Consider the following 70629-nt stretch of genomic DNA (forward strand, 5'->3'; position numbering starts at 1 on the left):
AAACCTCAGTCATCACGTCCTTCTATTCCACACACTTCAGTCTGTTTCCAAAAACATATGCAAACTTTCTCACATTATCACATTTATGCAAAGTTAACAATTCCTCAATATACCTAAGACAGTATCCAGTGGTCCCCCTTGTCTCTGGGGGATATGTTCCAAGACCCCCAGGTGATGCCTGGCACCTCGGGTAGCACTGAACCCTGCATCTACTATGCACACACTTCTTTCTCCTTCACTACAGTTTCACAGATGGACAATTCATCCTCACTGTACATCTTAACAACCTCAGTGTATGATTTTTTTCTTTCCTTTTTAAGTTGAAATCTTTCATTTTTTCACTTAAATGAAGCACTTTCCAGCTTCTTGTTGGCATATCCATATTGCCAGCATCACCACTCTTGCGACTTGGGGCCATTGTGGAGGACATAAGGCTTCCTCGAACGCACGCTCTGCAACACCGCAGCAGACCATCTGATCGCCCGGACAGCTATGAAGTGACAGCATACAAGGCATCTACAGTGTGGGTGGGCCGGGCAAAGGGATGATTTATGTCCTGGTGGCACAGGGTGGGAAAAAGATATTTGTTGATTGAATAAATGAATGAGGAGCATGTGAGTGGACAGTGGGGCCGAGTGAGGCTGAGACGGCCAGTGGGGCCTGGAAGGCCTGTTGAGGGTGACAGCCCTACCCTGAGAAAACAGCAGTGCCATCGCACGGCGTCAGCAATGGGGCACACAATCGTGTTTTCCTCTGGGGGCCGATTCGAGGGGCAGGGCAGGCAGAAGTGGACGAGTGAGGCCATGAGGAGTCCTGGTGGGGTGCTGGTGGCTGAAATGAGGGAGAAGTGCATGTCCCCAGAGACCGGCGGGAAAACCAGTGGCCTTTGGAGTGGCTTTGCACATGGCTGGCAAGGGAGGGAGGGGAGTCGGGGCGCAGGCGTCTGGCTCAGGCAGCTGGGTGAGAGGAGGACCCGGGGGCCCACTGGGCCCCTTAGGCTTGTGAGGAACGTCAGGAGCTCAGTGTGGGCTGGGAAAAGCTGGAGCAGCACCTGAACATTCACAGGGAGCTGAGGAGCAAGCGCTCAGAGCACAGTTCTGGGCCGGCAAGTAGAGCTGAGGGAGGCGTCAGAACACAGGCTGGGCAGAGGTGGGCAGGGGACAGCGGGCCTCGGGTAGGTCAGCGGGGGCTGAGGGTCCGATGGGGGTGGAGATGAGCCTGCTTCACGGCCAGGTGCAGATGAGATAGGGACTGCGTGGTAATGGCAGGACACCAGGATGGCCCCAGGGATGCCCTGGGGCAGAGTTTCCAGGAGAGGGAGTCATTGGCCAGTGGTTGCTGTCTCAGGCCAGGCAGGGGGCTACGAGACAGGGTTACGTGTGGCCTCCTGGGCTTCGGGGCTGAGGGTCCCTGGGGTGGAGCAGGAGCTGGCACTGCCGTCTTTAACAGTCACTCCGCCTCCTTCCAGCTCTTCACCACCTTCATCACCATCGCCTTCATCACCACGCTGCTCTACATTCTCCAGCCTTCAGCATCTATTACCACTGACGCACAGGCACCAGGCTGAGCGGGAAATGCTCTTTGAAAGCCGGGATTGTGGGTCCCCAAAAGCAGCTTCCAATGTTTGTCGTCTGGATGATAAAAGAGTCAGGCAGCCCCGCCAAAGACAGGAGGCCAGTCTCTCAGCCCAAAGCCTTTCCTGCCCTCAGGATGAAGCCCAAGCCTTTTGAAAAGTGACCTCCCAGGTCTTACTTGCAGATCTGACCGTGCCCTATGTTCAACTGCATCTCCTGCTACCCTGTTGCCCAGCCCTGATGGTCCAGCGTCAGCATGGCTGCTGCGGCCAGCTCAGCCCTGCTGCTGCATCGGTACACGCTGTGGACATTATGTCCCCTCTCCCTGGGAACACAGAGGCCTGACCCTCCTCTTTTCTACATGAAAAACTCTTCTTACCTGGAAGTTTTTCTCAAGCTGCCCCCACCCTCAGGGGCCTCTGAGCCTGTGCTATGTGCTGTGCTCTGTGTGCTGTGCTGTGTGTGCTGTGTGTGCTGGGTGTGCCGTGCGTGCTGTGCGTGCTGTGCTGTGTGTGCTGTGTGTGCTGTGTTGTGTGTGCTGTGCTGTGTGTGCTGTATGTGCTGTGTGTGCGATGCTGTGTGTGCTGTGCTGTGTGTGCTGTGTGTGTGGGCTGTGCTGTGTGTGCTGTGTGTGCTGTGTGTGCTGTGTGTGCTATGTGTGCTGTGTGTGCTGTGTGTGCTGCATGTGTGTGCGGTGTGTGCTGCATTTGTGTGCTGTGTGCTGTGGTGTGTGTGCTGTGCTGTGTGTGCTGGGTGTGCTGGGTGTGCTGTGTGTGCTGTGCGTGCTGTGCTGTGTGTGCTGTGCTGTATGTGTTGTGTGTGCTGTGCTGTGTCTGCTGTGTGTGCTGTGTATGCTGTGCTGTGTGTGCTGTGCTGTGCTGTGTATGCTGTGCTGTGTGTGCTGTGTGTGCTATGTGTGCTGTGTGTGCTGTGCTGTGTGTGCTGTGTGTGCTGCATGTGTGTGCTGTGTGTGCTGCATGTGTGTGCTGTGTGTGTGTGCTGTGCTGCGTGTGCTGTGTGTGCTGTGTTGTGCCATGTGTTGTGTGTGCTGTGCTGTGTGTGCTGTGTGTGCTGTGTGTGCTGTGTTGTGCTGTGTGCTGTGCTGTGTGTGCTGTGCTGTATGTGCTGTGTGTGCTGTGCTGTGTGTGCTGTCTGTGCTGTGCTGTGTGTGCTGTGCTGTGCTGTGTATGCTGTGCTGTGTGTGTTGTGCTGTGCTGTGTGTGCTGTGTTGTGTGTGCTGTGCTGTGTGTGTTGTGCTGTGCTGTGTGTGCTGTGCTGTGTGTGCTGTGCTGTGCTGCGGTGCCCCACGTGCAGTGCTGATCTCACCCACAACACTATGAGAATCCGCAGGCAGGGGTTTGGCTCTTGGATGTTTTAGTCATCTTTGCCCTTCACTAAGTCCCATGCCTAGGAACCTCCCCTGACCCCACCAACCTCAACTCCGAGTGCTTTGCTCACACCATTGACAGAAATGAGGACTTCAAAAGCCACAGCCAGGCTACAGGGATTGATGACAGAGCTGGCTCCTGAGCCCTCCCAGTCCTCACCCACAACCCACGGTCTACCTCCCCCGGGGAAAAGGATGTTTTCTGCCTTCTTCCTTTCCTTCTTGGTCTGTGGCGGATCAGCTTCTTTCACCCTAGAATCCCACCTGTACAAAGAGGAAGAGCCTAGCCCACCACTACCAGGACCCAGTCCAGCTTTGGTGGCCCTGTGGGGTCCGGACCCGTGCACAGCCAAGGCTGCCCCAGCTGTGGGGAAGGCTGGCCCGCTGAGGAAGGGCCCCAGCTTGATTCCAGGCCAACCCCGGCTCTGGGCCCAGTACTAGTAGGTGTTGACCTAAAAGGAAGAGGCTGAGGCACAAAAAATAAAGGGTTGACTTGAGCCAAAGTGAGGACAGCTGCCTGGAAGACTCAGACCCAAGTAACCTTGGAAATGAGCTTCGTTGGGCCATTGTAACAAGCAGTTTTTAAAGGCAAAAGGGGTGGGCAAGAAGTGAGATGATACAAATCCATCAGGAATTCTCATTGGTTTACAGAAATAATATTGATTCATGATTGGCTCTACATTGTTAAGCTATAGGGTGTGGGTTATGGTGTCCGGTGTGGCATTATTAAGTTGATTTATAGCTCCTTGTGGCAATAGCAAGCAGTTTCCAGAGATGAATATATAGTACAACGCTGATTGCTATCTCATTGTACTGTCTCTCTGGGACTGATAATTTAAATTTTCTTTCTTCATAGGGCTAATAAGAATGCATTAAGTGCCCCCCAGAGCCCTGAGGTCCTGTGTATCATTGGGAATCTCTTCTGAGGGAACTGCTGAAACAATGCCTACAAAAATGTCAGAGCCTAACTCTGGATTTGGGGGCTGGGAGTGGCAATCAGAGCCTTTGAGTGAGCTCAAGCAGGGGTCTTCGCTCTCCGCTGGAGAAAGCTGGAGCTGGCGGTGGCAGCTCTGTGTGGGGTACCTCCTTCCTCTGCCTTTGCTTCTTACATGAAGACTGTGACACTGTGACCTATAAGAAGAAATAGAACTCCTAAAGCCCCTGGAATCTCCAAAGTGATACATGCCTTTTTGTAGCTAATGAGATGACTGGGGCCTGGGGGCTCCTGGAGGGCCTCAGGATGGCGATGGCTGCCAGGGAAACCAACCGTGCGATTAGAAGGTTGGAATGTTTAGCCCGACCGCCCGCCGACCTCTGGCTGGGGAGAGGAGCTGGAGATGGAGTTAATCACCAATGCCCAGTGATTTACTCAATCATGCCTACAAAATGAAACCTCCATTTAAAAAATGCCAACATAATGAACGCTTCCAAAAGGAGGGTGCTGGGAGAGCTTCTGGGTTGGTGAACACGTGGAGGCGCTGGGAAGGCAGTGTGCCCGGAGATGGCATGCAAGCCCCATGCCCCTTCCCCATACCTTGCCACGTGCATCTCTTCCACTGGCTGTCCTTGAGTTGTATGCTTTATAATAAATAACAGGAACTAAACTGTTTTCCCACGTTCTAAGAGCTATTCTAGCAAATTAATAAACACGAGAGAGGGCCGTGGGAACGTACGGCTGGTTGGTCAGAAGCACAGGTGCCAACCTGGACTGGCAGCTGGCATCTGAAATGGGGGTGGTCTTGTGGGACCGAGCCCTTAACTTGTGGGATCTGACATTAATTCCGGGTAGACAGTATCAGAATGGAGTTAAATTGCAGGATGCTCAATTGCTATTCTGAGAACTGGAGAAGTGGCTGGTATCAGGTATCAGAACGGAAGCATTGAGAGCAGCAGTAGGAAGAAGAAGGGTTTACACTGCAGAGACACACAGGGAACTACTCTCTTGGGGCCAGCTCCACGAAGCAACTGACCCAGGCCACACATTTGGGGATCAGGGAGGCGAGAAGGAGAACATGGAGGAGACCGCTTCTGCTTCTTTTTCTGACCTTGCCAACTCAGGAAAGCTATGTCACTACTGCAAGAGTCAATTTTTTTTCCATAAATTGGGATGCATGGAGATCCCTACACTGTATGTCAAGGTGTAGTTACATCACGGTGAGTAATGCCACCTTGCCTAGGGGTTATGTCAAGGGGCACTTAGGCTAAGTGTAATTACAACAAGGTGTAACAATGCCAAGGTTTGGCTATGGCAAGGGATAGTTATGTCAAGGGACCATCGTGGTAAGGCATAGTTATGTCAAGGTGCATGCTATGGACTGAATTGTGTCTCCCCCGCCCCAGATACGTATGTTGAAGCCCTAATCCCCAATGTAACTGTATTTGGAGATAGGGTTTTTAGAAGATAATTAAGGTTTAGTGAGGTCATAAGGATGGGCCCTCATTCAATAGGGCTGGCCTTTGATCTCGGACTTCCAGCCTCCAAGACTGGGAGGAATAGAAGTATGTTGTTTAAGCCACCCAGTCTCATGTTTTGTTATGGCGGCCCAAGCCGACCAAGATGGTGGGGTCATGCCAAGTTGCCGTTAAGAGGTACCTGTGCAAGTGTGCCAAGGTAGGTTTGGGAGCCCAGGAAGAACTATCATTACTGATTGGCATCGTCAACCTGGCGGAAACCTGCACGGTGACATTCCTTCAGCCTTGAGAGGAAACAATGCCACCACCTTTCCATTAAGGTCATGCAACTATTTCTCGCCGCAGAGCAAGGCTCTTTGGAAGGGAAAGTAACTGGGGCGCCCACTGGAAGCGGGATCGGGTTGAGAGCTAGGTCGGCCGCAGAGCGCCCCACTGGGTGGCGCGTGGGCTCCGCGCGCAGGCGGGGAGGGCGGCCCTCGGTGGGGTCGACTGGGCGGAGCCGCCGCCTCCTATCTTCCCTTGAAGGCACCTGCGCAGGGGGACCCGCGGTGCCTGGGAGGGGAGGGGGACTTTCGCATGAAGCCCCTCCTTGTCAGTCCGGTCACCGCGCGTCCGCTCTGAAGCAGAACACCGGCTGGTGCCGGCGGCTTCCGGGGCGGCTGAGGGACCGTGGCCAGGGACATGGGCTCGCAGAGCTACGGGAGAAAGATCAAGACTGTCTGCACATTATTAGAAGCCAGCCTGTTTCCTTCTTCAGCCGCTGCTGTCTGATGTACGCCCAGATCTCTAGAAGCTTCCAGGGGCTCCCTGACTTCGCGGCTCCCACCCTCCTTCTCCAGGGCCCTCTGAGACGCGTTTACACAGGCGTTTCTCGCACCCGGAGTCCTGTTATTCGGCCCTACCCACTGATGAAATTCTGCCCCTGGGTCCGAGGAGGGGCTGCTCCAGCGGGCATCTACACGCCCCATCCTGGGCACATGCCATTCCCTCTGTGCCTCAGTTTACTTCGCTGTGGACTGGTAGGCATGCAAAGATCCCCTCCAAGGACCTCCCAGGCCACTACCACCTCTGAGAGAGGGGCAGAGGGAGAGCGGAAGGGAAATTCAAGAAGAGCCCCTGGGCCACTTTTGTGCACGGAGACGGCAGGTCATGTCATGAGGTCCCCATCAAACCCAGGGTCCATTTTCTTTTTCTTTTTCTTTTTTTTTTTCTTTGAGACGGAGTCTCGCTTTGTCGCCCAGGCTAGAGTGCAGTGGTATGATCTCGGCTCACTGCAACATCCACTTCCTCTGTTCAAGCTGTTCTCCTGCCTCAACCTCCCGAGTAGCTGGAACTATAGGCGCCCACCACCTTGCCCGGCTAATTTTTGTATTTTTTGTAGAGACAGGGTTTCGCCATGTTGCCCAGGCTGGTCTTGAACTCCTGAGCTCATGCCGTCTGCCCACCTCGGCTTTCCAAAGTGCTGGGATTACAGATGCCTGTGCCTTCCCCTGGGGTCCCTGCTGTGCCAGGCTCTGCTGGTGTAGATTCATGAGACACAGATGTGGGAGAAGCTGAGATCTTCAGGGAAGGGCACAACCCTGGGAACACATGCCTGCTGGGACAGCCATGGTGCTCAGCAAAAGCTCGAAGGCTTAGTTCTGTTGCACACATGTCTGCTGAGCATCTGCTGGGTGCCTGGCCCTGGACCAGGCCCTCCTGCTCTCAAGAACCTGGAAGGCAGGCGCAGAATAAGGCAGGGCCAGTGGCCTCACTTCTTAAGGTGAGGGGTCACTGGTCCCAGCTGGAAGTGGAAGGTAGAGACTTACAAGGGGCCTCCTAGAAAGTAGGACCTCCAGAAAGTTACTAGAATGATCACTGGTCAAGCACATGGACCAGAGTCACCCTGGCTGGCACTCTAGAAGTTGAGGGCAGCCTGCAGGGAGAGTTGGCTAGGAAAAGCGTGAAGAGGAGCACAGGTGCAGCAGCAGCCAGGTGGCAGGTGACTGACCGCAGGGCCTGGGCCAGGTCTGGCTCACTAGGATTGGCAGTTCCTATGATTTCCCACAGGGAATGGGGGGCTCCCCGTGGGTGGGGGCTTAAGCAGGGAGTGGCAGATCTTTGTGTCTGCACTGGCCACCCGGGAGGGTGGCAACTGCAGGAGGGGACCCAAGTCTCTTTAGGGGCTGTGTCCTTCTCAAGAATCTGTGTACTTTGATTCACCAAGAACTAAAAATTGCCATTTCGAGTTCCACATCATGATGTAAATGGAGATGATTATACTTTTTATTAGGCTCGGTGACTATTTTAATGGCAGTGTTATAGAGCCTCAGAGGATCTAAGCCCTGGCACAGACATTTTTTCCATGGCCGTTGGGATGTCTACTTGTCAGTTGATGTGGCAGGTATTAGGTGACACCCTCACAGGTTCCCAGGGATTGCTGACTTCTACAAGGGGGTTGGCCCTAGTCAGAACCCTGTAGGTCCAGTGGTCATATCTCTGAGGGCCCAGGGGATTTTCCGTGATGACTTGTCAGCTCTGAGCAGGTTCCAGCTCTGCAGTGTTAGGGGAGGGCTCCAGACATCGGCCTCTGTCATCCCTGCGTAGAGCCCACATCTCCAAGAAGGCCAGGAGGTCCTAATCCCGTCTGGGGGTCAATTTAAATGTGAAGGAGCAGAATGAGGAGAATTTAGGAACCTAAGGAGGGGACAAAAGACAGGATCAGTCCCCAGTCTCAAATACTCTTTGACAGAATTGCTGGGACCCTACTCATTCCAGGCTGGGCCCTGGGTGCTGGGTGTTTGGATGAATGAGGAATGGCCTCTGGCCTTGAGGGGCTCACAGACACCGGAAAAGACAAACCAGCGGGGCCAGAAAGAGGCAGAGAAAGGTGCTGGAGAGCAGGGCTGTGAACCCCATTTTTTACACCTACCACCCATGCCCTTCACATTTGATCATGGCCAGAATTTGTCTCTGCCTTGTGCCTTTAACTGTGGGAAATCCTGGAGTGTTTTAGAAGTCCAGTTTCACAGAATCTAAGTTTTTCTTTTTCAGAGATGATCCACTAAAACTATAACAATATAATTTCATTTTTATGCTTCTTTAAACTTTTTCATGTAAACGACTTACAAATTTTAGAAAAGCCAAATTTAGTTTTGGAAATAACAGCCTGCATAGTTCACATGTATGTGTGCATATACACAGACACACACACACACACACAGGCACACACAGGCACACACACAGGGTGCTACCCACTGTGGGATCTCAGCCTGTACTCACACATATGGATACATGTGCTTGGGCTCACACCCCAAGCAAAGTCCAGAAGAGCAGCTGTCACTCTGTGAGAATCGGCTGGAAGCTGCAGGGAACCCCTGGAGATGCTGGGAAGCCCTCCTGCCACCAGCTGTCTCTGTTACGGTGATCAAGTAAGGAGCAATGGGGACAGCCACGTCCCCACACATAGCCTGCTGCTTTCCTACTGCTTCCCACGGGCTCCTTTCAAAGGTGCCTGTGGAAGCACAGCCCAGTGGGTCACTGGGTCCCATTTCCCTGGGAAGTGGGAGGGAGGGAGGTTTGGGCCTGGGAGGGAGGGAGGTTTGGGCCCAGCTCAGAGGAGGCCGTCATGGAGGGTGAGGGAAAGGACATGAGGTGGAACTCCGGATGTGCCAGGCATGTGACATCTGCTCCCTCTGCCCCACTACAGCACTGGGCAGGGTTCCTCACCCACCTGTGCTAAGAGAGGTGAGGCTGCCAGCCCACAGCTCACAAAGTGGGTGGCTGAGGGGGCCACATTCAAGCCTTGGTCTCACGGAAGCGCCCATGGCCTGCAGTACCAAGAGGAAGGTTCAGAGGAGCCAGGGCTCTTCCCCAGAACTCAGAGGCTCCTGAGTCCTCAGACGGTGTGTGTGAGACATGGGGCTGGTCCTATTTCCCATGAATTTGGGAAGAGGGTAGGATCAGCAAGGTTCCCACGAATAGCTCCCACCTTGGGAAACCACTGTCTGAAAAAAAAAAAAAAAATTTATGCATTCCGTGATGTGTACAAGATTGAGAAGCAAAATACAAGAAGGTTCTACTGTGTGTCAGGCTGTTTTTTTCTTGGCTCTCCTCCTGCCCAAGTGCTGTCACAATACCCAAAGCAGGTGGACTCCTTGGCACAAGCCTTCTGTCTTCATCACTGAATTAGGCCAGAGTGTTCTGCAGCGCCAGGTAGAAGCACTCGCACAGCTAGAACCAGCCAGCCTTGTAGGTGTCTCTTACTGCGGCAGCTTAAGTGAAACATTTGCCTTTCATTTCACACAGAAAGTGGAAACAAGGCTCTAGAAATACATTCACACTAAAGTGTCAATGGTAGGTATAGGCCATTTCTTCCTTTGGCAAGTGTCTCTTGAGAGCCAACTAGTTAGGAGCCAGAGACTTTGTCCTGGGCAATTCACTTCTACTGTGAGAACTAAATAAGCCTGGCACAGGCTCTTGATCCACATTTTACATTTTACTTCCCAGTCTCTTCCACATCATGGAATGCATAGAAAATAATACAATTTTTTGCACAATGGGATTAAAGTAGGTAATTGTATGGGGCTTCATGAAAAAATCATTATCTTTTTGTATACATTTAATTATGATAAAAATAATTTTAAAGGTATTGGGGAGGTATTAAAGGTGGAATTGATATAAAATATCAAAACAAAGGCTTTTTTAAAATCTTAATGAGAAACTTGGGCTTGCATTTATGTACATACTTTTTTGTGTCCGTCTGTTTGCTCAAACTAGCTACAATTACTGAACAAGACTTTTAGATTACTCCTTAGGTGAGGGAGTGAAATTGCCAACAAGTTCCATGGGCAACTGGGAAGGCAATGGGCCTTCACAGCAGGCACACACATGCCAGTCTCAGAAGGATCCAGGCGAGCTCAATAATGGTTAGGTGTTAGTATCTGGGTGTTAAGAAATCTGCACATTTGGAATTTTCTGAAGATAATATGTTACAGATTTGGAACTCAGACTCTGGTGTGGAATTGCATAGTTGCTTTAGCCTTGGGGCTTAGGTTAAAATCTAAGTTCACAAACAGTGTTGGAACATTAAAGAGAATGTAAAATTCAACATACTTCAAATTCAATTTACTAGATACAAAGACTCATTTAATTAGCTGGGCATGGTGGTGCATGCCTGCAGTCCCAGCTACTTGGGAGGCTGAGGCACAAGAATCGCTTGAACCTGGGAGGTGGAGTTTGCAATGAGCTGAGATGGTGCCACTGCACTCCAGCCTGGGTGACAAAGCAAGTCTCTGTCTCAAAAAAAAAAACAAAAACTCATTTAAGAGACTCAAAACCAATTTACTGTCAGACCCTTGACATAATTAAAAAAGAAAATGAGTATATTAAATTTATAAAGCCAGTTTAGAATGTTGGAACATGTTTCCTTAATTAAATTTGTGATTAAAATCAAATGTTGGCCAGGTGCACTGGCTCAAGCCTGTAATCCCAGAACTTTGAGAGGCTGAGGCAGGAGGATAGCTTCAGCCCAGGAGTTTGAGACCTGCTTGGGCAACATAGTGAAGACCCCCATCTCTAAAAAAAATTTTTTTTAATTAGCTGGAAGCAGGAGAGAAGTGGGTGTGGCCCTAAAAGGGCAGCAGGAGGGATCCCTGTGGGGAAGGAGCTGTTATGCATTTTTTCCTACCCTTACATTTTTTTAAGAGATGGGGTCTTGCTGCGTTGCCCAGGCGGAAGTGCAGTGGCCATTCACAGGCACGATCCCATGACTGATCAGCACAGGAGTTTTGACCTTTTCCATCTCTGACCTGGGCCAGTTCACCCCTCCTTAGGCAATCCAGTGCTTCCCTGCTCCCGGGAGGTCACCATATTGATGCCCAACTTAGTGTGGATACCCAATTGGCACAGCACACTACAGCCCAGAACTCCTGGACTCAAATGATCCTCCTGCTTCTGCCTCCTGAGTAGCTGGGACTGCAGGCACCTGCCACCGTGCCCAGCAGATGTTTGGCCTCTTGAGTGTGGTAGTGGATACAAAATCTATTCTGTGTGTGTGATAAAGCTGTACAGAACTAAATACACATGCACACACACACACACACACAAATGGATACAAGTAACACCGAGGAAACCTGAAAATTGGCGGAGTGTATCAGCATCAATGTCCTTGTTGTGATATTGTACTATGGTTTTGCAAGCTGTTATTATGGAGGGGAACTGGGCAAAGGGCACACAGGATCTCTCTGTATTATTTCTTACAACTGCCTGTGAGTCTATAATGATCTCAAAATAAAAAGTTTCATTTTTGGATTTTTGTTGGTTTTTTTTCCTTAAAGTGCTTTGAATCAGGAGGCAGGGACCTGGGATCTGGCCATGTTGTTCCAAGTCAGTCACTGTGTGACCTTGGGCAGGTCACTTCTCTTCGCTGCTTCTGTTTTCCTTATCTGGAAGATAAAGGTTTAAATTTCCCAAAGGTGTCCTCCAGTGTGGACAGCCTGGAGTCAAGGCTGTGGTGTTGCTGTGGCCTGAGGCCTCAGGTCTAAGAGGCTGCTCCTCAGCTGCATAGAGTGGACAGGCCTCTATAGCATGCCCTGTCTCCTGGGGGACCGCAGTGCCAGGCACAGCACAGGACATTAGGTACTAGGACCAGGAGTCCTGGCCTGAGGGGTCACTGGATGCCGCAGGCTTGGCCAAACTGGCCTTAGGCCAGATGTTCCGTGTTATGACCTGTACCTGCTCTCTGTGGGAGGCAGAAAACAGAGCTGGGGCATATATGAGCTGGGGCACATATGCGCTGTGGCACATAGGAGCCACCTGGGAGCTACAGAGAGAAGAGCAAGGAGGAGGATGCCGCGCCAGGCTGAGGTCAAAAACTGGGTGCCTGAGTCAGCCCGGGTCCAGTGTGGAAAACAGAAACCATGCTGGGTATTTCACAAAGAGGGGATTTAATTCAGGGGCCTGATTACAAATAGTTTACAGGGCACAAGAAGTACAAAAGGAGATGAGAGATAACCCAGAGAATTAATCACCACAGGAAGTGAGCGCAGCCCTTAGGGCTGGAGGATCACAAGATAAGAGGTTCTGGTGTCTAAGCAGAGGAGTGCGCTGCTGCGGACAGGCTGCCGAGGGACCGACCCGCAGGGGGCCGGGGTGGGGGAGCACTAAGCTCCTGCAGTCAGTGCCCCACCAGAAGTAGGGTGAACAATGGTTTCTTTCCTCCACCCACCTTCCTACAGCCTGCCAGAGCCCACCACTGGCCAAATGTAACTAAACCCCAGCAGCAAGGTGCCTGGAAAATGAAAAAGCAAGGCCGCCAAGTTGCTCTTTGAGAAGTCTGACTCCAAATACACCACACCCTGTTTACCGGGACCTGTCAGCACAGACACGTGGACGCAAACACTTGCTATTTACTTCCTTCTTGATGTATAATTTTTGGACAACATTCACATTCTTATTTTATTTGACTTTAGGGAGTTATTGGTTTTTCTTTTTTAAAAAAAATCCTTATAGAAATAATAAATAATAGAATTTACAAAAATATTTTAGAAAATTCCATGATTCATAAAGCAAAGGTAGAAATCACTGGGAATGCTCCGCTGCCCCCATGGTGGCCAATGGGAATATTTTGGTGCTGGTGTGGCGTGTCCTTCCTGGCTGTATCTGTAAATGTGTTGGGTTAAAATGGGGTCTTGGCTTCTCCATGGAAAGCAGGACATGCCAAAGGATCCCCATGACAAAGGTCCAGCCACATAGGACTTTCCAGGGGGCGTTCTGCCACTTTTATTGTGCATTGCCCATGCTGATGACAGAGGGGAAGGCAGGAGCGTACCCTAAGCCAAATACAGGGAGTGTCAAGAGAGTGCTCTGAGAACTTGGCTGGGTCCCTGGAGGTGGGGGGGGGAGCACCAGGACCCAGCACCAGATGTGCTCCCGGAAAAACCTAAGAGCAAGGCCTGCAGCAGCTGCCGCCTCCACAACAGGGGGAGGACGGAGTGAAGGCAGAAGCACGTGGTCTTCCCTGGGCAGCAGGGTCAGCTGCACGAACTGGCATCTCTAAGGGGCCTAGATGGCTTGGACAGACAAGGCGAGTCACCCACCAGGGGAATCCCAGGTGGGTGGGCAGCCAACAGGCCAGAGCTGAGAGCTAACAGCCAGCAAAGGAGGGGCTCCATCAAGGAACCACAGGTGCGGCCCCTAGCACAAAAGTACCACGACATGAGAAAGGGCGCCTGCTCAGGGCACAGCCTGGCAGAGAGAACTTCAGAGAGCCCCAGTGACCTAGGGTTCAGCCTTTGCTCCTGCGCACTGGCCCTGGGCAGCGAAGGGGTGGAGAGAGGGGGTGGAGCCAAAAGAACAGTTGTTAAATAGGAGAAAAGGTAAAGTGAGGAAGACAGAAAAGCCCCCACACAGAAGCCGCCCCTTCTACTGAAGGTTTTCAAGCCTGGGCTGGGGAGGTGGGTGTTTGGATTGGATAAAAGATTGCAGCATTGGTTTCAGACTGGGCTGGATTTTCTAATCTTGAAAAACAAAACCATTCCTGGATACCCGAGACCCACGTGTGGCACCTGAGCACTCAAAACAAGACTGGTCCAAATAGCAATGTGCTGTGAGTGTGAAATACACACTGAACTTCAAAGAACTGGAACAGAAAGAACGTAAAATATCTCAAAAATTGTTATATTAATGTATACGTTTAAGTGACAATGTTTTAGAGATTCTTGGGGCTAAACATAATACATTATTAAAGTTAATTCTACCTGTTCCATTTCACTTTTTCTAATGTGGCCACTAGAGCATGGAAGCTTAGGCGCGCAGACCGCTGGGCTCTGGTCATCTTTCTCTTGCACAGCGCAGCTCAAGAACACAGCTGAGGTTTCTTCCGGGGCTGGGAGGAGGGCTCTCCTTGGCATTCAAAGGGGTGAGGGGAGAAGGTTGAAAGTTACTTTTCTGTTTTCCCTTCCAACAGACTATGCAGTGTCTCGACGGCACAGGACATCGGCAGCAGCCGCACGGGAATTTCCCACCACCCCTTTACTTCACTCCAGGGTAGTTCCTGTTCTGGTTATTTACTTCCAGGGCAGTTCCTGTTCTGGATGAAAGCACAGCAGGGGGTCTGTTCATTCTTGGGTGATAAAAACTGGATCCAGTGTTGAGTCCCCTTCTCTCCTCACCCGCTAAACCCCCTCCAGCCTGCTGCAGTCAGGGCGGGGTGGCACAGTGGGCTGCCTAACTCTTCTTCACACCCCTTCTCCTCAAAGCCATTTCTAGCCCTTCCAGTATGGAGATGGGAAAGGGAGAAAGGAAAGCAGCAGGAGTGCTTTCACCCACTGGGGCCTGTGATGGGATCTGGCCCTGGCAGAGGTGCTCTCCTGACTCCTTTGGAGATTTCCCCCACCACCCCCAACTCCAGGTGCTGCACGGCGCACCTTTGGCTGCAGACCCTAAGGAGGAGAAGGCCGCTCTGTTCAGATTGGCCACTCCCTCCTTCCTCGGCCCCAGGGCAGCCAGCCTCACCTCCAGCCCCCGGGGTGGTCTCTTCCCACAGGAGCTGCCACCACCTTGGGCCGCCTCACTCTCTCACCTGGCCTCTGGTCAATGGGAACCCTTTGACTCTTCTTTCCCATGACCCACGTGGGCTCCAGCATAAGAGCAGGCTGCCAGCCTGCCTTCACCCTATGGATCATCCAAGCCTGGGTCTGAGGCCAGTCTCTATGTCCCTCATGCTGCGGGGGTCCCAGGTTAAACTCTCCCAGCAGGCTCCTTAAAGCCCTTGCTTCAGATGGACTAGACCACTGGCACCCCTCTTCTACCCCCCCAGGATGGCTCCTGCCCCCACGAAGCTCTTTCTGAGGCCTACCTCTCAGCCTTTCTTCCCTCGATGAAAGGGAGCTTTGAGGGGTCATGCAAAGCGTTTTCCCAGCCCCTCCATGGAGATTCTGCAGGTGGTTGCCCCAGGAGCAAAACACAATCTCAAAGCTCTCTCAGGATATTTGATAGGAAAGGAGACACTAATGGTGAGGAAAGCCAGAAGCACTGTGGGATTGGGGTTCCCAGGACAGCCGCCAGCCCAGTCCTGGCAAAAAGCTTCCTTATAAGGGTATCCTACTGCAGCGCTGCCTCGCAGCCACCTCTAAAGGCTCTTTCTGGGCCTCATCAACCAGCAAGCGCATGACACACCTGATGTCACAGGGCTGTGGTCATGCACATGGAGACAGCTCCACTCTCAGCAGGCGTCCTTGTCTCTGTCACAGAACATTTCTGTTCTGGCACAGCTGTGCACCTGCACAGTAATGTCTCCTGTGCCCTCAGAGGGTCAAGTTGAGAACCCGCTCCTCAGCTTCCAGTTGGTTGTATCTGGTCCTCCTCCTTGGTCGCTGTAGAGGTCTGCTCCTCCCTGAAATGCGGAGCCTCTTGTCTCTGTTTGTCTACACCAAACTTTCCGTGTAAGCATCTACTGCACACAGGCAAAGCAAAAGGAGTCCCTCCCTTTCATGTGTATATATGTATAGAGTGTAATTGAACATCTTTCCATCTTATTGTAGGTACACATTGTAGTATGTCCCCATGACAAATCCCAGAATCCCTACAAGGCAGGTGTAATGAAACCCCCGCTCAGCTTGGCTTAAGGCCACCCGTTTCTGTTACAGTCACGTAAAGAGCAGTGAGGGGAGCAGGCTCTGGCCAGCAGCCCTTGACAAGCTCTGGATGCCCTGCTCTCCACGGGCCCAGCCTGTGCACTGACCTGTCTCTGAGTAACCATGGCCCAGGAAGGGTTAGAATAAAGTAGAGAATTATTAAATAAACCAAACCCAAAATAATAATATTTCATGTAAGTTTGCACATAGTTTACAAATTCTAGGTGTTTTGTCAAGTTTAAAAGAAATTAGCCCTAATGGAGTAAATATTCACCTTTTTTGCTTCTAATTTAAAATATGTCATCAGCTGAGATTTGTGATTCTCAGTTAAAATGTCCTAAATTTATAAGCAGTATAGAAGACTTGCGAGAACTCAAAATACACCATATTTCTAGATTTAATCTATTGAATTCATAAGTTGTTTAAATATTCAGGAATATTTTAAATAATTCAAATAATTAGAATACTTAAAGGAAAAATAGAAACTATTACATTTATAAATACAACTTTAAAGGTTTAAGGGAATGTAATCCTTAAGAAATTATTAAGAAATAAAGTTGTCCTTAAAATGATTGCCAAAAATGTTAGACAAAATATATACAATTTTCAAAATGTACACATACGATTTTACAATTTGCTGGCTGAAATTAAATGCCTGAGTAAAAACTGGATTTTTGAATGTGTGGGTTTAATGAGTGAGATATTAACTCTATAAAGCAGAGTAACCTCTGGTTAACCTTTCCCGTAACAAAAACTTTCTTCAAGGACAACAAAAGGTGCCATGAAGGAGGCCTCCTTTCCAGGGCCGGTCAGAGGAAGCCAGAGTGACCCTAAAGCCCACAGCACTGTGGGCAAAGAAGTGGAATAAAGAACAAAAAGAATAACCATAACTTAAGGCAAGTCTAGTCAAGGTAACACCTGCCTACCCAAGGGGTCACAATCTTTATATATTGCTCCAAAGTTTCATTATCTGGGCAATAATTTCAAAATTCATCACGTATCCCATTATTTAATAAATCTACTCTTCAATTCTTTGTAAGGTTGAACCCTGCTCAGCGCAGGGAGGATTTGCTGTGGGGCTGTGCAGCCTCAGCAGCCGGGCCCTTGCTGGCCAGTCCCTTCCATGGCCCTGCAAGGCGACCTGGCAGTGTGTTCACATAATTATGTGTTGTGTAAATTTCACAGACTGTGAGTATATCAATAACAAGTTTAAAAATGGAATTGCTGAGACCCAGAGGCAACTGAGCTGGTTTGGGGCAGAATCGAACACTGCAGTTAAGACCCTGGACTCTGGGCGGGGCACCATGGCTCACACCTGTAATCCAAGCACTTTGGGAGGTAGAAGCAGGAGGATCACGAGCTCAGGAGTTTGAGACCAGACTGGGCAACATCTGGCAAAACCCCATCTCTACAAAAAAATGCAAAAAACATTGGCCGGCTATGGGAGGTCGAGGCTGCACTGAACCATGATTGCCACTGCACTGTAGCCTGAGTGACATAGTGAGATCCTGCCTCAAAAAAAAAAAAAAAAAAAAAGACAGTGAACTCTGGAGCCCAAAACTGCAAATCCCTCCTCTGCCATTTTCTAACCGTTGTGATTCTAGGCAAGTTGTTCCATCTCTCTGTACCTCTGATTCTTTATCCTTACAGTGGGCACGCCAGCGTGACTGCCCTGGTAGAGCTGATGGGAGCTCATCTACATCAAGACTTGGCCCAGGGACTGCTGCACAAAGACATGAGAGCTCTGAGTGCTGCTGCCACCACTTCCCAGTGGAAATCGGGGGTGTGGGCTCTCTCTTTGGGTCTTAGTCAACTCACGCTGCCATAACCAAATACCACAGGCTGGGTGGCTGAAACAACAGACATTTATGTCTCCCGGGTCTGGGGGCTGGAAGCCTGGAGGCTGGATGGGAAGGCGGCTGGGGCAGCTTACGCAGAGAGAGGAGAGACAGGAGACCCTCCAGGGGTAACGAATGCTGAGGCCGTCCTTTAGTAGCCACTCATATGGGGTGGGCTCAGGACAGGAAAGCCTCCCTTAACCGCTCAACCACCCCACGGGGAAGTACCACCAGGATGCCTGCTTCACACGTGAGCATGAAAGAACTTGCCACAGTCTCCAGATGGTAGAGGGGTCTGGTGTTCATGCCATGTGACCCAGCACCCAGTAGGCCTACTGGAGCTCACCGAGGGCCCGTTCCTCAGGCCCTGTTGTCCTTGCCCCCTAAACACCACTCCCTCCACCTCGAGGTGGCCATTAGAACAGGTTTCCTTTCCAATGCTGCTGGAACCTGCAGAGCTGCAGGAGTGGGGGCCTCGCCTTTCCCTCCTCTCCACTCCATCAGTCCTGCCTTGGGTTCCCTGGGCTCTAGGCCTGGCAGTCTGCTGTGAACAGAGGTCTAGAGGTCCCTGGTGACCAGCAGTACAGCCCAGCACAGGCTGGCGGTGACCTGCCCTACTCCAGCTGCAGAGTGATGAAAGCCCAGATTACATTCCAGGGTCTCTCACTAGGCCATAAAGCCTACAGCCCGTTGGCAGCCCTGCCCCACACACACTGCTGCCTGTGTGCCTCCAGCTCCAGCACTTGGAGCTGTGAGGGCGAGAGGCCCTCCGTGCCTTGGGCTCTGCAGTGGGCAGACGACACGACGCGGTCATCTGTGACTTTCTCTAAGACCTCAGGCTTGACTCCATGCTGCCATCATTCATTATTAGCTCCATCCTCTTCTTTGCCTCCAGTCTATGGAGAGAGATTTTTGTTTTGTTTTGTTTTTGTTTTTGTTTTTGTTTTGAGACAGAGTCTCGCTCTGTCACCCAGGCTGGAGTGCAGTGGCACAATCTCGGCTCACTGCAAGCTCCGCCTCCCGGGTTCATGCCATTCTATCGCCTCAGCCTCCCGAGCAGCTGCGACTACAGGCACCCGCCACCACACCTGGCTAATTTTTGTATTTTTAGTAGAGATGGGGTTTCACCGTGTTAGCCAGGATGGTCTCGATCTCCTGACCTCGTGATCCTCCTGCCTTGGCCTCCCAAAGTGCTGGGATTACAGGCGTGAGCCACCGCCGAGATTTTTAAAGAGGTTCAGAGTCTGACCCAGAGGCGGGTCATGCAGAGGGGCTGGCATCGGTAGTCAAGGGCTGCTTTGTGCCAGGCACCAGGCACCTCCTTCTCAACTCTTGTGATCCCAATTTACAGATGAGGGGACTGAGGCTCAGGGAAGGGGTAACAGCCCAGCCTCCCACTGAGGCAACTGCTCAAAGCATTGGATACACAGGATAGTGGCCAGAGGAAAGAGCAGACTCTGCATTGAAGAAGGAACCTGGGTTCAAATCAGGCTCCACCATTTCTCTGCTGTGTGGGCTTAGGAAAGTCACTTAGCCTCTCTAAGCATCACTTCCTTTGTTTATAAGGAAGGTTGTAGGGTTTAGAGATCACGAGTAAAAAGCCTTTGGCAGTTAATACATGTTGAATAAGTGGCCATGCCCATCCTGTAATCCTCAGAAGGGCAGGTGGGGCTTAGAGGACAGAAGTGGCCATCAGATGACTCTAGCCACCAACCAGAAGCCTGGCAAAGAGCTCCTTGTACCAGCAACCTTGCATGTGAGTCATTGGTCGCAAGGAATGCCCCCAAGCCCCAACAAGCTCACGGGTAAGTTATCATTGGCCATGAGATAGGCTGCCATCCTTTTAGAGGGGCTCCCTACCTTCAGGTGCAGTGGCTTATGGTGGCCCAGGTCATGGGTACCAGCACCTTGTTCTCTTGGTCATCAATCAGCACTTAGATGGGTCTTCAGGTCACCAGTGACAACAACAGAGGGGACGCTCGCCTCTTCTAAAGCTTCCTCGTATCTGGCTCCCCAGTGTGGGTCACTGACTCTGACCTCCCCTGCTGCCAGAGTGGCCCAGGACTCACCTCAGTCCTACTGGTCTCCAGTCCTGCAGACCAGGTGGGACATCCCTCCTGAGAGGCCCACACTCTGGCTCCAGGACTGGCCAGCCCCTCCATAGACTCCTCCTCCTGTTACCCTCCAATGAGACACTGGGGCTTGTTATATTTTTTTTGTATAGAACGCACATCAGGCCAGGCACAGTGGCTCATGCTTGTAATTGCAACACTTTGGGAGGCGGAGGTGAGAGGATTGCTTGAGGCCAGGAGTTCAAGACCAGCGTGGGCAACATCATGAGACCCTGTCTCTTCAAAAAAATAAAATAAAATTATCCAGCCATGATGGCATGCACCTGTAGTTTTAGCTATTTGGGAGGCTGAGAAGGAAAAATCACTTGGACCCAGGAGATCGAGATTGCAGTGAGCCATGATTGTGCCACCGCACTCCAGCCTGGACAACAGAGCAAGACCCTGTCTCCAAAAAAAAAAAAAAAAAAAAAAGAATGCACACCAGACATCATCACATCTGCACAGAGAAATGCACAAACGCAGAAGAAACCCACATCTGCTCTGTGCTCCTCAGCACCGTGGAGCTAGGGCCACTGATACACACAGGATCACACAGTATGAGCACAGGACCAGGCTACTTCTGAGTGGCAGGAACAGAATCCCAACCCAGAGAGGCCTAAACAATGAGGAACTGAGTGCCACATCCCACATAATGGAAAGGCTGGAGGCACAGCACCCCCAGACTGAGTAATTCAGCAGCTCCACCCTAGTCAGGGCCCGAATCAGCCTCTCTGTTATTTCTGTGGCTTGTCACTCATCTTCTCACAGAGGCTGTGGCAGCTCCAAGCATCATATCTTTACACAATAAGGCCCAAGGACATAAAAAAGCCACGTCCCAGAAGCAGCCCTCTGTGGTGTAAAGCCTAAAACTAATATTATTCATGACATTATGCACTGCCTTGACATCTGGTGAAACCGGGAGGGCCTCGAATGGCCTAACCACAAGTTCCCCTCTGCACGCCTCTACCCTCCTTCTCAAGGGGGCCGGTCACAGTTCCTGCTTGTCTCTGCATTTCCATTCCCTATCAGCCCACAGAATTATTCAAACAAGCCAATCACATCACCAGATAGAAACTAGGGCCACCTCATCCTCTTGGTACTGCAAAGTCTGCCTCCCCCAGCCCCTGCCAGGTCCCTCTGCTCCCACCGCAACTCCCATGGGCCCTGCGCCCTCCTCTCCCAGGCTGTGGGCATATAAGGCTTGCAAACTTTTGTCTGTGTCTTCTGTCCAGTGTGACAATGTTGTGTGTTGGGCCATCCCCATAACCCTGGAATGAGAATCCCTCCTTCACCAGCAGGGTGAGTGGGAGGCAATGAAAACACCCTGACCCACAGCAGAGCTCTCTGCCTAGGGCAGAAGCTCCCCGAGGAAGGGACGTTGTTCTATCCCGTGTGAATTCCCTGTTCACAAATAGTGCCTAGAGAAGAGCAGGTGCTTGATGCAGACAGAGTAAATGTGCCAGTGGAAACTGAGTAGATCAACTCTATCATTGGCAGGGGCTGTGTAGCATGTCCACACCTGAGCTAACAACTGGCAGGGAGACTGGCATCACCAGGACTGGCCTCGACCTGGGGTCCTTCTGTGGTGTGCAGGGGTGGGCAGGTCCAGGGTGCTGAGGTGCTGCTTCCTCGGGCCTGGAAGAGGCCTCTGCCACCTGAACCAGTTGTAATAAAATTATATATATATATGCTGTCTTGAACCAGTTTTGAGGCCCTGGTTAGACGCCAGTTAGTTTACTTTCCTGAGCAGTTAAGTCTGCATTCCAGCCCCTTCCCTTAGGGGGCTGCCACTATGACTATCTCTCCAGACCACCATGTCCCTGCCGTAGCTGCCTGGTGTCAAGTTCCAGACAACCCGGGATGGCTCCCAGCCTCCCGAGCCTGCAAAATTGTGTCAATGAATCAATTCCCAGGGAGCCCATGAAGCCCACCTAAGCCCACCCTGCTTGCCGTGTATGAGCTGCCCAGATAGCCCCAGCGTGCTGGGCTGTTGTCCCTGGGTGAGCCCCCTGCATGGGCCCTGCCTGGCAGCCGGCTCTCTTTTGGAGCTGTAAGTAACCAAAAGCTCCGCCTTTCATCTCTTCCAGAGTGTTTGTGTTGTGTCCACCATCAAAAGAACATTGAAATCTTACAAAACAATTGGCATTGTGAGCAGGATGGCATGGCCGTGACACTGGCCCCTGGACAGCTTCGTCAGGGACTGCCCTTGGCTTGTCATTTTCTCCCAGGCCACTTTGAGAGGGCTTGGGGCAGAACTTGAGCCTGCACTTCAGCCCAGTTGCCTGTTGCTGCATCTGCCGGAGATTGCCAAGTCTCTCCCCATCCAAATGTCCTCAGCGTGGGACTAATCAAAGTGAACAGAGCTAACTGACTAAACTCCAGGACTAGACACCAGCCCAGTAGGCTCACATTAGGGTGAGGGGAGTGATGAGAACCAGAGCAGCTCTTCTCTTCCTGGGGGGAGGCGTTCCAGTGTGTGTGGTGGAGGCCTGTCCTAGGGCTCATTACATCTACAGCGTCAGTGTTTATTATTATTTGGGGCAGAATCCTGGCTTGTCTGTGTCTTTCAAGCAACTCCTGTGAAGGAAGGGGTTGCCAGATTCCCCCCGGTACAGAAGTGAAACCCTGGCCTCATTGCTGATGCTGTTCAGGTGGGGGCTGCAGCCTATGTGTCTCCTTTGTGCTGCACACCTTGCTGCTGTCACCAGCAAACTTCACACTCTCCCTATCCCGCCACCACTCCCATTAGTGCACTCGGAGACTCCTTCCCTGCAGATTCTTTAGCAGCCTCCTCCAGCCTCCCAGAGTCTCTGGACCACTAATGCAGCCATGAGTTGCCTGTGGGCTTCTGTTGAGAAAAAACTGCCCTCCTTGGCTCCACACTGTACACCTTAGAGAAAACATTGCTGGTCACATACTGGGCTCTTCTGAAAATAGAGGCTTTCAGAGCCCCTGAGCCTGTGGGCCTCCCTACAGTTGCCCATTATTCTTTGGATCATGACAACAGCACCCCACAAGCTTGGCACAGCTACCAAGGCCTCCCTGATGCTAGATGGAGCCAAGCCTGCACCCGCTGGTCCATTTCACCTGCGTGAAGTGTGGTCTCCCATGTCCTCAGTCCCTTGTGAGGTCACCCTCCCCCAGACCCCTTAGCTATCTGGAAGCCTCTTGGATTAACTGAGTGAGGCCATCTCTAGACACGAGCTCTTGGGCCAGGGCTCGCAAGGTTTTCGGTGGCTGCTCACCAGACTTGCTTCTGCTTTCCCAGGCAGGAAGAACATGATGATCATGCAGACCACGGTGAAATGGAAATGATACATCAATGCAGGAACAAAGCCATCCACAAAAGAAAGCAGTAAATCTCTCTAAGGCTGTATTCATCAATATGAGTGTAGGAGCAGCTGGAAACCATGAGACACTCATGGCAACAATGCTTGTGATATCGAGGCCTTTCTCAAAATTGCAGAAAGTGTAACCGTGTGTGTGTGCACACTCGCGTATGTGCATGTGTTCAGGCCCAGAAGCTAGACACTGCCTTCCAGACAGATTTCTTAGGGAAATCCAGAATTGGAGCCTCAGAAAACTCTGGTACCAAACTTCTCATTTGTGAATATCAAATTTAGCCAAGCTCAGAAAGTCCCTGAGGACTCTCTTCATTTGTCCACAAGTTACTCAGAAAGTCCAGAAAGCCACTACTGACCTTTGTTAAGAACCACCACCAGGCCCAGGTGCGGGCTCGCACCTGTAATCCCAGCACTTTGGGAGGCCAAGGTGGGCGGATCACTTGAAGTCAGGAGTTCAAGACCAGCCTGGCCAACTGTGAAACCCTGTCTCTATTAAAAGTACAAAAATTAGCCAGGCATGGTGGTGCGTGCCTGTAATCCCAGCTACTGAGGCTGAAGCAGGAGAATCGCTTGAACCCGGGAGGTAGAGGTTGCAGTGAGCAGAGATCACGTCACTGTACTCCAGCCTAGGCAACAGAGAGAGACTGTCTCCAAAAAAAAAAAAAAAAGGAACAAACACCCGCCTGGTATGGTGGCTCACACGTATAATCCCAGCACCTTGGGAAGCCAAGAAGGGAGCATCGCTTGAGCCTAGGAGTTTGAGACCAGCCTGGGCAACATGGCAAAACACTGTCTCTACAAAAAAAAAAAAAAAAATACAAAAATTAGACAGGCGTGGCGGCGCATATCTGTACTCCCGACCCCTTCCTCCCCAACACAGAAACAGCAGAAAGAACCGAGTCCCTGAATTAGTGCAGCAGGTCCAGGTGCATGGGCAGGACTTCCGTGAACCACGTTCGCTTCCCGGCGATGAAATGGAGCCTCTTGGCTTTAAGCCATCCCTCAGGACCCCTGAACCAGGCCTGACCCCAAGCAGAACGTGCCAGTGGTGAGCCTGCCCTGTCATACTTCTGAGCTGGGCGGGCTCCAGCCCTCCCTCACAGGCCCGAGAGGCCACCGGAGGTGAAACCTTCAGAGCCACCTCAGCAGGTGACTAAGGGCTAATGAGGCCCCGTCAGTGCACCAGGCAGTCCAGTGAGCTGTGGAGGGAGTGAGCCCATGAGAGCTGGGTTCCCACGAAGGCTGGGCTTCCACTGGGGCTGACAGACTTTATTTGCTGATGACAACTCCGGGAGCTTTTTGAATTTGCTTTCCTTCCCTAGCATTGCAAGGCCACAGCGACCCCTTGTAAGAGGTCACGGTGAGGCACTCACATTGTGTCAGCCTTGGGTTTCACTGCAGGCTCAGCTGTCAGCTGTGGGGTTGGCTCACGTGGCCGTCCCATCTTCTGCTGTATAGGAATTCACGGCGCGGTGCCTCCTGCAGTGACCAAAACAAGAACTGCCACTTGCTAGGAGGGTAGGTACAGAAATAGCCTTAGGCCTGGGAGGTGACAGCCTGGAGATGAGGTGGGGATCTGGGTGTGTGTGTGAGAGCCAGAATGTTCCCTAACAGAAGGTGCATTCAAATAGGGGAGAAAACTTTTCTCCTGAGAGTGAAGCTGTGAGACAGGGCATGACACGTGCGGGACAGCGAAGAATCCTGGGGGAGTCCAGGGGGCCTCCATTTATGGCAACACCAGCTGTCATGTCCCGGGCGCTGCCTCATGCCAGACACTGCCAAGGGCACTCACACACATTATCTCGTTTAATCCACAGATAGCCCTGGGAGAGAGATTAGCATCACTATTGTGTAGACAAGGAAACCGAGGCACCGAGAAGTCAAGTAATTTGTCTAAAGTTGCACAGCAAGCAAATAGCAGAAGGGAGAGTTTGTTTGTTTGTTTGTTTGTTTGTTTGTTTTGAGACAGAGTCTCACTCTATAGCCCAGGCTGGAGTTCAGTGGCATGATCTCGGCTCACTAAAGCCTCCACCAGCCGGGCTCAAGCCATCCTAGAAGGGAGATTTTTAATCCAGGCCCCAAGGTCACTGTAATCTGAGTGCTCTCTGAGGTCTCGCAGAAGGGAGGAATTCTGTCGTACTTTCATGATGTGACGAGAGGGAGGATGGTGCCTGTGAAGAAGACAGAGGTGTCGCGCTGACCCTGTGTGCAGCTATCTCTGGGGAAGGCAGTAGGCAGAAGAGAAAGCCAGGGGCCCCAGGTCAGAGGTGTCAGGCACCGAAACAGGCAACCCCTTCTTGGGAAGGAAGGCTAACGCACAGGGCAGCGAGGCCAGCACAGAGGGGCCGCTCACCAGCCCCGGGCCGCCCCGGGACAGCAAACATGCAGCCCTTTCTGCCCAACCCTGCCTCTAGCCCTGCCTCTAGCCCTGCCTCTCAGAGGTTGGGACCATGTGAGGGTGGGGAAAAGAAAGAGGATGTCCCCAGAAATGTGGCATCCGAGGTCTCCTGCCCAGCTCTGCAACACACAGGAGTTCCCGGCCAGGCAGAAGGAGGCGGCCTCCACAGATCAGCAGGCTGGAGCCAAGCTGTGTGTTCCTTTAGTGGGTTTTCAGTGGCAAATTCTACATCCTTTGTCCACGGTTTAACGAAAAAATGACATTTCCTGCCCTCAGCCCAGTGCTTTCTCACCCCCCAATACCATCCTACCATCCTCAAAGAGAGCCGTTGTGAGGAGCGCAGTTTCTGTCCGTCCAGGTGTGCATTTACCTCTGTATCTGCAGACACATTTTATTAGAAGCAAAAAATGGATTACGCTTTAAGCACAGCTCTGCCACTTCCTCTTTTACCTTGAAAGGACGCTGTCCCGGCATCCTCCAGTGTCAGCACATGGACATCCACTGTCCCTTTTCCACCTATGGCAGGGTGTCATCCCACAGCCTGGACACAGGCCTCCTATGCCAAGTGGATTCAACACTTCATGAGAAGGGACCGTTCTTTCCCACATAAAGAGCAAGTGATCAGGCCTGGAGCTGGTGGGGAGAGACTGTCATGTCTCAGAGGACAGGGTAGCGCCAAGATTCTGACCTCTGTGATTTTTTAAGGGGTTTAGGGGAGGTGATGGATCGAGAGGTAATGGGTTCTGGCAAGTGATAGTTTGGAAAGATGGTGGGGTCTGGAAAGAGATGGGCCTGGGGGTTTTGGGGTCTGGGAGGTGATGCAGAGGGGATGGGTCTGAATCCTCCTCACAATGCAATGCCTAGTCCTGCACAGTCAGGGTCGCTCCCAAACAAGCCAGGCTGGTCAGATGAGGGCAGCCCTTCCCTCACAGCTGTGGCTGCCCTCTGCTCCCCAGCCTCTGGTTTCCTACATGCCTCTGAGGTGCACCTCTCTGGGCACCTCCTCATCTATCATCCAGGTGGGGCGGTGGCGAGTCCCCTCCCTTCTTTCCAAGGCTTAGCAGTTCTGAATCATAGACCAAGACCCGGGGCAGCCAAGAGCTTTTCCTTCCTTTTCCTTTGGGCCCTACTGCTTCAAAAACAGGTCTGTTGCCACAACAGGAACGAATGCACCCAAAGGACACACTTTGTGTCATGGGCAGCAAGTTTAGGAAACCAACAGGACAGGCCCTGTGGGGTCTGAGGGTTCCTCAGCTTTCCAGATGCCTGCCTGTGAGCTCATTTTTCCCGCCCTTTCTCCCTGTCCTTCAATAAGCACTCATGGCCCTGCCCATGGGCCAGGCACTGCGCTAAGCACTGGGCACTGAGAAGTGAAGTAGCAACTTCCTACTACACTCCATGCAAACATTCCATTCTTCTTTTGCAGCAAGTTTTTGCATTCTGCTTTGTTGAGTTTTATGGTTTTGATGTGTTTCTTGATCTCATGCTGTTCCTGATCTCCAAGTCCCCTGGGCCAACTCAGAGACATCTGGGCTGGTCCCTGTGCCCTGTTTCTTCTGGCTGTGCTCCAAGTGCTTGGCCCTGGCCAATCTTTCCAGGGACAGAAGAAACAGTAACCCTCACTGGACCCTGCTTTCTTCCCCTAGAGGAGAACCCACATTGGCCTTGTCAAATGTCTCGATGGCCCTACCCTGGAGTGCCTACACCTGCACCTCGCAGGCTCCCACGTGGGCCTCCCTGTCCAGCCTGGCTCCCTGTGCTCGCACAGCCTGGGTGTGACACTAGGCGAGTGTGTTTGAGGCCGAATGAATGGACAAGTCACCAGCTGGAAAGAGAAGCTCAGAGAAGGAATGAATTCACCTCTCCATGAGTTCTAAAAGATCATGTGCAGAAATGAAAATAGTTGCCTTGATTTGGAAGAATCGGGGGCATTAGGACAATGCCATTTTTCTCCATTTTCTAACTAACGGTGTATTTTTTCCAACAGAAAATAGGAATGCTAAGAAGAAGGGTATCTAGCAGGAGAGCCTCCACTGCCACAGTCTCTCTCCTTGACTATAGGGCCAGGCGGCTTCTCTACAAGGTGGATTCCTCGTCATACACAAGGGAGTGACCTCACTCTAAGAGGGGGGGTGCCTTTGGAGGAAGCCCCAGGTGGAAGTATAAGTTTCAGCAGGAAAGGCCTGGGGCCAAGGTCATTGCAGGATGCATCTGCTAAATTCTGTTATTTACTTAACAACCACTCCAGAGTCTAAGAAGGCAGGCAGCAGCTATCTGAGGGGTGTTGTAAGTGAAACCTGAAGGGAGATGCTTTGCACTGGAGCAAACCAGCCTAGCCCCAAACATGCTGAAACTGCATTCCAAAGACCCACTGGCCCAGCCCTGTGGGTCTGATGTTTTGGGCAAGTTGGGCCAAATTCCTGGTGCAACCTGCTGGGCAGGTTGTGAGCTCTCGTGTGGAGGTGCAGGGTCCGGTCCCTCTCTGGGGCAGAGAAGGTGGGCTCCAAACAGGGAAGAAGAGGGATCTTACTCTTGGGGTTCAACAGAGGCAATGGACTAAGTTCAAGGTATGCGGCATACCCTTTGCATTTTGCCTGAGCCCAGCCTGTCCCTGGCCTTTCTGGGTCTGCCCAGGAGCCACCTTCTCACACAGGTCACAGGCCTCCCTGGCCCCAGGACTCACCTGCACTGTCCCCTTGGCCTGGCACCCTCCCTCCCTCTTCCTGCACATCCACATTCCATGCAGCCTCACAGGCCTTCCTCAAGCTCTGATGCAGCATCAGTTCTGTTCTCCTCCCCTTCCAGAACTTGCCCCCATGCCTGTTCCTTCTGCCCTGGACTCCTGTGGTTGTTTACATTCTGCCTCCTCCCTGCTCTATCGCCTTCCTCAGACTTACTGTTGATCTCTGTACGTGCACTTGAAGCCTGCAGTGTGTGGTGCGATGCCAGACCCTCCTCCAGGAGACAGCAAGGGGCCTGGTGTGTGCTGTTCCCGTGTCGGGAAGGCTCTCTCCCTTCACCTGGTAACCGCTGCTCGCCAGTCCAAAGGGCACTTCCTCTCACAAGCTTCCCTATAGGCCAGGCTGGGCCGGTGGTGTACCTGGGCTCCCTGCAGTGTGCTATGCTTGATTGAGATCTGCCTCCCGAGCCTTATGATAAGCTTCAAAGAGGCAGGGGCCCCTCCTCCATGGCATCCCCATCGCCCAGCGCTTACTGAACTTGGGATGAGGCAGGATGCGCTATTGAGTTTACTGTTACATCTGCAGGGCAGGCACAGGGGTACCACCCAAGAGGTGCTCAGAAACAGGGCCCCACTGTGCAGCCTGCCCCCACCCCAACTTTGTTCTAGAACAGTTGGTCCATGTGCCACCTGCTATGATCTGAAAGTCTGTGTCCCTTCCCCAAATTCCTATGTTGAAATCCTAACCCTCAAGATGATGGTATCAGGGCTGAGGCCTTTGGGAGGTGATTAGGTCATAAAGATGGAGCCCTCATGAATGATATCAGTGTCCTTAGAAAAGTGGCCCCAGAGAGACCCTTCACCTCCTCCACCCTGTGAAGATACAGCAAGAAGGTGCCGTCTGTGAGCCAGAAAGTGGACCCTCAACAGACACAGAATCTGCAACACCTTGATCTAGGATTTCCACCTCCAGAACAGTGAGAAACAGGCTCCTGCTGTTGACAAGCCTCCTGGTCTACCGTAGTTTATTACAGCAGCCCAAACAGACTAAGACACCGTCTCTGAGCACTTTGCCTGCAGTCATGGACAAAAAGCGTGCCCAGGAAAGGCCCTGACCAGGTGCCTCTCAGCCTCACGTGCTGTCCCTCTTGGAAAGAGCTCTCCTAGGGAGCAGGGACTCTGTCTTTCCTACTCACACACACTCTACCCTCCATCCCCATCCACAAGACACCCAGACAATGCCAGCCTGTTTTGTGCTCAGAATATCGTGAGGACTTTGTCGGACAGTGGCAGAGTGCCACATCTCCCTGGTTCTAGAAAACATGATCCTACAAGAGGGTGGGGAAAACAGCACATGTGGATCATTGTCCCTGGAGGCAGTGGGCACACGGAGCCCATGGCCCATCAGAGGACAGTGCCCTGGTGAGCAGCCACCACTTCAGATTTTCCAGTTTGTGGATTTTGTGCAGTAGACACAGAGCCTGCCTGCTGGAATCAAGAGGCCTAGTCACCAGCCATGTGGCCTGGGCACATTACCTCCCATTCCTAGCGTGTATGGTGGGTGACACCTGCCAGCAAGCCTCTGTGGGATTAAATGAGGCCATGCAGGCAAAGTGCCTGTGGCAGTGCTGAGACTTAGCAGGCCCTCAGTAACAGGTTCCCCTCCTGCGCTGAGGCCAAGGCAGCTGCGGCTGCCATTCCCCCATCCGCCAGCAGGTGCCCTCACTGCTTCATGCCTTCTATGGAACCCAGTGGGGTGGGTGACTGTGTCTGTGAGACAAATAAAATCCCTAGGGGTAAGTGCGGGTTCAGGGTAGCTCCCTGAACTCATGTCTGCACCCAGCCTCGCCATCCATAAATGGGGATGACGACCCCCACTTCCTTGTGTTCCCAGAGGTGAAGGTCCCAAGCCCTGTCCACCAGGGCAGGTGCCCAGGGCCACGCCTAAGATGACCACGAAGACTGGATTTGGGAGGCTGCCGATGTCTGCATGGAGCTGGCATTTGACTGGCAATTGCCCATCTTGAGCAGGGTTTTCATCGAGGGCTCAAAGCTTTAGAGGTGCAGCGTCACTCAGGTTCAAGGTGCTCAGCAACTCTGTGCCCTTGGGCAGCTACTTAACACTTCTGAGCCTCTGTTACCTCATCAGTAAAATGAGAGTCATCTTACCTACCTCAAAAACCAATGCACCTGCTGTTACGGATGGGCAACTCCTGCCCCATTAATCTTTCCCTGAACACGTCCCTCTCCCCACAATCTCCTCCCTCCCCCTGAACACACACAAGCTGGAGGTAACCTCTTCCTTCCCCAGGCTGGCTCTGCAATGGCAACTTTCCAATTCCTACTTTGTGGAAACCTGCCCAAGGCCACGTTATTAATATTTGACAGAAGCCCCAGACCCACCCTCTTATTCACACCCACTGGGAAGACTGAGGATACTCACTGAGTTATTATTGGCTGAAGTTATTTTTTCATATCCTGCTGGAAACCAAAATATGGTCCTGGGCTTCTGATAAGTATCTACCACCTCATTCATCAGCAGGTGGCCCAGAGCACCTGGGGAAGCTGTGCTGGGAAATGAAGACAGGCCCATCTTTACTTACCAATGCCTCTCTCTTACCAATGTCTCTCTCTCTCTCACCAATGCCTCTGTTTTACAAATGCCTCCTCTCACCAATGCCTCTCTCTCTCTCTCTCACCAGTGCCTCTCTCTCACCAATGTCTCTCTCTCTCTGTCTCACCAATGCCTCTCTCTCACCAATGCCTCTCTACTTATCAATGTCTCTCTATTACCAGTGCCTCACTCCTCACCAGTGCTTCTTACATCCAAACAGGGCACTTCCACTTCCTCCTCCGGTGGTCAAGCACAGACAAAGCTGGAGTCATCCAGCATTGGCTAAGGTTTAATGAGCACTCACCAGAGGCTGGGCTCTGCTTGGGTGCTGAGGATATGCTAGGGTGGGGAAGGAGAGGGGCAGATGGGGGTGGCTGGAGGATGCCCTGCCCAGGGTAGAGTCTGGTCAGGAAGATGAACGTCGAGCGGAGAAATCCAGGTGGGAGGAGGGCATCACAGAGATAGGGACAAACCCCCTTGACCCTGGCCGGGCTGCCTTCCTCATCCTCTGAAGCCTCTTTCAGAGATTGCTGCCCCTCTGCCTTATCAAAGGAGGGCTAGGACTGGTGAGCTCCACTGAGGTGCCCCTGGGAGCGAGCTTTCCCCAAAGGCTCAGGCCCAAGTAGGAATGAGTTAGCAACAAAGGCTTGAAAGAAGTAGCAAATCACCAAACCAAACCACAAGCAAAAGCCCTCCAGGCCAGGCAAGGACATTATTAGGAGTTGATAGGATCATCTTGTTTTTAATTAGTATGTGCTGATAGGAAATCTCCAAGCAGCTTTTGCTGGACTGCCTGAGGGTCATCTCACCCCCCTGCAGGCTGCGGCTTTCTGTGGCCACCTTGCTTTAAGGCTTGTTCCCAGGACGGTCTCCTGGGGAGGAAGAAGATGTCCTGTCAGAGGCCAGCAGGTCCAACTAACGAGCTATGAGATGCCCAAGGTGGATGAGGACCTGGGCTCCTAAAGTCCCACAGCCCATTGCGTCCAGAGAGATGCTGCCCTGGGGACCCGACACAATGGCAACTTGGTTGCAGCCATCCGGGCTGGCAGCTCACAGAGGCACAGTGGGGTTTTCTCATTTCAAATGCCTGGCCCCTTTCCAGAGGCGCTTAGAATGGCCAGCTGATGGGCGTGCTACTTTTGCTTTGGAAAATGCGTCCAGGAATGTACTTCTCTCCCTAGGGACTGGGAAGGAGGAAGAATCGTGCAGCAGGGAGAGGTGAAGTCCCCACTGGAGAGAGGGGAGCCCCTTGTCCTGCCTGCAGCAGCTGCCAGTGGAAAGAAAGAAGAGTTGGGAGTCTAAGCTGGAGGTTGCGGGGCCAATTCCCTCTTGGCAGGCGAGAAACCGGACTCGGGCGGATTTCAGGCTTCAGTGTTTGTAGGAGGAAACACAGCAATCACACTATTAATAGTAAATTAAAATAAATGGGCAACTGCTACACGGTAATACTTTTTTTTTTAAAGGCAAAAAATAAAAAAACTGTGAAACAGAGAAACAAAACATAAAACACCGGCAGTCAACAGGCAGGCAAAGAACCTGGGGGTGGGGGTAGCAGCGGTCCCACCCCCAAAAGGCCCGGGCTGCCCAGACCAAGAGAAAGCGATGAATCTCTTCTGGTAACGTCTCTTCCTGTCCCATGGATTCAAGGCAGACCCGCCCCAGCACCACCACCAGCAGCCTTCTGCTGGGGCCGGCACGGCTGGGAGCAACCTCCTACTCTAAGGCAGACGCGCAGCACCAAGCAGAGAGACCCCGGTGCAGGTTCCCAGCGCCGAACCAGCGCCGGCTGGGTGGACGCGGAAGGGGCTGGCGGCCGGGGCCGGTCCCAGACCCACTGCAGACCCCCAGCCTGTGGCGGTGGTCCCGTTCCGCCAGGAAACCGCCACCTGGAGCTGTGGGTCGCGCACATTAACGCATCCAGCGGACAAATGAAGGAGACCGAAATTCAAAGTTAAAGCAATGGTGACCCGAGAGGTGCCTTGGTGAGAAGGTCTGGGGTCCCGGTTACTGATGGTTATCATTCTTAGGAGATGCTGGTCACCTACGAAGCGAGAAAGGCATGAGGAGCGCCTGACCAAAGTGGTTTTGCCCTGCTTCCCGCAAGAGGTGGCACCCACGGCTGGAACGCAGGAGTCAGACCCGCAGGAGTCAGACCCACAGTCCCCAGCTCTGGACGCCCGCAGCGGGCCCTCGAAGAGGTTCAGGGCGGTGCCCGCGGCTCTCTGGCCGGGTCTCCCGGGGCGTGGGGCTGGGGGCGGGGTTGGGCAGCGGCCGGGGCTCCTCCCTCTTCTGCCCCGGGCTCCCCTGCTCTTAACCCGCGCGCGGGGGCGCCCAGGCCACTGGGCTCCGCGGAGCAAGCGAGAGGTCTGCGCGGAGTCTGAGCTGCGCGCGTCCCGTCCCAAGGCCGACGCCAGCACGCCGTCATGGCCCCCGCAGCGGCGTCGGGGGGCAGCACCCTGCCCAGTGGCTTCTCGGTCTTCACCACCTTGCCCGACTTGCTCTTCATCTTTGAGTTTGTGAGTGGCTCCTGGCCGGGGAAGGGACGGGTTGGGCTGAGCCGTGCGCTCTCTCGGGCGCCCAGCACAGCTGTCGGACGGGATCCGCTAGCTGCGCAGGTCCTGGGAGCATCGGGGCAGCAGGGGCAGGGCGGGGACTAAGCCAGGGAAGTCCCCTCCCACCTCCGGTCGTTTGTCCCCTTCTAGACCAACAGAATGAGGGGAACAGTCTACAGGACTATGGAGGAAAAACCGGGTTCCCAACCGGGGTCAGATGTTGGCAGCGGGCCAGGCGGGGACGGCTCTTGGTTCGCTGGTCCCAGAGCTGCGCGCGGGGCCCACTTGACGCGCGCAGCGCCACCGAAGCTCACGCCGCGCTTTACGCGGTTGGGTAGAAGTGCGCAGCTTTTTCAAGGGAGAAGGTTTCGTTAAAAAAGAAAAAAAAAATCAGCAAGAGAAACGTTAGTATTACCAACCGAGATTTGGAGATGAGAGGGAGCTGAATCTGGTTTATTTTCTTCTGGCCTTTGAAAGTTTCTGGCGAGGGAACGTATTTGCGACCAATTCGATCTGGAAATGAGGCCATCGTTTGTTCGGCCGCAGTCGTTCTGCCCCGTGTGTGGGGTGGGGGTGGAGGAGATGGGGGGTGGGGGGTGGCGGCGAGAGCGATCCGCGCGCCTCGGCTGACCTTGGGCAGGCCTGGGGCCTCTGCACCTGCGGTCGGTCCCGCCTTGCACGCACGGTCTCTGCCTGAGGCTGCAGGAAAGCGCTTCCTACTGAGAACTCCTGATAAGCGCTCACGGTGTCGCGAAGCCGAAGTGACCTCCCTCAGCCTCAACTCCCCGGGGGCCGCTGGCCTTCACCTGGGAGGGGTGTGCCCTGTATATTCTGTGGGTGCGGTCCGTCGCCGCCTGAGGGACACCTTTTCCGGCACCCCACCTTCAGAAGCGTCAGCGTGGAGAGTTGGGCGGGAAAGAAAATGTCGGAGCCTGGCTGTTTAAAAATTGGACCGCAGGTTGTTATTGCCTGATTGGAGGGGGAGGGTGTGAATACCAAAGGGAGCAGGTCAGTTCATCCAAGGAGGGCTTGGGGGCAGAGGCTAAGAGGGCTGCGGCGGCCTGGGAGCAGGGCTATCATTGAACTTGGGGTGAAAGTCCAGTCGAACCCAAACTTGGGTGGAACCAGTGACTTTAAATCCTAGGGATAGGCGGAATCAAAGCAGTTACATTTAGAAGAAACCCTGGACGCCAATGAACGCAGCCCCACCATTTACAGAGAGCCAGCCCCCTGCTGGCCTCCTTTTAGAAGTTCAGCATACAAGAAGGAGTGCCCCTGAGAGCAGGAACAGTCCAATTAGACGGGGCGATCTGATCTGCGGGAAAGGTGACCGGAGGCTCCCACCCAACCCACGAATGCTGCTGAGATTACAGGGGGAGTGGGAAACCTTGGAACCATCTACTACTGGCAGCTTGCTCTTCCAGCGTGGCTTTGTGGCCTGCCCGTAGTGGGGCTTCCAGAAGAAACAACTCCCCCTAGCCCAGAACGCTTCTCTCAGCTGACTTAGAAAGTCACTTCTCCACCTCACCCCTGTTCCCCACCTCCCTTCCTCACTTCCCGGGAGACCCGCAATGCATAGTCATCTCCAGGCGTCTTCCATATGCTCTAGATTAGGGGTGGGCTCGCAGGTGCCTGCCGACCGCAGGTGCAGAGGCCCCGGGCCTGCCCAAGGTCAGGGCTCGCAGAGAAGAGGAGAAAGCTGACCCCAAGCCTCTCAGTTCTCCTCTGCATGGACTGTAAATATGAAGCTGTATATATTTGATGTGTGGAAGGAGTGGAGGATTAAAGGGCCTGAGAAGGCGCTGGCCACCCGGGGAGAGTTTTTGTTTTTGTTTTTGAGACGGAGTCTCGCTCTGTCGCCCAGGCTGGAGTGCAGTGGCGCGATCTTGGCTCACTGCAGGCTCCGCCTCCCGGGTTCACCCCATTCTCCTGCCTCAACCTCCCAGCTACTCGAGAGTTTTTTTAAATTATGGAATATTACAACTCAACAACAAAAAGACAACCCAATTAGAAAATGGACAATGGACTTGAACAGAGGTTTCTACAAAGAAGATATACAAATGGCCAATATGCACATAAAAAGATGCTTAACATCATCAGGCATTAGAAAAACTAAATTAAAACCACAATGAGGCCAGGTGCGGTGGCTCACACCTGTAATCCCAGCACTTTGGGAGGCTGAGGTGGGTGGATCACCTGAGGTCAGGAGTTCGAGACCAGACTGACCAACGTGATGAAACCCTGTCTCTACTAAAAATACAAAAAAAAAAAAAAAAAAAAAAAAAACCCGGCGTGGGGTGGCTCATGCCTGTAGTCCCAGCTACTCAGCGGGCTGAGGCATGAGCATCGCTTGAACCTGGGAGGCAGAGGTTGCAGTAAGCCACGATCATGCCGCTGCACTCCAGCCTGGTCAACAGAGTGAGACTCGGTCTCAATAAATAAATAAGTAAATAAATTAAATAAATAAATAGAAAGAAAAAAATCACTATGAGATACCACTTCACACCCATTAGGATGGCTACTATCCAAAAAATGGAAAACACCAAGTATTGGATGTGGAGAAATTGAAACCCTTGTATGCCGCTGGTGGGAATGTGAAATGGTTCAGCCACTGTGGAAAACAGTTTGGTGTTCCCTCAAAAAATTATCCTCTGACCCAGCAATTCCACTCCTGGGTATATAACCAAAGGATTCAAAGCAGGGACTTTAGTATTGGCACATGCATGTTCATAGCAGCACTCTTCACAATAACACACAGCCCAGTGGCCATCAGCAATGAACTGAATAACAAAGTGGGACATATCCAAACGATGGATACGACCCGACCATAGAAAGGAATGAGGTACTGATACACGCTACAAAGTTGATAAACCTTGAAAACTCTATGCTAAGCAAAAGACACGAGGCACAAAACGTCATATAGTGTATGATTCCGTTTATATAAAATACTGGAATAGATAAATCCGTAGAGACAGAACACAAACGCTGATGGTTTGCCAGGGACCGAGGGGAGCAACTGTTTAATCGCTATGTGGTTTCCTTTTGTGGGTAATAATGCTTTGGAATTAGATTGAGTTGGTGGGTGCACAACAACATGAATGTACTAAATGCCACTGAACTGTCAACTTAAAATGATTGGTTTGATGATAGGTGAATTTCACCTCAAGTTTAAAAAACAAAAAATAGAAATATTTCAAATGCCACAGAAGAATATATATAATACTTTAACAGACACCTACATAATTATTGCCCAACTTTGTCAAATCTTAATATTTTGCCTTGTTTGCTTTTATGTATTAAGGAAATGAAGCTTTCAGATGGCATCTAAGCCTCCTAGACACCCTTCTGTTATCTTATGCTCTCTCTCCCTCCATCCTCAGGGCCACCTACCTGTAGGCTGAATGTGGTGTTCACTTCCAAGCACAGTTTAGACTTTTACTGCACACATATGAACTACACATGGCATTGTTTTACATGTTTTCGCACTTTATGAAAATGCCAGCATACAATACATATCCTTCTGCAACATGCTTTCCAGGCAACATTATGTTCTGAGATTTATACATGTTGACTTTGTTTATCCAGTCTTCTGTTAATATCCAGTCTTCTGTTAATAGACACTTTGGATAGTTCCAATTTGCTGCCTTTAGCTATTGCAGACAGCATTGCCAAGAACATTCTCATATTTGCCTCTGTAGTTACCTGTTGGAAATTTCTCCCAGAAACACGTGGAGGATGTGACTTGTTGGGTCACAGGGGATATGCACATTGTCATTTTCCCAGATGTTATCACATTGCCGTCCAAAAGAGTAATTCCCATTTACACACCCCAGGCGCAGATTTACTGGGAAGCTGATGTTTAATTAAGTTCAAGACCCCTACTTACTCAAGCCCCTTCCAAGACTCTGCCTAATTTTGTATTCTTTTATAAAGATGGTCCTCCCAATTGTTTAAGCTTCAGGCTAAACCTGGACCTTCCCCGGCCCCCACCAGCAGCACATGAAAGTCGCCATTGTTCCTCATCACTTGGTAGCGTCAGACTTTATAATTTTCTGCTAGTCTGATGGGTGTGAAATGCTTGATTATTTTTTAAATCTGTAGTCCACTGAGTTGTTGATGACTCATAGTTCAGATTCCCATGCCTGACCTCCCAACAGCCTGGGAGGCACAGATGTCCAAGCCGATCAGGGTGGAGCGCCACTTCCGTGGTGAGGGGACTGCCCACTGGAGCAAGTGAGGGTGGCAGCTCAGGGTGGGGCATAGCAACCTCTCCTTGGCCCGGCACCCCTATCCCAGACCTCCTGACCTCTGAAAGCTGCAGAGTCCTCACAGGAAGAGGAAGGCAGGCCCAACTAGGAAGTGAGACTGCCTTTCCAAATACCTCCGAAGCCACAGAGGCTGTGCCCTTATTGCAGGTGGCGGGGTCATCAGTGCAGCCCCATATAGGCCAAGGGTGAGATGGTCAATGTTCTCCGCTCCTCCAACAAAACCCAGGGCTTTGCTTCTCGTCTGCTCCCCTGCAAAAGTCCCATCCAGTGAGGAACTTTTCCTTTTGGAGCCACTCTCTGTCTCTGTCTCCTTCTTCATTCTAAGCCAGGGACTTCGTGACACTGGGCCACCATTCAGGGAACGAAAGTCTCACAGGGAAGGCTTTCTGTCTCAGCTGTGGCCCCCAGACGCAAGGTCTCCCACAGAGTGCCAGGAGAGACCCCCTACCCATTCAGGACTTGTGAAGGAAGTGCCTGAAGAGGGTTGTGAGATCATCTACTCAGCCCCCTCCTTCCCGGGCCACAAAGGAGGCACGGTTGTGAGTGAGAGTGTGAGGAATGCCGCTCAGCCCTCCAGGGGCAGGCCCTCCTCCTCTGTGCCCCAGAAACACGAAGAGAAGTGCGGTCACATCACGGGTTAGGGTTGGGGTGGGGAGACACCAGCAATCAGTTTGCAGTTTTGACAGTTACAGTGAACTGGACAGAGTAATGACTAAAATGACACCTTTTCTGTGACCCAAAGTGACTGGACTTTTATTAAGAGTGACCAGAGAGGTCTGGGGACTTGTGCTAGATTTCTACCTGGCTGAGGAACAGCCAGCCCGACAGACCTTGGACCGCATTAGGTGGTCCAAGCTGTGGCTGCATTGAGAAGGTGGCATGGGAACTCCTAGGAGACCAGAGATGTAGAATGACAGAAACCTCACTTTCAGAGCTGGCAGGGAACTGAGGCTCAGACAGGGAGCAACTTGCCTGGGTCACCGGGTCTCCAGGGTCCAGTGAGCACTTCTGGCAGTGAGCAGGTCATGCCCAGGCTTCTCCCTTCACCTAAACAGCCACACGAGATTTTGCTTGCACTAGAAAGCACACTGGGATCCTGAGTAGGCAGCCCTGCCCACCTGGCAGCCCTGGGCAAGGCTTGGGTCCCTTCTCTCCCCCAACAGGAATGAAGGGACAGCTCAGGACCACTGGGAAGCTCACACCTCCTCTGGGTCTCCTTGTCAAAAACACACCCTGCAGGTTCTGAGTCACGAGGTCCAGGTCAGGTTGAAGAACCCGCATTGCACTGCACACCCTCCACTGACTCGCTGAGACTTGGAGTGGACATCTGGAGGCCAGGCCACCCTCTTGATATTTTTGTGGGGAACAGAATAGTGGGAACAGTTCTCAGGGAGAGGCTGGGGCAAGCAGCCAGGTGCTCTGAGGTTCTCACAAGTCAGACCAGGGACCTCCTCTGTTCCTGGAGAAAGTTCCCTGCTGCGCTAGCTAGGAGCCTCTCCTACAGGCGCCAGGGAGTGGGGCAGGCCTTGCTTGGCCAGTACGGGATGGTGGCTGAGTTGGCCTTCCCTGACTGTGTCCACTGGCTCCTGGCTCTGTCCCCTCTCTGTAGCTATTTAGAGAGGGCTACTGCCTGATCTGCCATGTTTTCTCCTCTCTTCCTCTCTAAAGGGAGGAGAAGTGTTCTAGACAGAGGTTTCACAGGGGTTTGGTGGAGAAGTAACTTTTCTGGTTTTTCAAGACCAGAGGCTGGCTTTGGTGAGGACTCAGTGACTTTGAGCTGCTCCCTGGAAACTGCTAAGTGTGATGATGGGGCTCAGCTCCACAGGATTGTCAGACATGTGTCATCACACCTGAGCTATATTTTAAAAGATTGCCTTTTAGCTTTTCATAAGTCACTCCCCCACCTCACAGGGATGGGGCAATGCCAGAACTGGTGCAAAGGCACCCTTTCTGTCCCAGTGCTTTCAGAAGTGAGTAGGAAGCCCCACGATGCTGCTGCCAGCAGCACTCACACTCAGGTCGGCCAGGGACAAGGGCTGAATTTTGCACCTATACTCGCCACACCAGCAGGTGAGGGGTAGAGCATATTGTGCTGCCAGCACAGACTAGCTCTGCACAGCCTTAGCAGTGGCTTGGCTTTGTCCTGGGCCCAGACACATTCTCCAGATAAGGGGCTGGGAGTAGGGACTGGACTACCTGGAACCTGCCTTGACACAGGACAGAGCCAGCCAGACTTGAACTAGAAGGGGCTGGGGGCTGACTTAAGCCACTGTGGGGCTTCCTCCTGGCCCCTCCAGTCTCAGTCCCTGGACATGGTGCTTTGGACCAGCAGGCCTCAGGGACAGGTGCTGATAGGACACCCCAGCAGGTGTTCCCTCCTGGTGCTGATAGGTGTGAAGACAGTGGGGGACTGTGCCCCTTGTCCTTGAAGCAGGAACGTTCTGGGGTGTGTGGCCAGCTCCTTCTCACAGCTTTCAGATTGTCTCCAAGGGCGTGGAGCATGGAGCAGGTCCCTCGGGGTCTCTCATCAATTTGGAAGGCTCCAAATTGCCTTTGACACCCTGGTGAAAACTTTGGTTCCCAGTGAGCTCCTAGCTGGGCACGAGCAGTGTAGCCATTTCCCTTCTTGGGGTCATGAATGTACCACACTCTGATTCTCTGCAGCACTTCTCCCCAGGCTCTCTGCCACTGCCACCTCATTCATAGCTAGTGTTCTATGCCAGTATTGGGTGAATCATTTTAATGTACCCAGGCCCTGGGTCCTGAAAAACATATGTAGGAAATCAAAGGAAAGTCTGTCACCAGCCACAGCACCTCCGCAGTGGGAAGAGAAGGTGCAGGGTCGCACAGCCAGCCTCACTGACCTGCAGTTCCTGGCCAGAGCCTCCAGTCCCTGGGAGAATGCAGTGGGCTGGGAGGGGAGGGGCTGGAAGGGCAGGGGGAGGAGACAGAAAGTGAAAGTCCCAGAACCAACTTGGAGGGAGGCCCACGGTGGGGGGGGGGGCCCGGGAGGTGGGCACTCCAGGAATAGGGCTATGGGGAAGGACAGAAGATGACGTTCCCTGACGTGTGAGTGGAGTGGGGAGGGGTGGGGTCTGCATGACGGCCCCTCCCTCTTCTTCAGACTGAACTACAGGCCTGCATCTGCAGAAGAGGGAGCGGGATCCTTTGGCGTTTCATCTTGTGCTGTACGTGTCTTAAACACAAACCTTGCTATTGTTTTCCTCTGAAGGAACAGAGGCTATTGAGACTCATTGTTTCAGTGGCGGGCCAGGGAGGGAGAAGCCGGCTGGGAGTGGCCGAAAGACTAATTGGTTATTCTCCCTCCTCCATGTTAACGCGCCTGTAATCCCAGCACTCTGGGAGGTCAAGGTGAGAGCATCACTTGAGGTCAGGAGTTTGAGATCAGCCTGGGCAACATAGCAAGACCCCATTTCTACAAAAAATGTAAACAATTAGCCAACCATGATGGCTTGCACCCATAGTCCCAGCTACTCAGGAGGCTGGGATGGGAGGATCGCTTGAGCTTGGAGGTCAAGGCTGTAGTGAGCTGCGATCGCATCACTGCCCTCCAGTGTGGGTGACAGAGTGAGAACCTGTCACCAAAACAAAAATCTCATGGCCATTTCCAAAGCTGACCCTAGACACAGGAGGTAACTGTCACACCCATGGGGGCCTGGATCTGGGCCTCAGCCAGCTCGTCAGAGGAGCACCCAGCAGCTGTGGGAACGTGGGCAGGTAACTGTGCCTCAGTTTCTGCATCAGTAAAATGGGGACATAGCAGCACCTGCCTCACATAGCTACTGCCCCATAGCTATCAAGTGCTGTTATTATTAGTTGACTAACAATTTAAGCATCTGCTCTGAAACCAACTGGCCGACCTGTGCCGATGGCAGGGTCCGCAAGGCCCACCCCCATCACCTTTGCCGTAGGTGCCCTCTGTTCTATTCTCAGGCAGGTGCTGCATGAAGATTAGGATTGGGCCAGGCTGTGGAGGGCACACTTGACTTTTCCCTGGGGTCACTGAGTCCTGCACAGACACCACCTTCCTGGGACCTTCCCAGTGGCTCTCCTCTCACCAAGAAGGAACAACTGAGGGCAGAAGTCAGTGTGTCCTCAGCTAAGCGCTTGATGGGGCAGCCAAGGGGTGGAGGACAGGGTGGCAGCCCCAGCCTGCCTTCTGCCCAGGGAGTAGGCTGATTTCTAAGCCTCTCTGCATCACCCTGCCAGCCTGGTGCCAGGATGGGCAGGCAGAGCTTTGTGGATTCTGAGTGTGACACATAGCTACATCTGCCCGCAGGCATAGGAACGAATTACCGGTGGGCTCAGATTAAAGCTTTCAAAAGCGATTTGTCATCAGTGTCAGTGTGTCGGCTGTATGCAAGGGCATCGGTTCAGGCAGGGGGCAGCCTCTGGCAAAAACCTGTGCCCTCACCTCCCCCAGCCTCCATCCTGGCCCCCAGCTGCTTGGCAGGTGGGCATAGTTGGATTGAGGGGCCTGGCAGGAAAGGAACTGCCCAGCTTGTGGGTCTCAGGACTATTTCTAAAACCAGCCACAGACCTCCTTCATCTCCATTTGTGATCAGGTTGGGGGCGGCAGTGGGAATGCTTCTTTGTTGGAGGTGACCGTTTAGGCCCGAGCTAACCCATCACCTCCACCAGGAAGCCCACCCTCCTAGCACCCTTTCCTGGCACTCAGAGCACATCCTGCAGACCTTTGCTTATTGTCTGTCTCGTGCCTACACCCTGAGTCTGCCCACATCCCTGGCACAGATCAAGAACTCTGAAACATTTGTTCTCAGCAAGCATCGGTAGGGAAGGGGCTCAGGTCTCCTCTCTCACCTACCTAACATTGATGAATCATAAGATGAGTCCTTGACCTCAAAGGCGGACAGAGGGTGAAACTGACAAAGGCTGCCAGTCCCCAAGAGACTCTGGGAGTTCCAGCTCCCTTGGACCCTCCCAGACCCTGGGCGGGCAGCCTTCTCTCGCCTCTTGCAGGTGTACACCTGTTTTGTTGGTTTGTTCACATTACTAACCTACCTGGTGACTCCCATAAATCCCTTTTGTTTTTCTTGCATTTAAGCCACTCCTGTCTGGTCTAGCATTTCCACGGATTTTGCTTTTTACAGGTGGCTTACCCGGTATTTTCACAGAACCTCTTGGTTTCTGTTTATCCTGCTGGGTAAGGCCAGCAGATATAGATATGGTAGACAGAATTTTCCATTCAAATGAAGACATGCCTATCAGAAAGCCCCTAGATTTGTGGATCTGAGAGGAGTTTTCATGCATTCAGGAACTAGTGACCGTCCTCTAGCTCGTGAGGGAGGTGGGTGTTAAGTCAGTAGTCACTTTGTCCTGCTGGCAGCATGTGCTATGGGAGAGGCTTCCCTGGGGCTCAAGGGGGGTGAGATTGCAAGCCTGAACAGGGGGCTCTTCCCAGTCCATCTTGCCTTGTTAATATAAACTATGGCCCTCCACTCAGCTCTTAGATTTTTTTTTTTTTTTTTTTTTTTTTTGAGACAGAGTCTTGCTCTCTCGCCCAGGCTGGAGTGCAATGGTGCGATCTCGGCTCACTGCAACCTCTGCCTCCTGGGCTCACGCCATTCTCCTGCCTCAGCCTCCCGAGTAGCTGGGACTACAGGCGCCCACCACCACGCCCGGCTAATTTTTTGTATTTTTAGTAGAGACGGGGTTTCACCGTGTTAGCCAGGATGGTCTCGATCTCCTGACCTCGTGATCTGCTCGCCTCCACCTCCCCAAGTGCTGGGATTACAGGCGTGAGCCACTGCACCTGGCAACAGCTCTTAGATCTTTTAATCCCAAATCTCTATCCCCTTCTTCACAAACTGATCCAAACCCCCTGAGTCCTGCTCTTGCCTTCAGTTTAGATAAGGAACACTGTCTAAGGCTAGCTGGGGGTGATGATGGCATGAGGGGTCCCTCTGGGAGGAAGAAGCCTGCTGATGAAGAGGCCAGGAGGGGAGAGTGACTGGTGTAGGTAAACCAAGTCAGGTCCCAGCCCCGCTCCCAGGGTTCTCTTTGGTAGCAGTCCCAGGGGTCAGACTCCCAATAATCTGCCTTTTCAGTTGATGCAGGGAGAGGGTCACCACCCAGAGAATCTCGGACCCCTCCCCCCATCTCTTCCCATGGGCTTAGGTGGGGATCTTGTGCCAACTACCGGGCTCTGTCCCTGTCCTGTGTGATGTTCAGTATCTGGTCACCATTGCTCAGACACTGACACTTTCACCAGGGCCTGAATCCGCCCTTGGTGGACCCAGAGCTGCTCCAGTGGGGACTGTTGCAAGACTGCATGAGAGAGGAGAGGAAGGGAGAGGTGGGCTCTGTTCATTAAAGTGTGTCTTTGAACGAGATCCATTTCCTTGGGTGTGCCTGCCTTACTGTTGACCATTCCACTGTCAGCATCTGTTAAATGCGTGAGTGAATGAATGAATGAGTGACCAAGTGAGTGAGTCCGTGAGTGAGTAAGAAAGTGAGTGACTGAGTGAGTGACCGAGTGAGTGAGTGACTGACTGAGTGAGTGACTGAGTGACCGAGTGAGTGAGCGACTGACTGAGTGAGTGAGTGACTGAGTGAGTGACTGACTGACTGAGTGACTGAGTGAGTGACTGAGTGGATGAGTGAGTGACTGAGTGACTGAGTGAGTGACTGAATGGGTGAGTGAGTGAGTGAGTGAGTGAGTGACTGAGTGAGTGACTGAGTGACTGAGTGAGTAACTGAGTGGGTGAGTGAGTGACTGAGTGAGTGAGTGACTGACTGAGTTACTGAGTGAGTGAGTGAGTGACTGACTGAGTGGGTGAGTGAGTGAGTGACTGAGTGACTGAGTGACTGAGTGGGTGAGTGAGTGAGTGACTGAGTGACTGAGTGGGTGAGTGAGTGACTGAGTGAGTGACTGAGTGAGTGACTGAGTGAGTGAGTGAGTGACTGAGTGAGTGAGTGACTAAGTGAGTGAGTGAGCAAGCGAGTGAGTGACTGAGTGACTGAGTGAGTGACTGAGTGAGTAGCTGAGTGAGTGAGTGACTGAGTGACTGAGTGGGTGAGTGACTGACTGAGTGAGTGAGAGACTGAGTGACTGAGTGGGTGCGTGAGTGACTGAGTGAGTGAGAGACTGACTGAGTGAGTGAGTGACTGACTGAGTGAGTGAGTGACTGAGTGAGTGACTGAGTAAGTGAGTGACTAAGTGAGTGAGTGAGTGAGCAAGTAAGTGAGTGACTGAGTGAGTGACCGAGTGAGTGAGTGACTGAGTGAGTGAGTGAGTGACTGAGTGAGTGACTGAGTGACTGAGTGAGTGAGTGAGTGAGTGAGCAAGCGAGTGAGTGACTGAATGAGTGACTGAGTAAGTGAGTGACTGAGTGAGTGAGTGAGCAAGTGAGTGAGTGACTGAGTGACCGAGTGAGTGAGTGACTGAGTGAGTGAGTGACTGAGTGAGTGAGTGACTGAGTGACTGAGTGAGTGAGTGAGTGAGTGAGCAAGCGAGTGAGTGACTGAGCGAGTGACCGAGTGACTGAGTGAGTGAGTGAGTGACTGAGTGAGTGAGTGACTGAGTGAGTGAGTGGGTGAGTGAGTGACTTGGTGAGTGAGTGACTGAGTGAGTGACTGACTGAGTGAGTGAGTGACTGAATGAGTGAGTGACTGAGTGAGTGAGTGGGTGAGTGAGTGACTTGGTGAGTGAGTGACTTGGTGAGTGAGTGACTGACTGAGTGACTGACTCAGTGAGTGAGTGACTGAATGAGTGAGTGACTGAGTGAGTGAGTGGGTGAGTGAGTGAGTGAGTGACTGAGTGAGTGAGGGAAGCTTCCCTCTGGCTTGCTGGGACTGAGTTCCTTCGTACCAGGAGGTAGGTAGGGCTAACACAAGTAAAGAAGCCAAGCAGTGTTTACTCCTTGCCTCTCAGAACTGGAACAGAGTCCCCTATCCTTCCTCTCAGATGCATTTTCTTAGGGGAAGAGCCGCAGGACTTTGCGGAAGCCTTCAGCATTTGGGGGTCTTGGGTCTTCCCCGACCTCCTGCTCTGTGCATATTCCTTCTCCCACCACCTGGTGCTCGGTGCCCTCTTAACTTCATCCGGGCATCAAAGCCTGTTGTGCCATTTACTTGCTCTACAGTAGCTCATCCTTAACCCAGCTCTACCTGCCTACACACACACACACACACACACACACACACATGCACTCACATGCACACACATGCATGCACGTGCACACACATATACACAGTCATACACAGGCACATGCACACATACATATAGACATGCATATGCAGCACCATACACATACATACACATGCACAGACATACACACATACATATGTGCATACACACCTGCACACAAAAACTTACACATGCCTACAGAGAAGTACACACATGTGCATACATACACATACATATAGGCACATACATGCACATATACACAAGCATACATGTACACACACACACATATACATACATACGCACAGAAAAATGCTTCCTACCCTCCATCTCACTCCTAGAATGATTAGCTTTAAATCAATCAACCCATAGAGCTGGGCAAAGACTGCTGAGCCTCTCCTGAACCACACAGTTGTTTTTCTGGTCAGATCACCTACACAAAATGTCCTCCTGGCATTGAAATAACCCTTGGCTGCTAAGACGATTCAGTGAGTGAATAGATTGCCAGAAACATGAGTGGGGGTGCTCCTCCTGGTGGCCTTGGGAGGGCACAGAAGGGCTGGGAGCCTCCTGCAGTCCTCCCAGCAGACGGGGATGACTCCACATGCCTCCCTCGTCCGGCGAGGACATCTCTTCTTTTCCTTCCTGGGGAGATGATTTTTGTCACTTGACCTAAGTGGCAGGGGAGCTCAGCAATGGTGCACAGCCTCTGTTCGGTGGCTGGTTTCCTTTACATCTCAAGAATTCAAGGCACAAACTGTTGTTCACATATGCCTTTAAAGGCACACACCACGTGCTCGGTGCTGTTGGGAATTCTGATGCTGGGCTCTGGGGACCACACCACCAGGTGTGTAGATGGAAAGCCTTGCCTGGAAGACCTCTTTGGGTCACGTCTTGATGTGTCCTTGGAAGAATTTCCGCTTGTGGAGGCCCTAACAGAGTGAAATGGAGCCCCAGAAAAATATCCAGAAAATTTGAGCAAGCTCTCTGCATTGCCTCTATTACCCAGCCCTGCAGCGGAAGCACTGGGGACTGTGGATGAAGAGTTCTTTCAGCCACAGGGAATGGAAACTCCAGACGAATCTGAAGAATGTGCCAGAGAATGCGTCTTCCCGTCCTTGATGACCAGGCCCGTTGTTGGAAGGAAGGCTGGCTCATATCTTAGTATCCTTTGTGCTTCCTTGTGCGGGGCAGGCACATTTTTCTCAACTTTTGGTTTCTAGAGACCATAGGTTTTCTCTTTTTGATCCTTTTGAGGTTATTTTAAAATTCTGGCTCTTTTTGGGGTAGTTTTGGAGTAGATGATTGTGTGTATTGAGATCATATTCAGACTGCTGGGATTTTTCACATAGTTACAGAAGAGGCTGCTCCATCTAATGACAATTATGACAGCAAGCGCTTAGTGGCAGCCGGGTGCTGGCTCCCTGCAGATATAACCTGAGTCACAACTACTGTTATCACTACTTTTCAGATGAGGGGACAGAGAGATTCAATAACTTGCCCAGGGACAGCAGGTCACCCACTAGTGACACAGCTCACTTCAAACTCGTCAACCCTGGTTCCAAAGTGCACACCCTTAACCACCTCTTAAGCACCCTGGCTGCTTCCCATGATTAATTTGGAAAGAAAACAAGAGAAGCTTCTCCGAGTTCACACAAGAGCTCCCAGGAAGACAATTCCTGACAGATTTTTTTTCACAAACATCATTTCATTGGGTAGACCATGGATGTGAACTCTTTGGAAACTTTTTATCCAGTTTTGTACATTATCTCATGTTCTTAGAGAAGCTCAACTCTGCTCAGCACCCCCAACTGGACTGAATTAAAGATGGGTGATTTCCAGCTCTGTCATACCAGGGTTGGGAGGGGCCTCCAAACGCTCATGCACCCCCTCAGTCCCCATCCTCAGACAGTGAGGCTGCATCTCAGAGTTCAGAGGAAACCCAAGGATGAGCTAGTCTCATGTTCCAGGCAAGACAGGGATCCAAGCTCAAGGAGAAGAGAGGAGGGGAAAGGAGAGGAAACACTAGGGCGACATTTTGCACTGAGACGCCGGGCAGGACCTGGAGGGGGGCAGTCGGCTGGCATCGCTGGAAGGCAGGCAGGGCCCTGAGACAGGAGCTGTTTCCTCTTCTTACAGGAGTTACAGAGCATTGCCCATGGCCTTATGTTATGGCAACACATCACGAGGCCTTGGCCAAGAGTCTGGGGCATCTGTCCGATCACTCTGCTTCTTTCCTGGGAATCAGACTCTGGGCATGAGTCCTGGGCTTTGGTGGTTTTTTTCTAAAGGCGCCCCAGGTGACTTAATGTATAGTCAGGGCTGAGGAGGATAGAGTGTTTGCTGAGGCCCCAGTCCCATCTTCTAACTCAAGGCCCTGGGACTCAGAGCACTCAACCCTTGTCCCTCTGCAGCCACCCAGCTGGAGACGTTTGAGATCACCCAGCCAGCTGTCCCATCTCTATTTTGATGGACAGTGACAGGGTGCAGCTGTGGGGTCGGAGGAAGTCTGGCCTGTTGGCAGAAACGAAGGGGACACAGCACTGTGCCTCCAAGGTGCCAATAATGTTTTCAAAATAATTGCCTCTTTGCATTGCCACCTGGAGGCTGGGAGCCACCTGGAGTCTCCCTGATGAAAGGAAATGCTTGAACCCTCACATACTTCCTTGCTCTGAACAAATATTTGGCCAGTGGGGTCCTGAGGCCAGGCTGGAACAGATTGCTCCGTGCCCAGGAGTGCCTTATCTCCCTGGTGTGGGTGCCCTTCTTACTCTGTTTGCTCTCTGTACATTTAGTAGGTGGAGCAGGGCAGGAACCAGCTTTGACTCATGGTTTACAACAAATCTCAGCTTTGCACACAGCGGGGCTGGAGGTTCACCCTCCCTCAAGCCCTACCTTCTGCTACTCCTTGACCCATGCCCGGCTGCCCAGCCTTCAGCCTCCAAAGCCCTCACAGCTGCTTCAGCATCCTCTGAGCTTGGCATGTGCCCTTTCTGCCCCCTGGAGAGCCCCTCCCAGTCCTTTGGCCTGGGTAACCAGTTAGGTCCACCTCTCTCCAAGGCTCAACTGACCCTATGCACCTGTCCAGGCTGCTCTGCCCACTCGGGGCTGGTTGTCCACCTGCATTTTAAGTGGCTGCTTATGCATCTGTTTCCACTGAGCTGTCAGTCTCCTGCATGAACGACATCTTATTCCCAGGTATTGGTAGTGCTGGGCTCAGTGCCAGAAGCTTCATACTCACATCCGTAGTTTTAGCCAGTTCACACCAGCCCCCAGTGTGGGGAGACTGCTGCGAGTTGCCATTTGCAGAGAGGAAGCTGAGGCCAAGAGGCATGATCACTTGCTGCAGAGTCCCGCGGTGACTTTGGAGGACAGCTCCTCAACGGGAGTCCCCTGCCAAGGGGAGGGGGCCAGCAGGGCGCCTCTGCATTAGAATTCTCCCAGAGAAGACCGCAGCAAAGGCCTGTGCTCCAAAGGCAAGGGGCGTGACTCAGCTGAGGCAACAGCTGTTTCTGTTCCACAGACACCTAGCCGGGAATGAAATCTCTCCTGACCCGGCTGTGCCTTTCCCGTATCCTCCTCTTCTTCTCAGGGTTGCTCTGCACCCTCCTCCGTCCCGCCCCCGAGATGGCCCCTGTGACTCTGGGCTCTGCAGTCCTCCCTGGGCATCTCCTGGGCAGTGCTGAGGGGAAGGTCTACCGCCCCACTGCCCATCTCCTGGGAGCAAACTCCCTGGCTTTCATGATGTCATCTGTGCTGAGACATCTGTGACTACTTTCACCTTCATATGTTTCTGGGACAGGCAAGGACTGGTGTAAGAGCGTCCCTAGGAACGCGGTTCCTCAGAGGCTTCTGGGTTGGAGGCTCCAGGGACATGAGACACACTCACCCAGGGCCCCCTGAATGGTGGGGTCCAAAAGGGGCACTGTGCGGCTGCGACGGTAGAGATATTCTGTGTAAGACCCCTTGAGAGAGAATTTCTCACCTGAAGACATTATACTAAATGAAAGAAGTGAGTCACAAAAGTCCATATATTGAATGATTCCATTCATATGAAAGTTCAAAATATGGAAATTTGTAGAGATAGAAAGTAGATTCGTGGTTGCTTGGAATGGGGGCAGGGAAGCCACAGCTCATGGGATTTCTTTCCAAGGTGATGACAATGTTCCAAGATTGACTGTGGTGACGGACACGCATATCTGTGAATATTCTGAAAATCAGGGAATCACACCCTTTCAATGGGGGAATTGTATGGGCTGTGAATTATAGCTCATAAAGCTGTTTAAGAAAAGAAAAAGATAATGTCTCCCCACCGTCTCACTATGAAACATACCGCTTATAAATATACCATGCAAAGGAAAAAAGTCGGCCTCATTTTTTAAAGGACCCACTTGCAAGGTGATGCCCCCAGAGGCTGGGTGGGGTCCTGAGATCTGTCAGGGGACAGGAACTGGGGTTAAGCCCACGGTGGGTTTTGTTCTATGGACAACTGTGGACAAGTTTCCCACTATAGACTGCAGGAATCTGCGTGCCAGTGTGGGGAGCATGGAATTTCCCAGGGAGCTGGAAAATAGTCTTCATCAGGTTGGTAAAAGCACACACTGGAACAGGGCAGAGAGTCTGGCCTGACCTCAAGGCCCTCCGCGCAGCTGCCGGAAGCTCAGAGCCCAGGCTGTGGCTGCAGCCAGCAAGGTGCACACAGGAGGCTGTGACCAGCTCTCCACGCACTGACTTCCCCTCACTTTTCCTGCCCTTGATTCCTCACACCACTCACATCTTAAGCCACATGGGAAGAAAGGAGTGGAGTGAGATGACTCTGCAGACAGGAGCTGAGGACTACCTTCTCAGATTTGCCATTTCCAGCTGCCGTCTGTGCATTAATTCACCTCGTATGTATTTTACAGTTAATTTTTCCCAAAATAATGACATTGCAACCATAAGCATAGAAACAATGTCACTATCCCGTTTACCTTTGCCTATCCGCGCTATTGGAGAACTCCAGACACCTGGCTCCACTCTGAGCCCTTCTTGCCTTCATCAGAAGAACCAAAGAGAGTAAAGGAGGAGGAAAATCGTTTCCTCACTGTGAAATTCAGTGTTCCTCGATAGCATGCGTATTGGTCACCCGTAAGCGCCTCTGGCCCACGGGGTCCCACTGGGGTTCCATAACGGAGTCTCTTCCCAACCATGTGCAACCCAAGCTGCTCCTTTGGGGTTTGGTTCATAAGTGGCTCTAGTTCAGCCACACCCAGGTACCAGGAGACCAAAGGTCCGTTAGCTGACTTGGACACCGATGCATGGCTGTATGGGTCTTCTCCTGGTCCCCACCAGTGAGGCAGCTGTGAGCAAGGCAGACCTCAAGCCCACCATCACCTGGTCAGGGAAAGCGCCATGTTATCCCTAACCCAATACACCTGTGTTTGTGCTGCGTGCTACAGAGAAGACGTGCAGGACTCCCCGAGACTGTGTGAATGAGGAAGCAACTTAAATTGGTCCTCCTGGGAGGGTCAGGTAGCCACCAGGCAAAAGGCACTTAGAAGCGGGGTTCCCAGGCCAGGGCCTCCCTCTTCCCGCTGGATGTGCCCGCTGGATTCTCCCATTTCTCCATACCACCCTCGCATGCCTCCTGAATCCAAGCCCCGCCTGTACCAATGCGCTCCTGTGCCTCCGTCAGTGCCCGTTATGGAAAAGGCCACAAAATCTGTTGGATCTTAAACTCAACTGTGGATGGAATCTACACACATCCTATTCCATGGTGGTCTGGGCATTTTTATTTAATTGATTTAGCTCCCATTTTTGTAAGATGCACAGTGCATCCCACTGGCCCTGCCACGTGCCTTCAGGCAACCTAAGATCCATCAGCAGAGGACGCTTTCTGGTCAGAGATGCCCACATCTGATTCCTTAGGGACAACTTGGTTTTAATAAATCCAAAGTCTTCATTGCACTGATTTTTCTACCCAAAAGCAATTCTCTCCTGATTGCTTCTCAGCCAAGCAGCTCAGAGAACACCTGTGAAGGCAGCGGTATCTCTCACCCAGCAGGTGGGCAGCAGGTGCAGGGAGGTAGGGGGGTCAAGGTGCTATGTGAATTCAAACCAAAGGGGACATAGGCCTGGGAGGGCAGCCCCATCCTCAGCCCCCCAGACACTTCTGTAGTACCTTGGAGACTTTTGGCTGCAAAGGAATCTCCACACAGGCCTGGAGTGCTTCGAGCCCAGTCCTCATCCAAGTGGGGAACATGTGGATGAGGCTGAGCTGATTCTTACTGGTGGGGGTGGTGCTGGGGGAGATGAGGAGAAGGGAAAGAGAAGTGCAGAAAGTCCCCGCTGGGGTTTGTACACGCCTGTCCACAGTGAGGAACGGGGTTTGTATGTACCCATCCGCTGTGGGGAGCGGGTTTGTATGTGTCCATCCACGGCGAGGAGCAGGGCTGGGCTACTGAGGGGTGCTACTGGCCCCCATATCTGCTCCTCTTTGACTGTATGGGGCTCACTGACCCTGGCGACATCAACTGGGGTGTATTCTGGATAACCACGGGAATGTACTTCCCTCGTGCCCATCCTCAGCCATCCAAGAGACAAGGCTGTCCTTGGTCACTCCATTCCAACTCCAAATCTGGTCATCAGAACACTTCCTGGACTTGGGAATATAAGGAGTTGAATCCAGAAAAAGAAATAATGAGCAAGAGAAAGAAAGAGAGAGAAAAAGAAAGAGAGAGAGAGAAAAGAAAGAAAGAGAGAGAGAGAAAGAGAGAAAGAGAAAGCAAGAAAGCAAGCAAGCAAAGAAAGAAAGAGAAAAGGAAGGAAGGAAGGAGAGGGAGGGAGGGAAGAAGAAAGGAAGGAAAGAGAGAGAGAGAGAAAGAAAGGACGAGCAGGGCGGGGAACTACTGACAGTGTGGTTAATTTGTTTTGCCGAATAAAGACCAAAAAGATCTGCTGGTCACTACCATTGCATAAAAGAAAGGACATTTTAGTATCAAAGCAAGTAGGAGGGCTAGAATATCAGAAGAAATAGCAGCCCTTCTCATGACAATACCAAATGGCATAAATCCTTTCTTGGAATGATGAATTACTTAATTTCCACCTACCTCAGTTTCCTCATCTGGCCAACGGGTCGGCATTGCTCATAGGGTTGCTGTGAGAATCACTGAGTTATTATTTGTAAAGTGCTTAGGATAGTGCCTGGAATGTAGATCTGATATAAGTGTTTCTTAAATAAAAAATTAAACCCATATTTAAAAAATTAATCAGGTCAGGTGCAGTGGCTCACGCCTGTAATCCCAACCCTTTGGGAGGCTGGGGAGGGTAGATCACCTGAGGTCAGGAGTTCAAGACCAGCCTGGCCAACATGGTGAAACCTCGTCTCTACCAAAAATAGAAAAATTAGCTGGGCATGGTGGCATGCACCTGTAATCCCAGCTAGTCAGGAAGCTGAGGCATGAGAATCACTTGAACCCAGGAGGCAGAGGTTGTAGTGAGCCACACGCCACTGTACTCTTGCCTGGGTGACAGAGCAAGACTCTGTCTCAAGAAAAAAAAATTTTTTAAAGTTAATCAGGGCAAGCGTGCCGGGGATTGGGACTGAGATCCAGCACAGGGCCCTGGGGGCACTAACGATGCATTTTTGGAGAGGAAAATGCCTGCCCTGTTCTCTTTGCCTGCTTCCTGTGTTTTTGCACCCCAGTCACCCCATGTGACCGCTGGTCGGGGGCCCTTCCTGGGCTGGGGCTCTCCTCTAGGCCAAAACTCACCCCTCCTCCTCCTCCCCCGCAGATCTTCGGGGGCCTGGTGTGGATCCTGGTGGCCTCCTCCCTGGTGCCCTGGCCCCTGGTCCAGGGCTGGGTGATGTTCGTGTCTGTGTTCTGCTTCGTGGCCACCACCACCTTGATCATCCTGTACATAATTGGAGCCCACGGTGGAGAGACTTCCTGGGTCACCTTGGTGAGTCCAGCCCAGGGCGGCTGCTGGTTGTGGGGGGGCGCAGGAAGTACTGGTCCCTGGCCTGGTAGGGTGGGCTTTTCCAGTGCCAGGTGAGACTTCTCCGTAGATGTCACCCCACCATGTTCCAAGGCTGAGCCTGCCCAGGGCTCCCAGCAGCAGAATCAGGAGAGGCAGGGGCAGAGGCAAGGTCGCCGCTGCCAACCCTCACTGGACCTGTTCTGTGTTCTCCTGCATGACTGCCTTTCCATGGATAACCAGCTGCCCAGCCCCCACACCACCTGTACCCACCGGGTGCCTGCCTGCCCCTCCCATCACCCGCGAGTGCTGTTTTCACCTCAGGGCAGCAGGGCCCCGGAGGCCGACCGAGGTGTTGGGCTCCAGAAACTGGCCCTGGCTCTGAGGGTCAGTCCATGCTTACTGTCCAGCTCCTCAGCCACTGCCTTCCAAGCAGGGCTGCCAGAGAGCACTGGGAAACAGAAGCGGCCTTTGGTCATTATTCTGTATAAATTCTGCTTTGAGGCCCATGAAAAGGTAACTTTTACATGTAGGACACTTGCCTGTTACCTGCTGTAGGGGTGGTGGGGCCATTTGGCCAAGGCTGTCACTCTCAAAAGCTCTGCAACTTAGACTTTTGAAATCACTTCCAAATCACAACTACACAAAACCCTGTTTTAGTACCTTTTTGCTTTCATTTATTTCTTTATTTTGAGTTGGGGGTCTCATTCTATCACCCAGGCTGGAGTGCAGTGGCGCAATCTCATCTCACTGCAGCCTCGACCTCCCAGGCTCAAGTGATCGTCCTGCCACAGCCTCCTGAGTAGCTGGGACTACAGGCATGTGCCACCACACCCAGCTAAGATTTATTGTTTTGTGTAGAAATGGGGATCTAACTATGTTTCCCAGGCTGGTCTCAAGTCCTGGCCTCAAGAGATCCTCCTGCACCAATCTCCCAAAGCTCTAGGATTACAGTCGTGAGCCACCACGCCCAGCCCTTTTTTGCTTTTAAATATACCAGGAGCCAAAAATAAGCAATGAAACAAAACGAAACAAAACAAAAGAAACAGCATGGTCCTGCCTCACCCTGCACTGGTCAGTGAGGCCACACCCAAGCTGGACTATGGCCATGCACGACACTTCTCAGATCCAGGACCAGCTTTTCCCTGCGACACCCCAAGCTGCCAGCCCCTCCTCCACCTCTCCCTTGACCTTTCCTCAGGGGAGACCAGTGTCCCATCCCCAGCGAAGTGCTCACTCTGGCCCCACAGCAGTGAAGTGAGACTCAGCGCAGCAGGGCAGGCATGGGACCTCCATGACAAGGTTGGGAGGAGTGGGATTCAAAGGAAGTGGGGGGAGAGGCAAGGGGCGGGGGCAGAGGGGACCTCGGCTCTGCATCTGGGTCCCGTCTGTCTCTCCGCATCCCTCTGACACCCCGTCTGCCCCGCAGGACGCAGCCTACCACTGCACCGCTGCCCTCTTTTACCTCAGCGCCTCGGTCCTGGAGGCCCTGGCCACCATCACGATGCAAGACGGCTTCACCTACAGGCACTACCATGAAAACATTGCTGCCGTGGTGAGTCTGGGCACCTGGGGCTGTGTCCACAGCGGGCGGCTCCGTGGCTGGCAGGGCGTGTGCGGAGGCTGCCCAGGCCCTTGGTCTGTTTTCAGCTCACCAACTTTTGAGTGAGTTCAAACCTTGCCTTAATCCCTGGAGCAGGAAAGCCCCCGAGAAGGGCAGTGTCGTGTCGTGCCCAAGACTCCGCTTAGTCGTCCGGCCAGGGCTGCATGCCCCAGGCCTGCGTGGGTTTTGCAGAGGGCAGATGTGTGAGGGGATGTGGCTGCCCAGCGCCCTGTCCGAGTGCTCCCTGAACAATCTTATTTAACATCTATGGCAACCCTACAACCCAGGATTATGACACCCATCTCACAGACGGAGAAGTGGGGCCAGAGAGCGTAAGTGACTGGCCCAAGATCACCAGTCATTGTGGGGCCCGGCATCAACGCTGGGGGCCCAGTCCCCACACTCTCAGCACCAGTTTGGGGCTGTGAATCTGACCTCATGGGTCTCCTGACTCTCCCCAAGTGGCCATCCATTGAAGCATCCAGCCACGAGTGGAGACACTGAGGCCAGGTGGATTTTCTTCTTAATGGACTGGATCAGAATGACAGGGTAACAGAATATATTGTTTCATCACGTGTTTTCCAGAGCTGTGCATGTGTGACCTTGCACCAGTCTACGATATAAAACAATAAAACATGCTTCTCACCATGGGTATTGTTAAAAAGTAAGAAGTTTCAGAAAGAGCACTCTTCAGGTCTCTAGAACTTGACCTATGAATTATGCAAATCCCAAGGTAGAATGTGGTGACAGATCCTGAGATACCAGCTCTAGTGGCCAAAGCTGTGTCATCCTCTCTTTTTGGAAAGTGTAGGGCAGAGGCTGAGAGAAGACCCACAGATAGGCATTAGAAATGCGGTTGGCGAAGTGCCTCTTCCCACTCCCAGAAGGAGGGCCCCAGGGGAAAATCCCTCAAAGCCTCATTTGCTGGTCCCTTTGCACAGTCCCCTGCCCTGGGGAAACCACACACTGCCCTCAAGCTTCCAGCCTACAACCGCTCCCCTAAAAAGGGCCCCCTCAGGATCCTGGCATCCCCCCAGGGGTTCCGCGGTGTGGAAACATCTCCCGTGTTGGCCTGTCTCCCAACATGGCTGGTTTCCAAGCAGCAGCACAGCCAGGGGGCACCTTGACTGATCTTCCTTCCTGGGGAGGCTGGTGACCCACCCTCCATCTTCTTCACACAATTCCATCTCATCTCTCTCTCCCAAGACTGCCTCATACTTCCCCCATCCCAACCAAGCCTTCTCTTTTAACAAACATCAGCAAAGTGTCTGACAATAATTTCCATAAAATTGTTGTGGACAAAGGTTGCGAAATGTAGATGGGATATGGTTAGTGGGTCAGCACTTGATGGAAAAACCCAGCTAGGGGAATGAACACCTTCCCGCTGGGCAGGTCTCTAGTTGAGAACCACTAGGCTCTACTGCCTTCTGAATTTTCTCTTTTACCTTTTATCAAAGGCAGCACACAGCCAGATAGGTGTGCAGTTACAAGCCCACAGCTTGATGGATTTCATACAGCGAACTCCGTGTGTGGATGGTGTCTGGACTAAGAATTAGGGCCAGTTACCAGCGCACAGCTTGATGAATTTTCATAGAGCGAAACTCCCCTGTATAGTTGGCATCTAGACTAAGAATTAGGGCCTGATAAACCACTCCCAGAAATCCCCTCAAGTCGTGTCCCCATCACTGTGCACCCCCACCACCACCCAATTCTGATTTCTAGCACCCTGTTCAGTTTTGCCTGCCTTTGAACTTCATATAAGTGGAATTATACAGTGGGTACTCATGTGTGGCTTCTTTCTCTCACCCTTGTGTTTGTGAGATTCACCCAAGTGTCTGGGTGTAGATGCGGGTTGTTTGTTCTCATTACTGTATAGTATTCCCTTGTAGGAATAGACCAACAGCTATTTATCCATCCCATGACTGACCATGTTCCCATTTTTTTTTTTTTTTAGTTGAGTTGGATAGACACGAATATGTTCATGCAGACAGGAGCATTAGAATTGAGAACCAGAGTGTTCTCAGCTGGCAGATGCGCCCAGATAAAACCACCAAGGGGAAATCTGCACGGTGTTCGATGTAAAGTCACGCCTTTCAACTCACGGTATCAACTGCATCTGTCCGTGAGAGAGAAAGAAGTTGGTTACTCAGGATTCAATCCCAGACCTGCCCAACCACAGCATGCCCAGACCAGGGGATACTTGGGTACAGGGAGGCACCTCACACCCTCTCTCACACAGCCTGGTTTTGGAAGCAGCCAGCCTGCCTCACATCCACTGTGTGGCTACTAATTAGGGTCTGTTCCAAGCTGAGCTCCTCCCTCTCTCCTTTGTGGGTGGCGGAGCTGCTTTGCCAAGGAGACCCCAGGGATGGGTGGAAGTCGCCTGGGGCGAGATGGAAATTTCTGGAGAAATCTGGAGGTTTCTAGATTATACAATAGTGGGCAGTGATGGCTGCAGTTTAGGGCGAGGGCTTTCTGAAGCCAAAATTTGCCCATTCGTGCCCAGCTCTACGTGTTCCCAGTGGGCCATTTCTTGAACCCACTTGGAAAATTAGTCTCCACTGCTCTTCCTGCTGGGGACTTCCAAGGTGCTTCTGCCAAAGGCTTTCGTTGGTCTGGAATGCCCACCTTTTATGGACGGCTGCCCACTGGTGTCTGACTGCTCCTCCCCAGATACGTTCTCTTAAATGTGTTATTCAATAATTCAGCTTACTCACCGCCTCCGGGCAATGAGGGAAAGGGCTTGGCCAGGTGTAGGGGCAGGAGAGCAGGCACCCTGAGGGCTGGGGTTGATGAGCATTTTCAGGAGTCACAGAGGCATAGCCGCCCTAAATGGACGTCGTGCCTGAGCTGGAAACCCTTGACCCCCACCCAAGGTCACAAAACCAGGTGCAGAGATTGGACTTGGCAGCAGGCAGGGCTTCAGGGAGTAGGGTGATGGGAGCAGACAGTGCCCAGGAGGACACAGCAAGTCCCCAGCAAGCAGGGCCATCGCTCCAAGGGCCACAGTGGCTGACTGGATGGTCCCAACAGTAAGGCTTTAGACAAAAGCTCAAAATCCCTCCTCCCCTTCTCTGTCCCTCACTTCCTAAGAAGTCTGGCTCCCTCAGCCACACCTGTGATATTAAGAATCCTAAAACAAAATAATGATAGGGCAAGGATGTCCAGGCAGCATGGGGACTTTCACCAGGGCCAGCAAACCCAGGTATTTACAATCTCTCAACCGAGCTACCAGGACCACAGCTGGAGGGCGCTGGTCTCACTGGTATTGGGGAAGGAAGTTGTCCCTGAAGAGTTACCTGCCTGAGATGCTTTCATTGGAGGGGCCTTTGAGGACTCCATCTCAAGTCCACTGAAACCTCAAGCTGAGACCAATGTGATGCTGGGTGATAGTGGAGAGTCTTACCTTGCATACCAGGTCTGGGAGACTGTTAGGTCACATGGAGCTCTGTACTGAGAGGATTTGGTGCACACCTGGGCTCAGCAGGGAGGGCGTCCATGTGAGGGGTGAGAAGCAATGACAGCCCAAGCTCTCTGAGTCTGGCCCCCTGCGCCATGTGGGGTTGGATGCAGTGCAGACACTGTGCCTTGCTCTCCCTACACAAACCCATTAACGGCCATTTCTCTTGGTTCCAGGTGTTCTCCTACGTAGCCACTCTGCTCTACGTGGTCCATGCGGTGTTCTCCTTAATCAGATGGAAGTCTTCATAAAGCCGCAGTAGAACTTGAGCTGAAAACCCAGATGGTGTTAACTGGCCGCCCCACCTTCCGGCATAACTTTTTAGAAAACAGAAATGCCCTTGATGGTGGAAAAAAGAAAACAACCACTCCCTCACCGCCCCAAAAAAAAAAAAAAAAAGTCCTGCCCTGTTGCTTGTGGGTGCCGTGTTTACTCTCCCGTGTGCCTTCGCGTCCCGGTTGGGAGCTTGCTGTGTCTAACCTCCAACTGCTGTGCTGGCTGCTAGGGTCACCTCCTGTTTGTGAAAGGGGACCTTCTTGTTCGGGGGTGGGAAGTGGGGACTGTGACCTGAGAAGGAATCAAAGATCCTCTGCTGACCCCTGGAGCAGCTCTCGAGAACTACCTGTTGGTACTGTCCACAGGCTCTCCTGAGCACCCCATCTTGTGCCATGTTTTAAGTCTTCATGGATGTTCTGCATGTCATGGGGACTAAAACTCACCCGACAGATCTTTCCAGAGGTCCATGGTGGAAGATGATAACCCTGTGAAATACTTTATAAAGTGTCTTTATGTTCAATACATTTGTTGGGTGTTTTTTGGGTTTGGGTTGAATTCCTCAGCATCAAGAATACCATCATTTCAGCTTTCTTTCTGAGGAATCCTTTGACTTAACCTGAATCTCAAGAGACAGCATCAGGTGGCAGTTCAGACGACGGACACTGTGTGTGCCCGGCCACTGCACTCTCAGAGCCCGGTGCTGGGGAGCCCACCCTCCCAGCTACCTGCCCAGATGGCTTCCCCTCTCTCTGGAAACTGGCCAAGTGCCAGCCAAGGGCAACTTCTCCTTCCTACAAGACACAACAGTCTGTGCCCCACTAGAACCTCCTTCCACCAAAAGAAAACATGGTGCACAAGTTTTCATTCACTCATTGTGAAGCTCATCAGCATGCTCCTGGGCAGTCTGCTTTGTTCCCATTGTGCGGATAATACATTATTTTAGAATTTCCTCGGGCCAGTCCATAGGAGAGAAAGGAGAGGAAATTACAGAGTGAAAGGAAGTACAGTGACAAGGGGTGAATGCCACGTTTCAAGTCTGAGATGTCTGGGTTGAAAAGAGATGGGATGATTAGGAAGAAGGCACTCAGTTAGGAATCTGGAAAGCCCAGCTCTGTTATGAAATGGTCCCTTATCCCATGGCTGCGAGAAGTTAGTGCCATTCCAGAGATGGGACGCTGGAACAGGTGCTCGAAGACCCGTGAGCTTCCTGCCATGGAGGTATGTGGCAGAGCATCTGCAAACTCTTGCTGGCAGCCATGGAGGCAAAGATTCAAGCTTCAGGCTGTAATGGTGTCACGTACCTGTGGTCCCAGCTACTCAGGAGGCTGAGGCGGGGGCATCACTTGAGCCCAGGAGTTTGAGGTTGCAGTGAGCTGTGATGGTGTTACTGCACTCCAGCCTGGGCAGCAGAGCAAGACCCTGTCTCTAAAATAAAATGATAAAATAAAATAAAATAAAATTCAAGCCTCAAGTGGTGAGTTTAGTTGACATTTTACTCCTCTTCAACTTGGATATTCTACAACTAAATGGGTCTATTCAGGAGGTCCTTTGTTAATCCAGGATAACTGGTACCAGAAACCAGCCACTCTTAGTAAGTATACTTCAAACAGCCAACATTTCATAGTACATCATGAGCAAAAGGTTTGATTGGGGCTTTACCCTGAAAAAATTAAACTGCAAATGAGAAGTAATAGGAAGTTAGTTACATGTTTAACAAAATTTCCATCCAGTGTTGATTGAGGGAGGTCTCATTTTTCAACAAAACTGTCCACAGGAAGCCAGCAACATGTTAATGGAGCTCACTTTTTACCCTCATCAAAAAGAAGAACAAGAAGGAGGAGGAGAAGGAGGAGGAGAAATGGGAGGCTTAGTTTCCCAAGGGCTTCTCAATGTTTTGACATTTTAATCATTCTCTTTTTAAAAAAATCTTTCATATACTCTTTCTCTATTTTTTCTTTAGCCAAAGGCTTTGCAGATGGTTCTCTGACACCACTTTCTTATTCTTTCTAGCCCTGGGCATATTTTAAATTTGCAGTTTCATTTCACATTTGACTTGCATCCTATTCACATTGGATGTAAATTGGATGGGCAAGTTTTCATTTCTGGCCTCAAAAAATGCCCTCTTCTGGTCTTGCTCTTCCTCCTCACCCCCGACCCTCACACCCCACCCCCTGTCGGGTTTCTTTGCTCCTGCATCTCTGTTTCCAGCTCTGTCCCTATCTGGCTGTTTTGTGCTTGCAGGTACACATGCGTGCTGGCGGCAGCCCTGCCAGCCATGGGTGCTGCTTCCCTGGGAGCCCATGATGCCTGGATAGGAAGGGTTGGGAATGGGGACATTAGAGAAACCTGCTGGGTGAAGCGGGCTGCAGAGAGGGGCACCGGCTGAGCACCTTCTGTGTGCTGGGACCATTGGGGGGATGGTGTCCAGCCCCCAAAGCTGCTTCTTGCTGGCACCCCTCACCTCTCTGCCTCTGTCTTACACAGGAGGGGACCTCCTCTAAGGCAGAGCCTGGTGCCACCCAAGGCACTCAGAGACTGCCTCCTTGGTAGCCCTCACTTAGATCAAATGCAACTGCCCAGAAGACCCAAATTCACTCCTGTGTAACCATCTTCCCTGCCATTTTAGGGGCTCTTGCCTTGTGCCAGGCACTGTGTAAGCACTTTCCATATATAGCTTTCTGTCACTCTCCCAGTGGCCACGTCATCCTACAGATGAGAAAACTGAGGCTGGTGCAGGTGGTAAGAAGTGCAGCTGGACTGAGGGCCGCCTCCCTCTGGCCCTGGAGCCCTGGGCTTGATATGACCTCAAGGCACCCAGACCTGTCCTCATGCGGGCTGTCCTCCCGTCTCCCAGGAAGTGGCAGTGAGATTTAGTGGTTGATATGATGATGCTAGTAGGCAGGGGCCTTCAGAGAGTGATGAAGCCAGGCACTTAGGATAGCCCCAGACCACCAGCAGGGCCTATAGCAGGCCACGGCCACGGCCACGGCCAGGCCCTGGACTCAGCGTCTCCTGGAGAGGAGCTGGCTGCTCAGAGCTGCACAGCCACGCCAGCTCAGGTGGCTGCTGGGTCCACTTTGCAGCCCCCACAGAGCCAAAGGCTAGCCCAGTCAAAGGCTAGCCCAGTCCAGCTGATACTTTGCAAAGGTGAGGAACTGGGTATTTTTAAGCTCACAGAATAAGGAGCTAAATCTATCCACAAGCCTGAGAAAGGATTAGGAAGAGGCCAGTGTGTATGCTGTGACTCAGAGCCAAAGCTTGCAGAATAGGCCAGACCATAGTCAGTCACCCCACTGTCATCCCCACCAAGTCGTGGGCCCAGCAGAGAAGAGAACGGAGGGATTTGGACCAACTGGTCCTCGTGGGTCACTGCTAAGGGCTTCCCCCTCCCCTGATTGTCCCTGTAGCTTGTGTGCTGTCCATGGACCCAGGAACGTGCAGTGCCCGGTCAGGCGCCAGGAGGGACACGGGGCCATGCTCAGTAAACACGGCCGCATGAGTGAGCAGGCCCAGCGCCCCAGGGCGGCTCCAGCTGACCTGTGCTCATGCATGTCTGTCCTCTGGCCTCACAGGAAATGACAGTGAGACGAGACCTTGTGGTGGACAGATGCCAGGTGAAAGGGAGTTTCTGATGGGGGTGCGGCCAGGGCTTGGGACAGAGTCTGGGAGCGCTCTGGTGTAGGTTTGACTGGACAGTGATTTGGTCACTGCATTCCCTCTTGCCTTTCATGGCCCTCGATCAGCTCCACGGGGCTTATGATTCATTATGGACACGTGTGTGGGGAGGCGGCACATCACCAGAGGGCAATCAGCAAAAGGTAACTATGAGCCAAATCCAACCAGGACATTTTGGAGGCTATGGCCTGTGACTTCCCAGGCTGTGGCCCCCTTGCTTCAGGGGGCCATCCTGGGAGTATCCTCCTGGTGGCCTTCCCTGTGCAGGGCAGGGTGGCCTGGGAGGTGTCCCAGGGAGCCAAGCTCCTGTCCCCCATTCTGCACATGATAGACCCCCATCGATCTTCCCTTCTGGAGAAGACACGGCTTATATGAGCCGGGCTTCTTCAACATTCGAGAGCCGAATTCTAAAAAGCATCTCGTACCCCCACCCCCGCAGGTTGTAGGACTATTTTTGCAAAGCAGCCCAAATGGAGGATTGAAGGCTGCCTTACGCTGACCTTAAAGAGACAGCAAAGGGTTTGCGCTGCCAGCCGTGGGCTGGAGCGAGCCTGCCTTCGGGGCCCACACAAGAGCCTGTTGTTCTGGGTATCAATTGGGGCCGGTGTGGGGTTACAATGAGGCCTTTCAAAGAGACAAAGCGCCTCTGGACAGGCTGAGTGTCCCTGCACACGTGGGCATCCGCCCAGGGCATTTAAAATAACGCGATTTGAAAAAACAGATTTGAAGTGATTTTTCCCATTCCGCGCTATTCAGTGGCCTTTGTTCTGTCTGCATAATACTCGGCGACAGCAGCTTCTAAGAGCTGGGGGGCTGGAGCAGACACGGGGGTTCCTAGCTGTGGCTACTCTCTTCCTTCACAGGTAACGAGATCATCACACTGCCAGGCTCTCTAGAGGGTACCAGAGAGGTTGGATTCACACAGGGTGCTCGGCTGCCAGGACTTCCTTCAGCCAGAGGCAGGCACCCAGGACATACAGCATGAGATGACTTCCCAGCACTTCTGGGTGCCAGGTGCTGCTTAAAGTACTTTACTTCTTCACTTAATCCTGTGACGACCTTATGTGGTAGATACAATTTAGATGAGGACTCTGAGGCACAGAGAGGTTAAGTGACTTACCCAAGGTCACACAGCAAGTAGGCATGGATCCTGATTCCAGCAGAGTGGCTCCCGGGCCCCTGAGGCTAACCGTCATGCTTCATGTCTCACTGTGACAGGGTCCTTGTCTCTCTGGGAGCAGGGGGCACATGCTAAGAAGTCCTTCATACCCACAATGCTGACTTTACCAATACTGAAAACTCCAAATGGCACTTGAGGAGTGTCAGGAAAACCCAGCCGGGAGCCCAACCTGCTAGGGAGGGATGTCTGAGATGAGGGAGACTTTGCCATACAAAGAAGTCAGAAAGGGCTTCCCTGGGCAGAGCAAGGGTGATATGGGCCAGGTGTGTGTCGAAGGCTGGGGGGTGAGGGGGTGTCTTAGGAGGTTACAAGGGCCTGGGCTGGTCCTGGAGGCAGAGCTGAGCTTGGCTTTCACCCAAGGGGCAAGCCCTGTGGGGGTATCTGTTGGGCAGTGGCAGCCATCCAGCCGAGAGACGCTGTGGGTGTGGGCGGACAGGCTGGACCAGGGAGATGGGAGAGACGTGGCCAGATTTTGGTGAACTGAGAGCAGCCAAAGGGAGTGGCCGAGGGCATGGATCCCTGAGCCAGCCCAAGTGTGTGGTCCCTCTCAGCCTCAGCTTCCTGTCTGCAGAATGGGAATATTAATTATGCCTCACAGGCAGCTGGGAGGATTTGAGGACTCGGTTCAGATAAGTCCCTGGGACCAAGGACATCTCAAGGAAGTACCGGCCGCTGTTATCATTGTGGGAATGAAGAAAAAGAAGGTCTAGAATGATCCTGAAGTTTCCAGCCTGGGCAGACGATGGCTATTCACATTATGCTTATTCATTAACCATGTTGTTGGCATTCTGTCATGAACTTGGGCTGGTACTTTTGCTTTTTCCCATAGAACTGAACGTTTAATCAGCCATGACATAGTTTAAAATAGTCCCACTTAGGAAACCAAGCTCCAGTGCTCTGGGGAGAGGCCATTCCTGCCACAGCCCCTGACACTGAGGGAGGAGCTCCCAGAGGGCCTGAGAGGGTCACAGTCACCGGGCGGGCCTCTCCACTCCCTCACCCCGGGCATGAGCAGCCAAGCCAGAGGAGCCTCAGCCACCAGCACAGCAGCACCTGGAGGAGCCCAGGAATTTACAGATGAAGAGCCCAAGCCCCGGGAGGGTGGGAGTCTGGCCCAGGGCACCAGACAAGTCAGCGCCAGGGTGGCCTCGGCCCCGCCTCCCAGGCTCCCTCCCCTGTGAGCCCCTGCTGCCTGCCTCTCCTATGGTACCTCACTGCTTCCCACACTGAGGCAGAGGGAGAGACGGGGGCTGGTGAGAGCAAGGAGTAACCCACGATAAAGACAGGGCAAGGGGGCAAAAAGGGGCTGGAGAGACTCGCTGAAGGTAACTTCCAGGTCTGTTGCCCACTGGGAGTCTGGCCCCGTGGCCTCCACTTTCTAGGGTGAGAGCTGGTGACACCTGTGGATCATGCAGGACAGGCCTCTACTGGTGGCTGGAACGAGGGGTACGGCTGCCCCTCGCATCATGCACACGTCACCCAGCACAGTCCAGGTGTGTTTTACCATGGGCATTAGGTGGCATGACGGTGGTGATGAGGATGTAATCCACTGGCTTAAACCCTGCCCAGCTCACATACTCCCTCCTCCAGGGCGCTACACCTGTCCCACTCCTGCTTCTGGGCATCCTGGCTCCCCACACCCCACCTGCTGTCCTTAAGCCTGCAAGCCCCCACCCTCCAGACCCCACTCCCGAGACTCCACTGCCTCCCAGACACCATGGCTGGGTCTCTGCTGATGCTCACCCATAGCCACCCTCAACAGGCTAGGAGGACTGAGGGGCCCCACGCAGCCCCCCAGGACAGGTGTTGGCCGAGGGAAGAGGAAGAGAATTGACCCTGAAGGCCCCACCCATGGTTCATCCCTGCCACCAAGCCAGGAGATGGTGGCCCGCAGGGGAAGTGCAGGTGGAAGGACAGCATATTTTCATGGACTGCTCACTTCTACAATTGGGGTTGGGGCCTCCAATCTAGGCCCGTGCCCCGCCTTGGACAAACAATAACAGGAATGTGCACCGAGACGGTGTGCCCAGCCAAGCCAGCCCTGGGTGGCCAGATGCTGGGATAGGGCCTGCCCTGCTCTTCACCCCACTTTCTGAGGTGGGCAGTTTTCTGGCTCCGGTGCTGACAGGTGAAGGCGAAAGATGCCCAGTTCTCTGGTGGCTGTCCCCACAGAGTGTGCTCTCGGACACTGGCACTGTCCCTGCTGGAATGGAAGGGGCAGGGTTTCTGGCCTCACCTGGCGGGAAGGTGGGTAGAAAGGGGTTATGGAGGGACAGAGAAAGCTGGCCACACAGTCTCGTGCCCCATCCCACTCGCTCCATCTGCTGAATGTCGTTACCTCCTGTATCAAACATGAGGCCCCACAGCGGCCGGTGTGCATTCTCTATATGACTGGAACTAAGAGCTCCACACGTGTTCTCCACTGTCACCTCGAGACAATCCTCCTAGGGAGATGCTATGATAATTTCCACCATGCAGATGAGGAAGCGGTTTCTCTGAGGCTGAAGCGTGCCCGGCTAACGCCACACAGATGAAGCCAGGCAGAGGCATCATGTAGACTTCTGCATCCTCAATGTTCCCTGTCTCCCTGTGAGTCTCTCTTCCCTTGAGCACTCTTCCCACCCTAGCCCCATACGCAGACTGCGCTGGATGCACGCTCTCTGCTGTCCTGGCTTCCCTCTGAGGCTTAAAAGGGCTACTGTTTCCAACAATGCCTGCACTTTGGCCAGGGACCCTCAAAAATCCACAAAGAAGGTGCTCCTAGTGGTGCATGGGGCACCAGAATGGGGAGTATTTGGGGATTTGGAAAGAAAAAACTAATGTTTTACAGTAAAACGTACTCGTGGGGTGCAGTGGCTCATGCCTGTAATCCCAGTACTTTGGTGGGAGGTTCGCTTGAGGTTAGGAGTTTGAGACCAGCCTGGGCAACACAGGGAGAGCCTGCTTCTACAAAAAAAAAATTTAATTATCTGAGCATGGTGGTGTGCACCTGTGTTTCCAGCTATTCGGGAGGCTGAGGATCTCCTGAGCCCAGGAGGTTGAGACTGCAGTGAGCTATGATTGGGCCACTGCACTACAGCCTGGGCGACAGAGCAAGATCCTGTCTCCAAAAAAAAAGAAAAAAAAGTGTTTACTATACACCCCAAACAGGAATGGTGCTAATCTTTTGACCTAACAGGACTCAGATGAGACTTTAGTAAAGAAGACAGTTGCCTGGTCCTGTTTTGCTTTCTGTATTGTTTCAGGGGAATAGAATGCAAGCATTTCCCACTCCAGACAGGCAGGTCCCCTGGCCCCAGCAGTGGCCTGGTCCTGACATAGGGTCCAGGTTTGGGAAGAGGCCGGTGTTCAGGTCTGTTCACTCCTTCCTGCTCTGAATCCTGTCTTGCTGAGCCTGTGCTTCCGCAGGGGTGAGAGGACAAACCCAGAGGAGCAGCCCCTCCACCCAGTGCTTGAGGAGCTGTAAGCAAGCCCCAGGAGACTCAAGCAAGCTCCAGTCGAGTTAATTCCCAGACAGCTGTGAGAGAGAACAGGCTGCAGAAGCCATCTGAGGTCTGCAGCGAGTGGTTGGGGACAGAGAGAGGTGCAAGGGACAGGCATGGATGAAAGCGCCCCTTCCTTGGGCACCAGCACACTGACAGCCATGGTTCTGGCGTGCAGCCTTGGCTCCACGGGGCCTCCACATCCACACACAGACCCTTGTGAGGTGCAAAGCCGTGGTCCAGCCGCCTGCCCAAACAGTGGGCACCAGGGAGCCTTCCTTCCTCCCCAGCCAGGGAGACACAGCCCTCTCCCTTCCTCGCCTCCTACCGGGGGTGCTGAGAACAGTCTGTGGCTTCACAGAATTGGTGCACCCTTGCCTCCTACCCAAGCAGGGCCTCAGCCAGCGACTGAAGCATCCTGTGGAACTCACTCACTCCTCAAGCCCCTATTGGTCACTCCCTTTGGCACAGGGAGTAACTTCACCTCCTACTTCTAAAAATAGAAATTTTTTAGTTAAAAAAAAAAAAAAGTTCCCTATTAGAGGAAGGGACCCTTCCTGGACCCCTTCTTCCTGCCTATCCCTCCCCCTCTACAAACCCATCTCCATTCTCCCAGTCACATCCACCCCCCACTGTCAGACTCGGGCCTCCTTCCAACACAGGTGTCCCCACTCCCCCACCCCGTCTTCAGTAGCTGTTCTGCTCCCTGCAGGGTCGCCCCCACGGCATCCAGTCCAATCTCTGCATCCTTCAAGACAACGGCAACACCGACATAACCAAAACCAGATGAATACATAAGCAAAAATGAAAATGCAAAAATCTCACAACACCAAAATCACACCAGACCCAAGAAAACCGCCAATCCCGCTCCTCTCCTCCCCTGCGCAGCCCGACTCCTTGAGAGTCAGCCCACAGCTCTGCCCCTTCCTCTGCCTCCAGTGTGCTCTCTTTGTTTGTGTTAGTAATCCTTACATTTTTATTTCTACCAAGCATAGATGTGAACATGGTTTGAAGGCTCAAATAGTTCATAAAAACTCCCAATACTCCCTGCACTCCTGCCGTCCTGCACTCTCCTCTTCCCCTAGAGGCAGAGAGGCAGCTGCTTCCACCTCTCATGCTAATCGTGTTGGCATTTGCTCTGTGTGTAAATAACAAGTCTGTGTTGAAGCTTCCTGGGTTTTTAGATTTAGGTTTTCTTGTTGGGCGTGGTGGTTCACACCTGGAATCCCAGCGCTTAGCGAGGCAGGGACAGGAGAATTGTTTAAGCACAGGAGACCTGCCTGGGCAACATAGCCAGGCCCTGTTCTCCACAAAAAGGAAAAAAAAAAAAAACAACTAGATTTACAGATTCCTCACTTCCTCACTTTGGATGATGAGAATTGAGCTCTTGTGCTTCTCCATCCACACCTCCTGCATTCAGTTCCTCTGCCTCCACCCTCCTGTGTGGCTGCGTGGCAATCTTGCGCAGGTCAGAATTCATCCTTTGTAGCGCTGTATTAAGCTATGTCATGCTATTCAGAGACAAGCCATTCAGTGCACCAGAGCTACTTCTCCTTTCTTCTGTTTCCCATGAGGCTAATAATTGCCTGCGGTTTGGGGTTTTGTGGGGTTTTTTTGTTTTTGTTTTTTGTTTTTCAAGAGAAGGGGCTTATTTTCTTCTATTTACTTATCATTAATTCAACTCAAATCTGGTGACAATTTTTTTCTCTTTTTGAGACAGAGTCTTGCTCTGTTGTCCAAGCTGGAGTGCAGTGGCACGATCACAGCTCACTGCAGCCTCAATCTCCCAGGCTCAAGCCATCCTCCCACCTCAGCCTCCTGAGTAGCTGGGACTACAGATGTGCACCCACAGGCTCGGCTGATTTTTTTCTTTGTAGAGACAAGGTCTCGCTATGTTGCCCAGGCTGGTCTAAACTCCTGGGCTGTGACCATTTTTTAAGTCTCCCTCAAGATCATCAGACACATCAGGTATTATTCTTCCTCCTCCTAGGGGGTCTCTCCCAGAGCCTTCCCACCCTCACTGGGTGCCCTCAATGCCTGGGGCCTGCGGTTCCTGTGTCATCTTCCTGGGTGCCCCTCCTCGCCCCGTGCCCCTCTCCCCTTTCCTGCTGTGCGCACAGCTAGCTCTTGCTCCTGTTAGGCTCACTCATGCGAGGACACGTGCTCTGGTGACCTCCTAGGAAACTGTTTAATGGGAGTTGAGATGGCTGGGTTTTAGACTGCTACTGCTGGACAATGTTTTATTCTACCTTCACCCTTGATTAATAGTTAAGCTGAGAATAAAATTGGGGTTAAAAGTAATTTTCTTTCAAAATGTGAGGGGCATAGTTCTGTTGCATTCAAGCTTCCAGAGTTACTATTTCTTCCATGATTTCCTCTGCTCTTTTTCTGTCCTGTTTAGGGCTTTCTATTATTTGTGTATCCAATTTTCTGAACTGGCTCTCTAAGCTTCTTTATTTTACTGTCTCCTTTTTTTTTTTTTTTTTTTTTTCTGAGACGGAGTCTCACTCTGTCGCCCAGGCTGGAGTGCAGTAGCGTGATCTCGGCTCACCACAACCTCTGCCTCCCTGATTCAAGCAATTCTCCTGCCTCAGCCTTCTGAGTAGCTGGGATTACAGGCACGCATCACCACGCCCGGCTAATTTTTGTATTTTTAGTAGAGACAGGGTTTCATCATCTTGGTCAGGATGGTCTCGAACTCCTGACCTCGTGATCCACTCGCCTCAGCCTCCCAAAGTGCTGGGATTACAGGCGTGAACCACCATGCCCGGCTATTTTACTGTCTCCTATCTTTTTGTCATTTTGCTCTACTTTCTGGGAAGTTCCTCAAATTTGTCTTCCTATTCTTCTACTTTTTAATTTTTATTGTTAATTTTTAAAAACTTATTTCTAAGAGCTTTCTTCTGTGCTCTGATTTTCCTTTTCAAAGTCATCCTTCTTTGCTTCATGGATCTGTTATCTTTCCTTTTTTCCCCTCCTAGGCTATGAATAATTGTATGGATGTTTTCTTCTCCTTTATATTCACTTTTTGTTTCT

The 70629-nt window shown here is 52.2% G+C and overlaps 1 protein-coding gene across 1 annotated transcript; it reads left to right on the top strand.

Moving 5' to 3' along the window:
* Window positions 1–33245: 33245 nt before the first annotated feature.
* Window positions 33246–59780, top strand: MAL (mal, T cell differentiation protein). Its single transcript, XM_054472722.2, has 4 exons — window positions 33246–33490; window positions 53735–53902; window positions 55347–55472; window positions 59157–59780. Exons 1-4 carry the CDS (start codon window positions 33398–33400, stop codon window positions 59229–59231), a joined length of 462 nt encoding a protein of 153 aa, XP_054328697.1. The 5' UTR covers window positions 33246–33397; the 3' UTR covers window positions 59232–59780.
* Window positions 59781–70629: the final 10849 nt, after the last annotated feature.

Source organism: Pongo pygmaeus, chromosome 12 (genome assembly GCF_028885625.2).
Source record: "Pongo pygmaeus isolate AG05252 chromosome 12, NHGRI_mPonPyg2-v2.0_pri, whole genome shotgun sequence".
Classification (NCBI taxonomy): Eukaryota; Metazoa; Chordata; class Mammalia; order Primates; family Hominidae; genus Pongo; species Pongo pygmaeus.

Bases quoted from the DNA above. Each gene is read 5' to 3' on its own strand.
- MAL (XM_054472722.2), top strand. From the start codon at position 33,398: ATGGCCCCCGCAGCGGCGTCGGGGGGCAGCACCCTGCCCAGTGGCTTC. The intron at 33,491-53,734 runs GTGAGTGGCTCC...CCTCCCCCGCAG, and splicing joins TGCTCTTCATCTTTGAGTTT to ATCTTCGGGGGCCTGGTGTG. The intron at 53,903-55,346 runs GTGAGTCCAGCC...TCTGCCCCGCAG, and splicing joins AGACTTCCTGGGTCACCTTG to GACGCAGCCTACCACTGCAC.